We start from the raw sequence: 60,948 nt of genomic DNA, 5'->3' as shown, positions 1-60,948 counted from the left end.
TGTTATTGTACCTACCTATATTTTTTTTATTTATTATTGTCAAGACTATTTCCAGGTTTTTAACTTCAAGTGTACGAAATCCGAAAAACTTGATGTTATACAGGTTTGAGGTAATATACAGTGTTCTAGGAAGAACGGATTTAAATTGTTGTAAGTAAAGAGCGGATTTAATTGATATTACAAATTTTTATTGATGCCCAGTAAATCAAATCTGATCAAATATGTATATTTGATATGTATATTTTTTCAGATTAATTACAGTCTTCCTATTTAATTTAATAATGCAATTTTTTGCAATTTTCAACGATTTTGAAATTTTTTGCAATTATTGCAATTTTTATGTACTTCACGTAACAAAATATACAAATTATTATTTCCAAAGTGATTTTACAAAAAAAATATAACTATGACGTAAATTTTTACATGTAGTTAAATGTGTTTTAGGATTTTTAAAATTATATTTATCTGAGTTATCCATAAAACTCACAAGTTTAGAAGAATCAAATAGTCAATTACTCAATAGTTTAAACATATTTAGTATAAATACTAAATAAATAAATAAATAAATAAATAAATACGAAACAAATACTAACTAAATAAAAATATTTAGCATAAATATTTCTATAAATATTCCCGGTTCCAATGGAAAAATAGTTAAAGATAAATTAAAATATGTCTTAGAAAAAAATGAAGGGTATAAAACTATTAAAACTTACTCTGAGATTATGACAGGAAATCAAAATGTTTATTTAGATATAACTCCCAATTTTTTAAACTATTTTAAATATGCATCGATAACAAGTGTCGACGTTGAACGTACTTTTTCATTATACAAACATATTTTAAGTAACAGACGATACAATTTTCAAGAACTCAATTTAGAGATGTATATAATTAAAAATTTTAATTCAGAAAAATGGTATATTTTATAAATATTATATTAATGTTTATAATATTATTTAAATAAATAATTAATAATTAATAAATTTGATATGATTTAACTATGTAATTTTAATGTATTTCATTGCAATTTTAACATATTTATACTGCAATTTTGATAAATTTGCATTGCAATCTCGGCATCTTTTTAGTGCAATTTTAAGATATTTTTAATACAATTATATCCGGTCTTTAGTTATAAGTTTTCGAATAATATTATAAACGCTTTTTTTAAATTTAAAAACTATGGCTGATTATAATATATTTTAAGATTTTTTAATTCATAACGGCGGTGAATATATACAAAAAAAAAAATTAAAAAAATAAGAATTATAAATATGATTATCCTATTATATAATTAAAAAAAAAAAATTGGCTTTTTTGGCACGATAGCAACAGAAACAATTTCTAAATTAAACAAATCCAAAGAAAATTAAGAAAATTAATTTTTAATTAAATATTGATTGTGATAAAATTACGAAAGATTATAATTGTAAATATAACTTTTTTTCACAGGTATTTTTCAATTTTAATTAATTTATTTATGTTACAAAATATTAAAATATTAGTCTACAATGTTATTACTATAATTTTAAGATTGAATATATTATTCGAACATTTTACGATAATATTTTTTATACGACTTTAAATCTTAAAACGTGTGACTGTTTATAATATTGTTGAAATTATTTATTTAAAAAATTCTAATATTTTTTCTTATAAAATTAATATTATCATATGCATTCGCGTGAATCTTTTTGCCATAATTCAAAGATGCCACTATTTCCTTTAACATTTAAATGTACTTAAAACACTATCAAGATCATTTAAACATATTACAAAGAAATGGAATACTAATAAATATTATTTAATAAGAAAATAGCAAATTCTTTCTACATGATACTAAGTAAAATAGTAGGCATCAAAACTAACATTAAGCATATATATATATATATATACAAGATATCAAGTTGCCTTATAGAAAACTTAATGATTAAAACTTGTTCTCTTTTGTTGATTATTTTATTTTTACATTAAGTCGGAGTACAATATTTTTACCCATAGTAAATCAGTGACTATTTTTTTACTTGAAAAAACCGGTATTTATGGGAATTCAATGATTTAGTAAAAAACGTATTCAGTAGTATGTTACGTATTTTTATTTAAATCTTTATCTTATTGATTTTTTGTATAAAATAATTTTAAATTAATATTAATATATATAAATTTTAATTAATTATCGTATTTTGTTTTTTTATCCAATTATTTATGATTCTAATGTTAAACAAAAGATATTTAATGATATTCTGTTAGTAAAATGTATTAATATTGCGTGTGAAATATTGTTGATTATAGACATTAATTGAAAATATCCAACTTATGGATGACTAAAGTCTCGTTGACCTAAATTTGAATATCATAATTTATCTTACGGTTTGAATCTTAATCTCATCATATTTTGGATAATAGCGATAATAGTTTATTTCGTTAGTAATACGCTCGTGAAATACGTAAAAGATTTTTCTGATCTATTACGACCAATGTATAACTGCTAATTTTAATAGAATAACTATTATTTGACTATATCAAACACTTTTAAGATTATACAATGGGTTTGAAAAAATGATCTCAGTATAATTATACATACTGTAGTATGCCTTGAAGCGTAATGATAAAAGTAATAGTCATTGAAAATAGCACCGTATAAAATCGCTTATCGTTTTTTAGAAGAAAAAATAAATAAAAATAAAAATCAGCAACTGATGCCATGTCCTCAGGTCAAACGCATTAAGAACACATTAAACAAATTAAATTTTGTGTGCAAATCATGTGTTTTCACGATATGTACGGCTGTCAATAGCGGATAAAATAACAAGTAGATTATTATATTATATTATATATGATTATTAATAGTACTTTGGTAGATTATCGTAATCATGTACGCGATCGTTTGATCTTGGCTTCAGAATGCGGTTTCCCCTGGTAAATGATGAATCGTTAAAATATATGATACTACTACTGTAGTATGCATGTATAATATGCACATTTTTATCAAATCGCGAAGGACGTACATTTTGATAAACGTCAAGGATGGCCCGTTTTAATATCTTGATACGTGTATACAATGTAATACTATGTTTTTCATTCGATAATATTTCATCAAGTGTTCGTGCTATCAACAATCTGGTTTTCGATTTAAATTTATGCACATTGTTGTGTTATAAAATGAACCCACTCAACAGTGAAACAATGATATAAAACAATAATTTCTATTTCACTTTTATATTATGTATACACCTTCAATATTTTAATTAGACAGTAATTATATAAAAAATAAAGGTAAAATATACTATTCTCTTTAATTTTGGGATAATACTGCAATGGCTACAGTAAATGTATCATCGGTATCGAATGTATTTGAATACACTTGGATTCCAGTATTTTGATCAATCGAGTAATTAGCAAAATTATAAATAATATTGAATTGAATTTATTTCTATACAGAATTGGAAATAATTATTTGATATTGATACTTGAAATTAAATCGTTGATCATCATTAATAAGTGATGTATTTAAATATCAACAATCGTTTGTATTTTTATGGATTTCAGATGGTTTCTCGAAATTTTGATTAATCTCGTGTAATTTTTGTTAAAATATTAATACTAATACATTTTACTATCGATTTTCAGTAATTTTACTCATAAAAATAAATGTTTTCCTTTTTTATTTCCGTTAGATGAATAATCTTTAACTGTTAAGCTTGGAAATTAAATATTAAAATAATATAAAATTCAAGCTAAAAAGTATATTGAATAAATATATGATTTAAGTTTATTTGAAACGTTTTTTTGCGTAATTTATTGAATAAACTAGCGGAAGAAGAGATTCTAGTGAAACATCAATCATAAACTTTAATATTTATACACGTAATATAATTGGTACATTGGTTTGCATAAATGTTAAACGGTCTTGTCCTTGTCCGTTTTATGAGTTTGCCTTTAAAATAATTTGCGATTTGATCATAATTGATTTTAACGAACGCTCTCGGTATACTGTGTATAGTATAGCAAAAATTGAAGCTGTAGTACAAGGTGACAAGGGCATGCGCGGGATGTATAGCCCAAGGAATCGTATGTTATTTATTCGTCTTCTACTATTACCTATTTCTATGTGATTGAAACATAAGTGCTTAATAATTTGTTTATAGTTAAATATGTATATTATCCTAACACAGATATTATAGTTATTATAAATTTATGATATTTAAGCGATGAATATTTTCGATATTGCAGGTGGTAGCTAATTTTCTATAATGTTCCCGTAATCGGTTGAATTACATAATATTTTATTGAATCAAGTACAGCACGAGTCAGTAATATTTTGGGCAACTTTTTAAAAATAATAATAATAACAATGTGATGCAATAGTTTTTAAAAGTATTCGGCACCATAATTTAAATAATTTATAACACTTAATATAATCATGTGTGATGAATAAAAGCTATCATTAACTTTTTAAATTTTCGACTGCATTTAATGCCACTGTCAAAAATCGTATTTAATTGGCCTAAAAAATGATGAGAGTCGATTATTTTTCGGGCAATTCGTAATTACCTATATAATATTCAACGGCATCAATCATTATGAACGTTAACGGACTATGAATAAATTCCGTATATACATTTATTTTACTAATATGACAATTTTTTTTTATACATTTACTACAGAATTCCTATCTAGAAATGTAATAAGAACTTTTTATCGGCATCAGATTTTAATAATTTCAAGGATAAGTCATACATTTTATAGAAAAATTCAGGTTTACACTTAAAATGTGTTATTACATTAATTAATGGTTAACAATTGCTATTACTTATTTAATTTATGTAAAAAAAAAAAAGTGTTAAATTTATAATCTAAAACTTTGTTAAATAACTGAATTTACTTTTGATATAATTGATATAAATACCATATAACTATAACTACTGCATTATAAATAAATACGAGTATAATATAATTTTCATTAATTAATTATTTTAATTGCTTATAAGAAATGGATATTTTCTATTAAAATACAAACTAAATTATAATGAGCCATTTCCTGTATCATTATAATTTCTTATATTAACATCCAAAAATATTATAGATACAAAAAATACTATTATAGATTTAAAACATAAAACATTTAATATAAAATTAACTAAAAAATTAAAATATATTTAATTTTTACGCTATACTTGATTAAAATAAAAAAGATTGAAATTTATAAGTCGGGTAAGATATGTTAGGTGAATGGTATTGCTACAATGGTCTTTTAAAATTTAAATCAAGGTAATATAAGCATTCAGTGAAAATTTCCTTTATGTATGATTATTATATTTCGAGTTAAAAAGAAAACAAAAATTCAATTTAGTCAAAAACCGGTTACTATATATATTTCAATGATTTTTCGTCAGTTCTTCGAAATTATTAAAAAAAATGTTAAGAAATTTGAAAATCACAATTTTTAAAGTATCAACCAGATAAAATTTTCTATTAAAAATCTCTTAAAATTGCAATAATCAGAGTATAACGATAACGTCTACACAGATTCAAAAAAAAAAAAAAAAAAATGTGTGCCGAAATGATATATGATTATTAGTAGTTAGGGCTCAAATCCCTGTTGAAATTTTAACTTTTTTATAATTTTTTCTCCATTTTGTTAAACTATTTGGAAAATTGTCAAGAAATTATATAAATTATCTCCTTAAAGTACCAGCTAGGTAAATCCACTTCCTAAAAATTAAACTTTTTATTTGTTTACCGGAGTAATCATTCTGGTCGAAATCGTATAAAGTGACTTTAAGAAAAAAAAAAAGACATGTTAAATATAAAGTTAAAAAGTAAATCTTGTAAATCAACATTATTTTGAAATTAGTTTAAATTTACCATTGTTTTTTTATATCCTCAAATAAATTGTAACATTTCGCAATATCAATATATATGCATGTAGTATTAAAGAGTTGTATTATAAAAATCATTCAGAATTTACTCCGAAGTGTTTTAGTTTAAGAACCACTTCCATATAGCTGATAATTATGATACATTTTTTTTTACGGTCATCTTAACCACAAACAAGTTAAATGCTTATATTTAAAATGTAAAAGTATACATGTCACAAATATAGGTTCTTTGAATAACAGGTCAAACTCACTTTGTCTGCATGTCCACTTTTACTTAGCAAACATTCATTCATTTACACAGCTGTTTAATATAAGAATAGGATTTTAAAAGTGAAAAGTGACACCTATGTGTGCATAATAATATATCGTAATTATTATTATTATTATAATGACCTGTTAAATATTTCTTAACTGAACTCAGCTTATCCAAAAGTTATTAAGATTATAATATGTAAATAAAATAAGTATTAGTATACATTTAATAATAATATTTGTACTACTTGTTTGAGAAACGACGCATGTCACGAAATATTAAAAATTGAGATAGTGCGTGAATGTGTTAACTAAGAAGAGACACATCATGTGAGAAAATTTCAAAAAAATGTATTTAGTTTCAAGATTGTAGCATCACTGCAAATAATTAGTAAAGAGATAAATAAGGCAAGTTCTGAACTCAAGCTTTTTCTTGTCTAATTCACGCATTTCTCTTAAAAAATTCTTCTAAGACTGTGATTCCACGTGTTTGATAGATAATCCCATTAATAACGCTTATTTAGCCAAAATCGTAACCATACAGTGATAAGATTTTTCAGTGTTATTGTTGAAAGGTTACTCCGTAATTCATTATTATTTACCAATTCGGAGGCATTCTTTTGTCTCAAGTCACCACAATTTTGTGGTCGTTAAATGTGTAATCGGGTCTATTCTGTCAAAGAGTGCATGTGTTTTATTATTGCGGTGGCAAATAATATATTTTAGGTATATTTAGGAAAACGTCTGATAATTTCGATTTAAAGGGATTGCAGATGGCATACAATAAAAATAATACGTCCACGTTCACATCCACGGGTGAAAATGTTTCGAAAATCAACAAATGAAACTATAAAATTTCAACAAATGGGGAATTTTATTATTCACGGGAACTATCCGGTACCATAATAGCTCGAAACTTTATTGACAGCTTACTTGGGAATACATTGGATCTTTAATGTGAACAGTTAAAAACCTATTCCCGAAAAATGTCACAAGTCCTGATGATGTATCGATTAACAAAAATAAAATTGCACACCTAAAATTGTTTGATGAAGTTCTACCAGAGGGTTCCATGGAATACGATTGATACAATTTAAGATGATTATCAAATTCCCGAAGGTTAAAATCGTATTTTCATAAAATAAGAAATATTGTTTTTTTTTTTTTTGTAGAAACTTAAATTAACACCTTTGATTGAATCATGTGTACCTATTTAATAATATTCTAAAAAATTCAAGTTTGCTATTTTTATTATACTATCTTATAAAATAAATTAAAAATACATTTAACAAAATATTAACAATATTAATAATCAATAAAATTTAGATTATTACAGTAATTTACTATTTATTTTTGTCCTATTATAAATAAAAAATGAAAATAATATATTAATAATAATAATTTATAGGCATAATTGGACTTGATTACGCTTCAGCTGCACATTTAAACCACAAAGAATCGTGTATTATATAAACAACGTCAGTCCAAAAATCCTACAATCAACCCCCTGGGCCAAAATTTATTTTTTTAAATTATGTATCTTACCGAGTTATTTTCGTTAAACCTGTCGATTTATTCACCGAATATTACTGGTAGCGTAAAAGTAGTATTTTATTGTTTTTTTTTCGAATTGCCTTTTATTGACATACACAATAGTTTCTCAAATAAGTGATAATTTATGATAGGTACATGATATGTTTTACCTAATTCATATGATTTAATCAAATATATTATTTATACGTGATAACATTGAGCAGTAATAAACTGAAATAAAAACATTATTATTATGGTGAAAAAACTATAAAAATATATTTATATAAATATATACGTAAATAAAATGTGTTTAATTAAAACATCAATACAAATAATACACGTCAATTCGATTACAATATAAAATCAAGCATTAATATGCACTAAACGAATTTCCATGGCATATTTATGTGTATAGAATAATAGAAGGGAACAATATTATAATATTATAACAAAATAACAAAACACAGTATAAAAAAAAAAAAAGTAAAAACTGTATAAAGAATTAAAGTCAACGTATTGTTGAAAAAATGTTACAAATACAAATATATATATAAATTAAACCTTTGAATGGGTATTGTATATAATATTGATAATAATAATATGATACGTCGAAAGAATATATGTAGTACAAATCGATCGGGTGTGTTGGGATATGTGGACGCAAGAGGATGCGTTTACTTTCTCTTGTTGTAAGCCGGTTCCGGTGTGGAAGGTTGGGTGGCCAAGAACTGGAGGAGCTTGGCGATTGCTGGCGGTAATGGTGGTGGTGTGGGCAGATGGTCACCGACGGGCACGAATCCCTGGGGACCCGCGACGTATTTAACATTGATCGGTGTGCCGTCCGGTGCGGTGTACGAGTATCCGCCCTCCACATTCAGGGCTGATTGGCTGGGATCTTGGGCTGGCTGCACGTAACCGCTCTCCTGGGCTTGGATACCGTTGCCGGTTTCGTATCTGTCGAACAGAGAGGAAGTGTTTACCGTGAATATAGTGTTCGCAAAAGGCAACAAGTAATAGCCAAAGGTTTCTATTATACATTAGTAGTAGTTAAACAAATAATTAATTTCCGCGGGCGCAACTAGGCCTAAAAATTGAAAGAAAATGATTATAAAAGCACGGAAAATATAGCGCTGGATTACTAGATTAGTGGAAACTTGACATCGTACAACTCCCATTATAATAAATACTTCAAACTAAAATAAAATACATGTATAAAAAGTTTAACGTATAGATCAAGATATAAAAAAACAATGTTTGCACGAAAAGTAAGCGTTGAATTCACGGATTAACCATTCTTTTTATTATTACCATTATGATTGAATATTGATATTAATCTATGAATCATATGTATTTGGAATGATTTTGATATAGTAAGTATTATTGCACGTTTAGGATCATCTAATTTATAGTTATGGGCTAAAAAAAATGTTAGAGAGAGGGGGAGAGGCTAAGCGAACATTTCCTTTACTAGCTGCATGAATACTACTCATCCCTAGTTTTGACGAAAACGACCGGCTGGAACCCGATTGAACATGATTCATCTTTTTCGTAACCCGATTGAGCACAGTTACAATCAAACAATAGGAACCAAAAAAAAAAAAAACCAAAAAACCACACAATTGAGCATGAAAATGGGTGCACGTTGCCGCTTTGTATCGTAGAATATTTCAATAACTCACCATTTTGTCTAATCCCAATAAACTTATACCTGAAAGCTCCGACATTAGCTAACTCTTTGCCTTTCTCAGATAAAATAATTTTTTTTTCATTATTTTCCATTTCAATTTGCAAAATACACGTTATTTAGGAATACGTCATGAGCATACGAGACAACAGAATAGAATGGCTACTATTTACAGCGTAGACACATACAATCGTTATAAATAAAATTCTGGTTTCCTATTTATCAGTTATTTTAAACTTCCGTGGTACCTATCAATCAATAGCGAAATTTTTTTCGACTAATAGTTAGATCAGCGTTTCTCAACCAGGGGGTCGAGACCCCCAGAGGGGTCACGAACACCTTGACTTGGGGTCACGTAGATCAAAAATAATAAAACACTGATTTACAAAATGTAAATTCAAATCAAATTTTTACCTAATATAGATGGAGGGGGGTCGCAAAGTGATTGACCATATTTTATACCTATTTTAGGGGTCGCGACACTAAAAAGGTTGAGAAACGATGAGTAAGATAGTTTCCTATTAATTATCAACACATACTAGTAAAAATCTGACAACGTTGTACACAATATTTTCTTTTTACGGTGCTCAATTGGGTCGTCAAAAAGGTCAGCCGATAACGAACTTGTTCAATCGGGTATCACGTAAACGACCGACGAGAACCCATCTCAGGTTTTCTTCCGTGTTATTATCTCGTAAATGTGCGAAGAACATTTGTCCGTATAATGTACAAACGTGCAAATTCAAATTCGTGATAAATATACAAAGATAAATTCAAACGCAGTACACTGGTCTAATTGGATAGAACACGCCATCGCGTACAACGTACACGACGAATCGGCCGTTATTGTTACAGAATACGATAATATTACATATTACGAACAATAGACGAAACGTATACATATATAAACAGTTATTGTGATTATTATTATGATCGCCTTCCGGTCGTTTTCAAATTATTATCGTCAAACGTTTTCCATCATCCTTTGCCGGCCTCGTACGCGTCAACGGAACAACGATATCGCAGTGTCTTGGTACGGAAACAACGGCATTGCGAATAGATGGAATGCACCGTAAGAAGTCGCGATAATGATGGGTTTTGATAATTATAGGAATCATTTTTAAGTTTTTTTACATACAATTTTATACATAAAATAAAAAATTAAAATTTTTTATGTAGACATGTCACATGAAAAATAGGGGGGCTATGTTAAAATAAGAGCTCAATTTTTTTTTTTTAAAGACGGCAAAATTTGATTTTGCTTAGTGCACTATTTTTGCTTGGGCCAGCCTTGGGTACGGGATGCGACAATAATGCGCGGTTGACGAATAACGTATGTGCATACAACGTGCACCGTAACGAGCGCTGTGGTCGCGCGCGAAGACGATCGGCTCAATAAATAACCGACAAATATTCTAATAGTTATCATCGATCAGGTTAGGTTCTGAGTAGGTTAGTTACTACTGGTTAGTTTTAGTATAATCTGTCATTATATTATTATTATAATAATAACAAAAGTACATGTATTCGGATCGGCCATCGTATCGACGCGCGTTCATCGTTGTGTACGTGAGTAAGAATTTTAATACGGTTTTTCAGGATTTTTCGTTCGGAACGAACCGCTCCACTGGTGTCCGTGTAACCTTGACGGACGGACCTGCACGGTTCGGCCCACATCTCGGGTGCAACCGGAATGCTTTTGATTTAAAAAACATGTCATTAGCATAAGCGAGAGGAACGCTACACGCGGTTTCCGGTGGCCAGCCAATAAGACTGTATTACGTATACGCGTACTACATACGTGCCGAGCGTTCAGTACATGTTGTATGGTACATCAATTATTCGTTACCGTTTTACCGTGACGTGTCTCGCGTTACATCATAATATTGCTGTTATTGTTGCATGCGGCAACACAATGGGCCCGATCGAAGTGGGTGGCGGGACACGAACGAACGTATGTATTATGGAACGGGGAGCCACGTTTTTTAAGGAGATCGCATGTGCCGCCGAAAACAGTCGACCGGATTATTTATATATTTTTTTTTTTTTTTGAGGTCGAAGGAATTATTATACCGACCCGATTGTTGCGCATTGTAATGTATAACGCACGAGACGATGATCGGAGCAATCTCCCGTTAGACACACCGCAGAAACACGCCTAGGTTTTCGATCCATAACACTTCCCGCGGTAATCGCACATTGTTCGGCGCACGCGCGTCCATTTAAAGACGGATTACTTTCAATCGTCGAACAATAAAAGTGCAGTACGCGCGCACCCGGCCAGCAATAAAACGAACGATTTTGCGTGTGTCGTCTAGGTATTGTGTTACGCAGTATCGGATTATGGTCATAAATCATCAAGTTCATTTCCATACGATATTCATTTGAAATAAATAATTATGGTGACATATACGAGTTTATGGAAAAAAAAATCAAAAAAATCGAGTAGACTGATACCGCCGATCAATCGGTCGTCGACAATCGATTGCGTGGATAGAATTAGTCACCATCGATGGCACGTATACATTTTACAGTTTGAAACGGATCCGTTAATAGTTGCGTACACAGTGGTCATCGAATGTATTTCGTGTTGCCTCCAGGATCGATCATCCGTTCTGCGTGTCGTTTTCAACGACGACACCGGTTGTAGCGGCGAACAATAGCGGATCTGGAGACTTGCACGTTCCGCGACACGTCCGACCGACGGTTATCGGGTCGTGGCGTCGATTTCACGGTCACCGCGGTCATAGGTCGTGGTCGCCGCGGCCGCGCGGCCCCGTCCGTTTCACGCGCACCGCCACGTATACCGCACGAATGTTCGTGATTGGCCGGCTATCCATCCCGGAGGGGCGTGTCCGACCCGCGGATCGTTGGTAGGTCGAACACCACCGGCCGGCGGTGGTAACCGTCGGCAGGTCATCCGTCCGGTGGATGGTCGCGATCGAGTCAAACGGTTCGGGGTCAAGCCCCGCAGACTTTCTCGTCCTCGCAATAACACTTGTTGCACTCGTGTTGTAAACCGTATATTTTTTTTTTCGTTGTTTTTGTTTTCGTTACTGTTGCGCACGCGCGTACGTGCTTGGCACGCACTTCTTTCGCCTCTCCTCTTGTAATATTGTGCAACGCGCGACAAGAGTTAAGTAAGATTATTATACGCCATGATGGAGCACAAAAATCGAATCGTCGCCGCGTCCCGGCTTATTATTATTATTTTGTTGTTGTTGTTGTTATGTATTGTATGCATTGTCGCGGCGGATCTAAATCGTTATTATTCGAACGAATTTTGGTTCTTGTGGTCAGTGTGACCGTCTTCAGTCGCTGTTTCTTCGGGGTGTTCAATTATCACGTAATAATCCGTCTTCAGCTGTATGTTATCCACGATAGCTCGTTTTAGTGTTTATCATTATCTTTCTCCCTCTAATAGAGCGATCCGTTCGGAGCAATACGACATCCGAGCACACGTGGGTTCGTTGTCGTGAGAGACGGCCAGGTAACGTTTTTATTATTATTTTTTTTTTTTTCGGAGAAAGTATCGGGTTTGCGTATTACGTCATTTAAATATGGTCTAAATACGATTTATTTATCATGGATGCGCTGCGAGTATTTTCGTCGATATATGCACAGTGAAAGTCGGTGAAAAAGCCTTCGGTGCAAACACTGAACAATTTCGATCGACCCAACATGTTACGGTTTATTATTGTACACTAGCACGCATCGATGGTTAAAAATATTGTAATATTATTTCAAATCGAATGTTACCATCAGTACCGATAATGATTTATTATAATAATTTACGAACGATAAATATTTTTTTAATTTTCCATATACCAATCCGTTTTATGAAATAGATACCAATGGACGCGATAAAATACAATTATATTTTATGTATTACGTATTAAAGTCTTAACTTATAACTTTATATTATAGCTTTATGTTATAAATTTAAGCATAAAACTTGAAAGTTATACGACATTTATATTTTGCAGACACTGTAACTTCGACGGCTCAGTTTTATTTATGTTTAATTTAAATTGCAATATTGTAGGATGCAAAAAAAGAAAAAAACTAAAAAATAAGAAAAATAAGAACAGTTTTAAGTGAAAGCTTGGAAAATATATATATTTCTTTACCAATTATAAAATTAAAAACCACTTAAAATAATATAACAAATGTAGATATGTAGAGTTTAGGAAAGATGATGTTTCGTGTTCATCAAAAGTAATGTTAAAAAATAATACACAGAGTAAAAATGTTTATGGAATCAACTCAATTTCATGATGTTTAAAGAAATATATTATAAATATAATATATATATATATATATATATATATAAAACAAATTTAAATAAGAATAAATAAAAGTATTAAGATACACACATCAGCTAGGAAATTTTTAAAATCTGAAAATCGGTGTACAATTATTAATCAATGAAGTTACATTATTTATAATAAGTTATGAAATATAATAGTGAAATATGTCGAAAATAAATGTAAGAGGATAAAACGTTAATCGTGTACACGAGTGGGCTTAAATTGCCTACACAAGACGCCGGCCATCCAAGTTCGCTATACAATAATAAACGTTTATCGCAGACAATTTGAGATATCATAATATTATAATAATTTACATTTTATTTATTAAGTCAAAATTCATACGTGAACATAAGCTTCGATTTACAAGGTACGCACGTTAATATTGTTTTTAGCGATCCAACGTCGAACCGAATAAATGTACGAACATAAGATATTCTCTTAAAACCAACATAATAATTATCCAAAGCCGCCGTAAGTACAACTTTTTATCTTTTCGACTTAAAAACGTTAGCATAACGTTTTCGTAACAGTTATAGACATGTTTTGCCGATTGGTCGAAACGCATAATGCTATCAAGACAAACGAACAACGTGAATATTTTGTATTATTAACCATCATTGTTGTACCTAGTTCCATTCTATCGTTAAATAACATTATTATTTTAATGGTAATCATCGTACTCGTGAACCCCGTTGATCGGATACTGATCGTTTACGAACACCAAACGATCGGTTCTGCGGTTGCGACATAGACGAGTGCGTGTAAATATTCAGGAAGACTTTGACACGAGCATGCCAAGGATCAAGGCTGACGCGTTCAAGGATGTGCTAGGTGCGTGTGACCTAAGGACACGTAACGATAAATCGATTTTATGTAAGCCAATGCTTAAGTTAAGAAACAAACATATACACTTGTACACTGATGCGTGCACATGCAAATACTAGAGCGTTATCTATGGGGGAGGGAGGTAAGAAGGGGGGAACTGCCCTTCAGATATTTTATTGATGAGGTAAAGTTATTATCTAACCCCTCCCCACTTTCGCCACTCACCATTGGTAAGATATTAATTTAAATTATTAACACGAAAAAATAAATATCAAATCTGTGATAATCGAAAATGTTAAATGAGTTGAACTGATGATATATTAATAATAACAATAATAATAATAATAATACTAATATGGTGTGACGCATTTAAAAAAAAAAGGAGCCCAATACTTTGGAATTTGCTGACTTATGTTTCTGAACTTTTTGTTTTAAAAAATGAACTGCCTCTCCCCGGTAAACACCTCCTAGTTACATCATTACATATGCACGTGCTCACACATACACACCCACAAACATCTGCATACACATGCGCATATATGTAGAGAGAAAATTACTAACAAAACGATTGCGTGTAAAAGGATCAGTATCCGACTCGACTACGACGACGATGAGAAACGCGATGACCCAGATAAGAAACGACTGTTGACCATTGACTTCGACGGGGCCGCGCGACGATCGTGTTCAACGTGTATGCCGATTATATCATCGGGTGAACGGGTGTATTTCTTGCGCGATGCTATAGGTTATCGTGTATTATTTTTTCGATTGAAATACGAATAGTAAACAATTTTAATTTTTGAATGAAACATTTTCGAAAATCGTTTCGTCGCACCGCACGAACACATTTTTCGTGTACAAATTTATAACAAATATTGTTACGCTTTACGTTCTACGGAGAATTACGGGATCGTAATGTTGAAGGAGGGGGAGACTAAATAGAATTCTATCAATTTCCTTTGATTGAGTTGAAGTGATAAAAGAACTTATAATAAAAATATAGGGAATAATCGTCTACTCTCCTAGTTTGAACAGTTCGAGAAACTATTAAGCCGGTGGTGTTATGTGATTGCTGTGTTATATCATTTTGGTCTACGAAAACTATTGTTCCGCGCGTGCTGTCAGCCCTCGGGACATTCGTTAAAGACGATGACTTTCATTGTGATATTTGTATTAATATTCTTACTATTATTATTATTATTATTATTATTATTATTATTAATGAATGTCGTCGTGAGCGTATGTAGTCGTGGCCAAGTACTCGTTGTGTCATCGAGTTCGCGAACGCCCGCGCGTTACCGGGAGGCTGGGTCAAAGTGTGACTGCTGCTTTATCGGAGGCTGCGGTCATCCTGCCGTGGATCACGGGGGTCAAGGAGTTGTTTACACGATCAGGTCAAGGAGTTAGTTAACATGTGTACATATGTGTGTTAGGTTTGATTACATACGCCGGCTTTATAGACGTAAAACCAGTTTCGCTAACGTATTTTATAATTTAATTTTTTTTACTATTAAAAACATTACGATGACTATTGTTCGTTAAACACTAAACACATTATAAACGTTGTTGTTGTTTCGTTTGCAAAGATAATATTAGGCATTTGTACAGGACGTGTTTTTGAATGTGCGACGTAGTGACATACATTATACAAATGTCAATAAAAAAGTTTAGGAGCGACGCGGATTTTATGTTTTTGTCGGCGAAGATGATTATGTTATTGTTGCTTTTTTCAATTTCATCACGCATCGTGTAATTTTTGTACAACCCATAATTACGAAAATTAATAAACTTAGAAAATTCAAAATAATCAATGCACGATTATACTATTCTGACACGCGGTGTTGTGTCGATTTACCTATAAAGTATGTCTTCACGATTTTGTTCAATGTGTATTATACTCGCACACATTACTCGTATGTATTTAAGCATTTATTCGACGAAAATTATAAAATTAAAATAGTATTTGATTGAGACCGAGTAACGGAAATAATATTTCGTGCTTATCGAAACGTGAGAGATTTCAAATTTAATGAGCTTATGACAATCACTCATATGATGATAAGAATTTTAAAGCGAATTTTACTTTTGGGTAAAACTGATTAATATTAATATACTGTCAGTGACTGAATAATTAATTTAACTGAATAATGAATTTATTATTGATTTTTATATATACTCCTGCATAATCATAAACTAAAGTATATTTACTATAGATATCTTTAATAAAAATTATTCATACTCTATTGCACACCAACTAAACGAAACACTATCAAAAATCGTCGAATGAAATTTATGTTTTGAAACCCCAAATACTATTACAAAGTCGGCAATCATGGTTCAGTATATTATAATTTTACTTACGCCCATTTGTAAGATCCATCGAAATTGACTCCGTCATTTTCATACCGGACGATTGGGATAGGAGTTGTTGGTTGGTATTGTTGACAGCTAGCCAAGCCAACCAACATGCTGCATACTACTACGATGGTCTGAAAGGATAAATGCAATATATTGTTGTGGTTATAATGTTGCATTAAATGTTATTACATGTTCAGTTCAATCATTCGAAATCGATAACGTAATTTAAAGAGAAATTTGAAATGTTGATGTCTTACTAGATTTATTTTTATTTTTTTTAAAAAATTTAAAAAGAACAAAGACAAAGAGTTTTATAGAGTTTTAAAAATCTGAAAATTGATTTTAAACACATAAATATAATACGATATAATTTAATACTCGTATTTTTAAACTTTAAAGAAACTTTTGAGTAATTAAAAAAAGTAAAAATCATCGACATTATATGTTGTACGGAATACGGGCAAAGTTGCTATACAAAAACTGATTGGATTGTGATTTTATTCGGTAACTATTATGCATCAGCAATATTTCAAACATATTATTACGTTGGGTAATTTTTTGAATTTTAAGAAAATATCCGTTAAAGATTAATGAAAACAATAGTTAGTTGGTGCTCGTGGTCAATTTTCAATCGGTACCGGTATACGACGACAACGCGTTCCGAATTACAATCTTATGCATAAAGCGTTCGAGAAAACAAACAATAACGTTTAACGAAACGTTCTCAACCAACGGTGGCATGGGCAGCGCGGAAACAAGGTGTCCAATCGGTCCGGTCGGTGGAACATGAAAATTAGACATGTTCGATTTTGACGGTGCGCGGCGCATGGCTGTACCGAACCTGGAAACCGGATGACGTTCTTCGGGGGTGTACGGTGAGGGTACGATGAACGCATTGGTAGAACCGACAACCGAGTGGTGGGTAAAATTAATACGAACGCGAGGGATGGGGTAGCCGAGGGATCGTGCGGTTGATGGGTGTGTATGGGCGTTGGGCGCGAACGTTCAGCGGAAAACGTTGCAAAGCGATCGTGTCGCGTTACGGTATTCTTTGTAAGTCCGCATTACTGTAGAAGTACGTACCGATTTCATGATGACTGGTCTTAGGCGATGCGTTTGACGGACGAGAAGATAATGCGTGATGTATTGTTGAAGTGTTGTTGTTATTAGAATATTTTGCACGTTACTTTCGCTGTCTCGCACGGTTCGTCGATTCTCGACTGCAGTGTCCACGATTTTCATCCGTACACCGCCGTTGTATTTATATGCGCGATGCATTCGCGTGAAACCCCCTCCCCGTCTGTGGGTGCCTTGAGGGTTTGCCGTTGTACGAGCTGTGTGTTTAACGGAGTGCTTAAACGTGTATACGGTGTGTGTGTGTGTGTGTGTGTGTGTGTGTGTGTGTGTGTGTGTGTGTGTGTGTGCGCGTGTGTGTGTGTGCGTGTGTGTGTGTGTGTGTGCGTGCGTGTGTATATGTGTGTTACTCGTAATTGACCTTTTTCCCGCCGCTGCGATCTTCGTCTTATCAATCAAACGAAATCGCGGTTATCGTGCAATCGTCCGCGTATCATATATTTTATACCTGTATAATTTATACATAACATCAAGTATCGACAAGCCGTAATGATCTTACACGCAGGTACCTAAAATACGATATCCGCCGTCGACGATGACGGTGCACCGGCGGTGTGTCTGAATTTATTATAAACAATTTTTTTTTTAATTACTCATTTTTTTCATTAAATTTTTTAGTTCCATTCAGGTCTATGCACGACGACCCGTTTTAAAAAGACACACCAATCCATGTCCACCACGTGGTAGATTCTGGGAGTTTGAAACATTTTGTACGCCACTTATGGTTTTAGATCCACGTTGGTATTTTATTGTATACGTCGTGCGCAGTTAATTATGTTTTATTTAAATTTCAAGCCTATTTAGTGCGACGAGAATGTATCACCTAACGTTATTTTTTAAATCGTCTACAAATATCAATGATATATTAACGGATCTTTTAATATTATAATATGCTACGTGGCATGGACCATGCAATAAATAGTTCTTCGTTTATTTACTCAAACGAATTTTTCAACAAGCCTACAATCGTACCGCGCTTTTTATCACTCATAATATTATAAATTTTATAATTTATACAATACCTATATATAATATAAGCCAATAATAATATCCAGAATGCAAAATAAAAACCGTAACGATATTACGATGAAAAATATGATGAAAGTGGTATTTTGTTAAAATATGTTTTTATTATTATACCAATTATACAAATGTATTACTCTTAAATAATATTTACTTTAGTATTGAATGGTGATAGAATAATTTAAGAGTATAAACATTTAAAAATCGTCATATATTTCAATAATTAATGAATTTTAAAATCTGGGCACAAGAAAATGAAGTCCTAATATAAATAGGAAATTAATTACAGATTTAGACTAAATTGTATAATATAATCAAACAACCGAATTTAATAAACTCTAGCGCTAATTTTATTGGTACGTTTTACATTATGTAAAATGTTTTTGTTTTTTAAATTTAGCTTTCAACATTTTATATTAATCTATAAAACTGCATGACTATACAGAGAAGAGAAATGATATGGGATCATTTAATGAAAATTGATTATTTTATAAATTTTACTTCCAAACTATAATTTAATAATTGTTTATAATTGTTGAACAATGTAATACAACTATACCAGGTATACCAAAGCCGCAGTAGGTAAATACAATATGGTCAGTAAATTATCTGGTTCTCGAAAACGACAAATAATGCGAATGTTTATTAAACTAACGTTAACAATATGGCACTGAATATTGATAATGCGGGTTTTTCATTAATATGTTTTAATTTTTTTTTTCGTAAAAAAATAATAATTTCACTACCAATACGATTTGAAATTAACGTTCAAATTTGTGTGTACTCAACGAGAACTTTATTTTAGACACATAATGAACAACTTTTTTATTTTACTACAAACTAATTTTTGTTTAACTGATACGTTTTAGTGTGATGATGATAGTATAATGTATTAGTGACAATAGTATAATCATCGCATAGTTATCGAAAAAATTCACATGTAAAAGATCGATTAAAAAAGTAATATTACCAATGAGCATGAAGATTTAATTCTAAATGTATAAAGTCGACATTAAATTTTATTTCAAATTGACTATTGTGAATAATTACAAGGAAATATAATTTTTTTTGGATATATTTACATTATACTCATAAAGGTAATCATTTAATTGTATATATATAGATGTAGTTAGTTTGTTTTTAACCTTAAAATACTTCCATTATTTGTACGTTCAATTGACAACTATTTCCATTTATCAATAAAAAAAAATATATACGGAGGCGTGTAATACTTTATTACTATATTACTTTGGTTTTTGCTGATTAGCATTATTAAAATTCAATTTATACACATTATGAACGATTTTGATTGCAGCAATGTGTGTACTTATTCATTAAGACGTTTAGGAAATATATGAAAAATAATGTTACATAATTTTATGTGTTAAGTATCAATAATGTTCTTTTTCAAATTTCAACGTTAAGAGGTGGGTATTATGCTACTACTAACGTAATTCAGTTTTTACAAATTACAAATCATTAAATAACATCATCATCGCTGCAATAACATACCATATTATACATAAATATGTCTATCAAACCTAAATACATTATGCACGTGTTGTAAGATGAGTTATTGAGCACATATAGAAGGAGGGTTTTAATTGAATGTGTTTGTGGGATATAAATCATATTTCATATTATTTATGGAAAACAATTATTTATGAATATCGTTGTACTATTATCGGTTTCATACAAAGACTAGGTAATTGAAAAAATAACGGAAAGTATCTGCAGTGCGGTATTGTACAAAACTTGTTCAAATTCGTTTTTCAACTATCATTTAATTACCAAATCTAAAAAAATAAAAAATAAGATAAATTAACTAGCCCAAGGAATATTTGTGTGATGTTTTTCTAAGTTATTTAAAACGTATTTTACTTAATACATATTAACAGTTTTATATAAATTGTAATATTTTTTTTTCTTTGTCGGATAAATTATAAAACGTATCAAAGCAGTTGATATAGTAAGGCATAAAATGAAAATATTAAAAACAAAAAGTCATACATTTTCTGACAAAATAGAAATAACTAAAATACTTGTTGATAGAGTAGGTATGCATTGAAAAATTTAGCCAACTACGTACCTTATATGTTTAAGAAAATAATAATAGATAACTTCAAAAATAGTATTTACTATTCAAGCGAGTAGTCTCGTTATTGTGATAATATACGAGTATTTTGTAAAAATACAATTTTTTACAAATTATAGAATGCTTGTACGGTTCAATCGTTATAAAATTGCTGATATAGCCCCTTTCTTAATTTCATGAAGTTAACATGATTTTGGTACAGTACGTTATGTATATGTGTGTTTATAGTTTGTATATGGATAGAGTTGAACGAGACAACAGTCTAATAATATAATGGACCCATTTGTTAAATGAACAATTATGTTTTGGTTTGAAATGAAAGTAATTTGCAATGACATAATTTCAAATGCTTTTAACATGGATAATATTGCCAGCAGTTTTACTCATATTTTACTCATATTTAACGAGTGTGTAACAAACAAAAAAATAAAAAAATTATACACATTTTACGTCATATAACATATGTACTATATAGGATAAATTTCTCGCGTGACGAATTAATCACGGACATAAGTCCTAAGTGAAGAATTTGCTAAAAGTTAATTGTTTAATAAGATGCACTAATGGCATTTAGGCACGAACTAAATAATATGTCAAAGATCACTTTTGGATAACAAGTATATAAGGTACATTAACCAAGCATGGAGGGTTAAGTTGACTTTCTGTTTGGGGAAAAAAGGTATTGATAATTTTTCTATAGACCTTTATCGTTGTAGGACCTTCAATTATTTTGCTAATATATTATTTGGAATTAACTAAATTTGTATAATTCTTATACTTTTACTACAAATAATTCTCAATTATATATCATTATTTATCATATTAAACCGTATTAAATTTATTATAAGATCATATTATCATTCACTAATGTCATTATTAAAACCTAAAAATGAATTGTTAAAATTATCTTTTTATAATATAAATAAATACATTAATGATAAATCGTAAAATAATAAAAAATTAGATTATAATTAAAAAGTATTAAATAGTTAATACTCGTCAATCAATAATTAAATATTAGTTTATGCAAATTGTATATATTAAATATTAAAATAATGATTATACTAATAATATACTTTAATAATTAATCATACAGAAGAATTGTAATTGATTAACTGCAAAATATATAATCTGACATTTTTAAAGAACAAAAATTACCAATATTAAGCAATGTAGTCATAATAAGTCATTAATTTTGAAAGTTTAAAAAAAAAAATTGAAAAACACTGATCAAGATAATCGAATCGTATATTATTTTCACAATTCAGTGATTATATAAATCTACTGCTGTTTATACTGTTTTTATGCATCAGAAAATTAGAGGGTAACATATATTGTTATAGGTCTATTCAGTGATACCACTGCATTAAACATAAGGCATTTAAATGGCACATGCGTTTTATTAAAGCAAAAATTGAGAGAACATTTATTTTCTTAACCTATTATGTCGCTACCACGACTACCAAATAATTTTCCATGACGTTTTTGAAACTGTACTTTCCCGTACAATCTCAAGTTCTAGTATTCCATTATTCAAAAGGTTTTGAAACAATTAGAATAAAATTTATATTAAAAATATAACTTTTGGTATATATGACCTTGACTGTTGCACTGCGTTAAAAGATGCACGAAATAATATCCTCTACTTATATCAATCCAGTTGCAAAATAAATGTTACAAAAATAATTATAAAGAACAACTTGAGCTATCTATAATTTTTTTTAATGATAATTTAAACAAATTTAAAATACATCCTCATGAAGCAATGCACTAAGTTCGTTAGATGTGTAGAACCATTTACTGTTTAAATATATAGGTATTGTTTTTAAAAACAATATTATTTGTGTTCTTCTGAAAAAAAACGATATTTGTGATATTTGTTTTTATTGTTAGGTTTTATTTAAGATGTTTAGTTTAGATTTAGTTAGAGTAGTTAAACTTATGGATGATTTTCATGGAAGTTCAACTAAAGATGATAAGAAGTCTGAGCTGCTCTCATGCTATGTCTAAGAATCCAAAAAATTATACTCCGACTGTAAAAAGGAAACGTTTAAAAAATAATTTGTATGAATGTATGTACTATAATATATAATTTTGAAAATATAGTACTTTCATACATTAAAGTCAATATATCTTATAAATCATAATAAATAAAAATAAGTGTATAAGAACATAATTCATAGACAATTTTATTTTATTTATAACATATTATATAACTAATTTAGCTTTTCCTATTTGTAAATAAGATCACAAAAAAATGTGAAATATATAATATTAAATTATGAATTAATTAATATTCTCAAAATTCAAAATCAAGTCGGCACGGGCTAACCTTTACAAATCGTCTTAAGATTTTTTATAACTCATTTTTTAACTTTAAGTTTTATTAACAACAATTCTACATTGATACAAAAATAAGTTCTAGATCAGCGTTTCTTAATATGTTGAGGCTCTAAATAGATAGAAAATAAAATCAATCACCCCACTACTCCCCCCATCCTTTTATTAAAATTTAATTTAAGCTTTTATCTATTTTACCAGTTACAAAGTATATTGTATTATATTTCACCATTAACAAAACAAAAACACAACATTTGAATTGTTAAACGAATGAAATTAAGTTAATAGTGTATTTATAATATAAACTAACTTTTTCATTTTTATCATTTTGATTATGTACTAATATTTTATTTTTAATGTAAATAAAAAGTTGTTTTTAGTTATATTTTAGTTGTTCTAGATATTATATGTATTTGAACATTTGAAATATTCAAAAGGTCGATATTAAAACTTATAAAACTATACGATTTTTAACTGTGAATTTTTACAAAAATAATTTAAGTATTTTTTTTTGGATTTTGTTTGTTTAAATTTTAAAGGTTTATCGGGCTAACAATTTTGACTCTTATTTTTACTTTTCTGAACTGCTGCGAGATGTTGCAATTTACGATTACAACATGAATACTAAGCTGTATAAACTTTGTATTCACAATTGTGTTTCGATTTAGCGAATAAAGACATGCGTTGATTTGATCGTCTGCTGTCTACGGTGGTTCGCAAGGTTAGATTAGGTTTTTGCAACTCGTACACCACCACGACGGCGAAATATTATACGGTCGTTCGACCATATTATTATTATAATGCCGTTTTGCGTTTAGCTTCGGGTTCGCGGACGTTTCAATTTTTTATAGTAAAAAACATTTATTTTTTTTATATTTTGACTCGACGGTCACACAAGTGCGGTGTTGGTGGTTGGATGACATGCCGCAGACGGATTTTTTGACTGCGGGTCAAACAGGCACGCTTGACCCCTTCTGACGAATGGACACAAGATTGATGCACATTCGCGATTGTGACAACTATACGCGACTTACCACAGACGGGTTTTCGAAATTCTCTCTATCTCTGTTTATGTCTCTCGCGCTCTTCCCATCGAATTCTCTCTTTTAGCTTGGCGACTTATCCGATCGGCACGTCCGGTCCGTTCTCCGCGTCGATTGAACGTCCTCGCGTACCGGTTGATGACGCAAGTCAAAAGCGCCTAGTCGATTATTGTCCCGCCATAGCCGCCGCCGTTCGCGTGATTTATCATCGCAACGATATATCATGTTCCTCCACATAATAATAAGAAAGCCCTATAGCTCGCGCCGCCATCCGTGTGAACGTTGCAGTAAGTTCTTAAATTATGCCGATCGTGTCGGAATCGCAAAATTTTTCAAATAATATTTCTTGTAAGCAGTAATGCTGTTCAGTCCAGAGGCTTCCAATTTTTTTTAATCGTAAAATATAATGTTTAGTGATTGTTTAAGCCATGACACATTTTGGATAGGCATTATACATCTATTTGCCAATAATAAGTACTTAAGGACTTTTAAAATTAAAGAGCTCTAGTATCCACGGAAAATCTTTCAAAATTTCACAACACACTAGGGGCCGCAGTACATCCCATGGAAAACACTGGTTTATGCACTTCGAACAATATTGTTCGATTTATTCACTAATCAAACTCTTACCGTAAGCACGTAACACATTCGCCCGTTGGATGTCACTACTAATATAAAACTAGAGTTCTTTTCAACTACCGACTAAGTATGACGGGTACAGTAAATACTATATTTTCAAGTATCGTACATTATACTTTCTGTATTAATGTTATAATATTCAATCGATCGATTGAACTACAAATTATTTTTTCTCAGTTAAAAATTTGGATGACTTACCTCTTGTAAGTATACAGCTATGTAGATAATTAATACAACGCAAATGTCGATTATAAAATTACAAAAATATTATTCTGCACAAAATAAATTTTCTAATAAATAAATTAGTAACAATAATTTTAATTAAATTGATTAAACAATTAACCTCAGTTGTCTATTACTTTTATGTTTTTTATCAACTCTTTTTTTCAATATGTTTTTAAAATATCCAGAATATTTTTTTTTTTGAATTCTACTACTATTTCTAATTTATTCGAATACATATAAATATTCTGATTGTTGATTTTCTGGAATTGTTTAAGTAATAATTTTGTTCAAGTGTTTCGCCCAATCGTGTGCATCTACGTGATATATTAGTCACAAAATAAAAGTCATAAAATATACGTCACAAATATAAAATATACGGACGAACATAGAAAATGGTACTCAGAACTGTTGAGGTACGATTTGGATTGAATATAACTACAATGTTCATTTAATCACGATTTATTATATTATATAGGAACACTAATTGTAATGACGTTGACGACGGTCAGGCAAAAGCTGATGTCCCCGTCCGGGCCGACGGCTCACACCGCCGGCGTAGCCCAGACCGGTTCGGCCGCGTCCTCTTTGTGATAACGACCGCGACAACTCATTGTTGTGCGAAATGGTTAATTTTTTTCACCTATCTAAATTGGATACTTACACTCGTAATCTGATGGTAAAGCAACCCGCCATCAGCATTTATATTATAGACAGAAGAAATGAATACGAAAATTCAAATTAATGTGTTTCATCAATATGTTTATTTCATGTAAACATAGTCGGTGAATGTCTTATACAAACAAAAAATATAAATAAATTATACATCACGATTGTATACTACCTGTCTACGAACGTAATAATATTCTAGTGATGTGTTTTTACTGGATTTATATCCAATAAATATAATATAGTGTATGATCATTATATATTATTATACTTATATGGATTCGGTAAAACGCACCGAGCAGGTCTCGTTAATCCGTCGTGAAGACACAATCACTTATGCCCCTAGATATTATATACACATTTTATTTTTTAACGTATAAGTCACGATTTAGAATGTCATTTTATTTGATTTTCATCGATAGTATTAATATTACGAATAGATTTTATACCAAACACAGTATACATATAGGCACGATAGTTGATGTGTCTTCGTGTACGCCTATACTCGTATACTATACGTTACAAAAATCGCTAATCAAAAACCTGTGCATGAAAATTATAGTAATTATTAGATATTAATATTAGAGTTATATTAGATAACAATATCGAAACTCTAATGCATAGAAGGATAATTAATACAGTATCTAATAAATAAAAGACACTGAATATTATATATTGAAGAGGAATTCTCGTTGTCGGGAAAGAGTAATAGACGAGGGGTATAATTTCAAACAACCAATTAACTATACGAATATAAATATTGCAATACAGTTTTGGGTTTCTCAAACACAACTTAGATACATCAATATTCCTGTATAAATTAATACAATAAATTAATTACAATAAACTGTAATCGATCAGCAACGTAACGTATTATTAATTATAATTAAGTTATCCAAAGTAATTTTGTGATAAGTTAAATATTTGAATCGATGTGAGTTGTTGTATAATATTATATAACTAAATACACGATAAACGTTATCGAGTCAATTAAGTTAAAATATTATTATTATAACATAAATATAACCCAACAATAAAAAAAAAAAATTTTTCAACTGATCTTAAATAATGTTTTAATGGTATAGAGTTTATTTAAAATGTACAACTAATCTTTAGATTAATACTTGAATTCCTTTAAAATATATAATGTGGTTAGTAATTATGGATAGGATTTGAATTTTACATGATGAAATTTAAAAAGATATATTAATTATTTTATAAGAAGTAAAATAAAAAATAAATAAACAAATATAATGAATAAATCAAGGTGGACCCTCGACGTGAACCAAGTCCAGCAGGTGCTTGCTAATAACAAGCTGAAGGGAACATTCGGAGATTAAACTAGAAACGTATATGGGCAATGTGACATGCATAGTTTCTGAAGAAAATTACTAAAGAAAAGAAAATTGTCTAGAGATGTTATCCAATTCACTGTTCAAAAAGGGTTAAAAGCTGTCAGCGAAAATGAGTCTATCGAGACGGTGAATACCACCGAGAAATAAAAAAATTATGTGTATCAAAAATTAACAGAAATATGGTATTGGTTTAACCGTCCTAACCATATGGAGTATGAAATTTTAATTTAATTCTAATTTAATCCTGTATGCGTATTATAAGACATTTTTAGGACTTATAAATGGATACTACCAAAGTACGAGATTTTTTTATATATATATATTTAATATCGGCATATTTTCAAGATTTTTCTAGGGGTTTAATAATTCCGATATGATTTAGATACTTAAGGTGGGAAATAGTTACTAATATATTTTAAGAATAGAAAATAATTATTTTAATTATATTTTAATAGATACTCGTATTTTAAATTCCATGGACTTATTTTAACACAAAAGTAGGATCTGCAATTATATTATTATTATTAGTTTTTTTTTTTTTTTAGTTTTGGGATGTCCAGTACATCTGGAAATACCCTTCCTCGTTAATACGCCACTTATAAGCAAGCCGAATATTACGAATATCGTTGACGCACCAGCGCTTACTTTGGACGATGACATAGTCAAAATTATCTCAATGCTCGAAATGGGTCCCGAAGAGATCGTAGACTGATCGTCTGCTCGTGATCACCGAGATCCCCGACCGCAACAAAAACCACAGGTCATTAGTCAACAAATTGGTTATAATTAACAAAGATGAACCACCGTTAATTTCCCTTGCAGAAAACGTCAATCCCGTCATTCGACTTCGACTATCGAAAAGCCGAGCGAACGCGAATTGAAGGTAATCGCAATCGTTCAACCTGACCACAACCGTACATATGTAAAATGTAATGCTTAATCATTTATGTGAATAATTTTTATTTTTTCGCGGAAAACGAAAGCAATAAGCGCATGCCTACGGTTCCTTCCAGTATTATGCTTTTTGAACAAATTTTAGATAAATAAGGGCTAACATTGAAATTTGCAAAACTTGCGCACTAACGATTCAGACGATGCCGTGATTTATTTATTTAAAATATTACCTATATGTTTTCAGAAGAAGATTTTACGACAGGGATGGCCAACCCATGGCCCGTGGGTCACATATGGCCCACCTTGGAATGCTTGCAGTCCGCGAGATTATCAAACATTTATGAAAAAAAAAAATTTTTTCCCAATAAAATATTCTGAGATGTCGGCACAACGCGGAAGCCGTATTATTAACAACATAATCATAACAATCTGATTCATCAACAAAATCTTTGTTTCCAAATATTGTTGATGAACCATGTTATTCTAGTAGTCATAAAAACAGTGAATTACATTCGATCACATCATAGGCAGACATTTGGTTAAATTTTTGGGTGTGCTATAATAATTCAATGCAAAATAACACGCAGGGACTTCGCCCCCATCCCCCCTTCCCATACAAAAGTAAAACTTATTACCATTAAAAATATAGATATATTTAAATTGTATTAAAAAAACACTAAATAACGTATATTTAAAAATAATTAATATTATATTTTAATGAGAAATAACTATTTGTATTAGCAAAGATACTCAAAATATCATCGCTTTTTACATTTTTTCGATAATCTTTTTTAGTATAGTAAAGTATTAATAGTATTGAAAGATTGCTGAATCTATCTTGAACCAACAATGCCCTTAGCCAAGTTTTTATTTTTTTCATTGCACTGAAACTTCTTTCGCAAGTAGCCAAAACTATTTAATTGGTGTTGTTAATGCTACTGTAAATATTTTTTTATTATTTCTTATTTTACGATTTTCAAAAAAACGAACAGATAATTATAAATAAATTATAAAAACAATGAATAGAATTTCTAACAGTTTCGATTTTGGGAGGGGGCTATTAAAATATTTGGGGGTTCTAAGCCCCTCTAAGCTCCCCTTGATATCCGCTTATGGATCACATGCGCTTTTGTATCGACAATTTAAAGAGTTATTGAAAGAATTAGATTCAGAATACGGTTATAAAAACAATAATAATTCATTATATTTATTTCAAATAATTAATACACCAAAACTTATTTTATAATAATAATTAATCCTGTTTAAAATGTTTACTACAAATTTTTTTGTATTGGAGCAAAATACAAATATAATTGTATATGTGGTTCGCGGGTGTTCGTAATGTATTTCCAAAGTGACCCTCAAGATCATTTGGGTTGGCCACCCCTGCTTTACAACTATTCGAATTATAATAAATTCTCATGCATTGAGAGTCGTTGGCTGCGGGGAAACGATATTTGAATATTTTTTATTAAAGTTATTTTTGTATTCATATTGATAATCTGTTATAATATGCTGTAATAAAACGACAGTAACAATATTTACAATTGTATGGTAAATGAATACATACGCAGTATGAGATGCAAACTTAAAAATGTATTAAATAGGAAGTGTTATCGATATAATTATAATTTATAACATTGTCAAAAATATCTGTAGATAAAGTACGAACTAGTTCGGTTGTATGTTTAATTTACAAATTATTATTTAGTTTTTAATTCCATATTTTAAGTTTGAGTGATATTCTAAAATTTAGGTATTCAGATATTTTTCGAACAATCGATAATTGTTATTTCTTAGCAACGAATCGTGAAGACCAACGAACATAAAGTTTATAGAAACCTAATATTACATGCAGTAAACATTGTGTAGTGTAAATTGCTGGTTAACACGAAGGATCGTTTGATGTATAGCCAAAAACCAGTCAATTTTCACTTTTCGGTGTGAAAAAATCTTTTAATTCAACAATAATACAATATTATTAGTTTATGTGATTCGAGAATAGTTGCTGGCGGGTACGTTATCAACTGGTTTTATACAGCACTGAAGACGCATATTATTTTATTATTTAATGCATAATATACATAGAGAGTATGTAATATATTACAATAAATACTCATAAAATATTACTTCATGTGTCAGTACAGCAAAATATATAAATTTTAAGTACACGAGTATTAAATATTAATTTTAAATATTATTTGAAAAATGTTTAGATCGGTTTTATAACGTTTATAGGATACCGGATGATAATTAAAATACAAATATTTTACGGAAGTTCAATTTTAATGGTAGTGTTTCAAGAAAATTGACACGCCACACCAAATCTAAACCGTTATATTCAAATAATTGTTTTATTTAATTTTTTTATTGATTATCAAATCTAGAAAAAAATGGCTTTCTCTACTTGTATTTGACAGTAAGATAAATGATATATTTTTCGAAAATGTACGTGTTTAAAAATGACTTAAAGTTTTTTTTAATAGACCATAAGTGGATTTGGTCTTATATTGTACTTAATCTAAAATATTGAACTACGACATAAATAATAAAATTAATACTTTAATACATAAAATAATATAATAATAATAATAATAATAATACATTAATACTAGTTTAAATAAATAGGTACTTTATATTTTATTCATTTTTATTGTTTTATTATAACATGTTTGCAATCATATAAAATATAATAGCCATTACCGCACAATCTTCCATATCAATATTCTTTCAACGCCGTATTTTAACATTTTAAACAGTATCCATTTTAAAAGTGCAAACCTAATAACAGCAATAAACTGTTATTTATAGTCTTATATACCATTACACGGGCCCTATATAATACCCGAACCTATGGCATTAAAAATTTGGATTTTTATTGCCATTACTTAACACCATGAAAACAACGATTCAACAATGTACATATTGTTAATGACATGCATTATTGGGACTAGGTCGTGCGAATATAATATACCATCAGAAATTAAAAACATTTCTCTCTCCGTGCTTACGGCCATTATTCGCCATTCGATCGTCTTTCGTATAGGCCTGTAGGGTACTATAGAGTATGAAATATTATGCTATAACCCATCGTGAATTCGAACTAGATAGTATCAAAAATTATAAACGACTTTCACTCTAAACATTTTTAATTGTTGACCTTTCTGTGATTCGTTGATTATATTCAATGACAATATTACGTGAGTAGTACGTAGTGCGTTGGGCGCGGACAAGCGTTTGTGGGCACTGTATTATGACGTTTGAAAGTACATTTTGTAAGAAATCATTTGAGGGTGAATGATAATAGTTGTTTTTTTCTTCATTTATTTGCGTTACATAAAACTGCAATGGTCCAAAAACAATAAGTTTATCGTCAACGCGGATAATGCGGCTGCTACTCGAAAATCAATTACCGAACATTGTATTTTAATGCGCGGGCAAATCGCGTATTGCCATTTACGAAACTTCCTAGTGCCGTATGAAACTATAAGTACACACATTGAAATGAGAAACGCGGTATAAGTTACATAATAAATGTTATATGCGATTTTAACGGATAATGGAAACGATACCGTGTAGATCATGTCCATCTGTGGTTGATAATATCAATTCATATGATCCGTATGTGGCGTCGATATTAATTTCTGTGTGATATTTTTGACACAAATCGGGTACGTTATTTGTGTAAGAAACCACAGCATGTTGTTATACTTTTATAGTCATAACAAGGCGTGTACGGTGGTCGTAGTACTCGGTGTAGTGTATGTTGGGGCAATATAGGTCGGATGAATTTTTGTTTAAAAAATGGACATTTTAATCATACGTAATGTTAAAAATGAAAGTTCTTAAAAAAATACAGGTATACATACGTATTCTACATTATTTTCTAATTGTATACATTAGAATATAGAAATAGGCAACCGTGTAGAAGTTAGTAAGTAAAAGAAATTAATAATAATTCATTAATAAATTGAAAATCTTCACACTGAACATTCTTTATTCTGTATATTATATTTGGTTTTTATGCACTAAGAGGACTGCGATTTGATTTTAATTAATAATAATAATTTATAAGAAAAAGTAAAAACTATAGGATTCTGATTGTTTTGATTGTATATAATGACGAGCAAACCAAGACCAAGACTAATACTATGTTACTATTATATGCTAAACAGACTCTTCCTGATTTCGTAATTGTTAACCGATCATTTTTATTTGAATAGTAGTGTGATGCATTTCTTTTGTTTTCTTGTAGTTTAAATGTTATATTACTCTAGTTCCTAATCTACTATGTTTGTTTTATGTGGTTTAACTACAGAGTTATTTTTATCGGGTTTTGAATCGAAGGCGCTATGGGTAGACTTGCGTATTACTTCCAAGCGCAATTACAGAGTCAGTCTTCGATAATCATCGATTATTTCTAAAATAATGCTGTCTTAAGTATATTTTTTTAACGACATAACTATAAGACACGTTTTTCAAAATTCCTTTTTTTACGTACACATGTGTGTTATTTTAAGAATATTTTGGACATCCTAAGAAACGATGTAGCTAGAAGGGGGGGATAACGTGTTATAACTCTCCCAAAATATCTCTTTTATTTTAACAATCGTTTTAAGACTTATTATATCACATCGTTAAATAATTTTCACAGTTTTAACAAAAAGATAACAAATTTTATATTTCAACCTATCTCTGACGGAATCTTTAATTGAGAGAGAAAGTTTAAAATTTGAAACGCCCTTCCTAAATATTTTTCTGGCTAAGCCATTGATCGTAAGTGAATGTATACAAAATCAAAAACAAAGCCTTTACGTGTTACGTTGCGTAACGAAATAGTATCAATTTTTTTTCATCGCTCGACATTCCCGACAATCGGAATTTTATGTTTCTCTCGAACCCGACCGAATCGAGGACGCGTAATTGCGCGAGTACAATGCATTTTTACTATCGATTCGACAGCGGCGGCGGCGGCCGTCCCACAAGATTACCACGACGGTCCGCTGGGCCCCTGGTCGGCGACGGGCTTATTATGTGGAAATTTCCACGTCTCGGGCGCACCAGTGTGCCGCGGCCGCTCGGCGATCGCGGCCCGCGCATGCGACCCCGTTCGGCAATCGTCGAGTATCGCATGAAATTGTCTGATGTGACATTTTTTTTCCCGACTCCGCTCTCGATCGCCACTCCGATCACCGCACCGATTCCACGCACAGCGCCCGATCGGCATGCGTCCCTGGTACTTCAACGTCTACTTCGGTCTCCAATACGGGCACCAAAAACCACGTTGTGTCACGTACTCGCTTTCATTTCCCGACGAGAGTCCGCGCGAGAGCGCCACCGCCGTTCCTCCACCTGTTACACTCGCTTCCCGATCGGTTCCTCTGTCGGTTTTTTATTCGGTAGCCAACTCATAACTGCGTTTAGCGTTTTACAAATGTAAAATTACATATGCATGTAATATGCACAGAAACAGGCAGATACATGGTGAAACCGCGGTACCTCCCAAGGGAGGGAAAAAAAGATCGAAAAAAAATTCGACACATCGAATCTTCAAGTTACTGAAGGAAATTATAAATGTTAAATAATGGGGAATAATGTGTATTTATTATGTGTACATATTATTAGTGTAGGTAATTTGGGTAAGTAGTATTTGATACTATAAATTTAGTTCTAAAACTCATTTAAGCGTTGACACTTTTCGTTACAAGATCGATCATGATGAAATATACTAAACGGCTAATAGGAGTGGATAGGTGACAGATTTTACCCGCTTGAACGATTAGCGCGGCACAATATTTTACAGTTTTTTAATACAAGTTCTGCATGGATCAAAGGATTTATTTCAAGAAAATTTTAATGGTCTTTATCAACAAATAGTAGATGACAAGCTATATTTAGTTAATACTCAATAGAGTACAAATGTTTATCAAAATTAAGGAATACGTTTGAGTACATGTTCAATCATATTCATTTTAATACACATTTTCATTATTGATATGTGACACAATGATAATGTCACAACTACTCGGTGATGTGTGAAATTAATGACCAATTTATTTATTAAGTACCGAAACCGGCGTGAAGGTACTTGCTTTGATCGGACTTATAAACATCGGAAAAAGGGTCTGTTCGGGACTCTCTTAAATACCCCGATCTCTTGTGAACTCATTATCGATCCTTTTTTCATAACTACTAACACATTACAGGTATGTGGTTGGTAATATTTAATTTCTAAATATGGAGTTATTTTCCTGTCAATCCAGGATGAGGCTTATATCTAATTGTTATTGTGCACCCAACCTTGGATTGTTTGTCACATATATATATTTTAATATATTAATATGTACGATATTTTTTTTGTACGTGGTTTGCACCTACTCATTGTAATACGTCCCTTCACTGGTATTCACTTAATATTTCCTACGTGTGTTTTTACCCTTATTTTTGTTTATGGTTTTATGGATTCTTAGCCTGTTCGTGTGCGTCCATTCGTTATATATAAATGCATTGACTATGACACCCCTTTATATATGTATTGTGATTAGGATTACATGCTGACTATAATATTTTTATGTATATATGCCTGTAACAGAATAATATTTTAAACATTGAAAATTGTAATGAACAAAATTTATATATTATATATATGTATAATTTTATTCGCTTTTACTAATGTATTTCGTATTTAACATTTACGTTGTAAGATATGTAAATTTAATATACACGTGCATGATTGGTGTGAATATACTCATTACTCATCCGTTTTCATTGATAGTAATTTGCACTTAGATACAGGGCCGTGTTAAAGGTTGGGGGGTCAAAGGGGGCAATTTCCCCCGGGCGCCGTAGTTTTTTAAAAGTAAGGAGGCGCCCTTATTTGCACTTAATATGCTACCTGTGCCCAATGGCCCCATAGAAAAAATTTTGCCCCGGGGTGCTAAAATATTTGACACGGCTTTGCTTAGATACGATAGGTACACATAATACACCGATTATATATTATATCAGGAAGTAATAATAGTAATACCGATAAATGGTTGATACAAAATATTATGTTGAATATAATAAAGTGTGTTCAGACTTAGGATATCGGTGTACGGGTCTGGGTATCCTTGCACTATAATTCATGCAATCATTTCCCTACATAGTCTTTAATCTATTTGGTCATCGTTTTTTAATTTTTTTTTTTTTTTTTTTAATGCGGAATTCTATTACTTCTATAAATAATCTGTTAAAATTACACAAAAATATTTTCACTCAAACGAATGAAACGAAAATTATTTATTATAGTTTCTCGTTTATTTAATAACATATAATAATTAATAATATATTTAAAAATTAATCAAGGTTTATTAAATACCTGCAAGCATTTCTATACAATAATAAATTATATTGTCAAATATTTTTGTTATTAATTACAGTCCATTTTCAATATTAGTACTTTGACTATTCATTAAATAAATAATGTTTATTCATTATTTTAAGTAAACCAATCGATGATAACTTTACTTAGATTTTATTGGCTACATTACTAATCATAACATGAAGTTCTTCTTCGATAAATTACATTTTAAAAATGGCAATGATTTTCGCGCGTTCTGTATTTAAATTAAATTTCGAAGTAGACCTAAGGTGGTAATTATTAAATTGTAAGTAGTGAAATATAATTAGACACAAATATACCAACAGATCTGATAGCTTGTCCACTATGCTTACAGATGGACGTAGAATATCAAACAGGATTCCCATTGGTTAATAATAGATCTTTCAATATAGAAATTCTTCTCTTTTAGTAAAATATTTCGTCAATTATATTGACGGTGATAATTTAATTAGCATATTATTAGAATTACATTAATAATATTCAAGGTCGAATATACATAACCTACCTATTTTATTGCCATATTATACCTAGTGGTTTGGCATATGGAAGTAAGCGTGGGTTTTTTCTTCAAAACTCATTTTAAATTTATGCCTGTCATTTGAGTTCATATAACTATTAGGTTTTTATACCAAATATCACTATGCATATATTATAGTTATGCGTAAATAATTGAAAAGTAAAAAGATAGATTACTACAAATTTGAATTTCATTTAAATAACAATAATAATAAATTGTTTATATTCTTTTACGCGAATTAAAATATTATAATGCATATATTAATAAATTATTTAGTAAAAATATAGTTTAGAAATGTTGTTATGATATCATCGTATGGTTAAAATATGTACATTTTTATGACAATTTTTTTATTGAATTTAAATGTTGTATCCGAATTTCGTTAACAGATTCCTTTATACGTCTATGGGAGATGTTTGTATGCTATTATATATTTTTTTCCCACAAGAGGTCAATGTGAACATCCTTTGTAGAAAGTAAGAGTTAGTTAACATATTATGTTATGCAGATATTTTATTTCTAGCTCAGCATCAATGTAAAACTATTATAATACATTCCATATAGCAGATTTAAGCTTAAACGGTTATTTATCATTATTTAAATAGAATGAATCCAACCTAGACCTATTTCTGGATATTTTTGTAATATATTTCAATTAAATTAATCATGTACTTCTTTAATGTATGTTAAATATTACAAATAATAGACAATTATCAACACTAGTTACTGGTAAATAAGATGTCGGGTTATGTGTTCGAAGTTATTAGTGTTAACACTAGGTACTGTATACTTATTTACTAAGGTATTTTGTATTGTAAGACGTCAGCTATAACATATCAATAAAGAAAATTAACTAAAGGATGTCATAATTTTTTGGAAATTTTATTAGAAATATACATCAAAATATTACATAATGGTTTATTATTCTTAACCATTATAACCATTACATTAATAAACAAAATATATAGGTATATTTTATTTTATTACTACTGTATTTACTTTAATTATAACATTTTAATTTGCTTATAAAACTTTATAAAAGTATACTTATAAATTATACTAGAAGTAAAATTGTATAATTTAAATAAATGTGAACTGGACAAGCATAACTTTGAAAAAGTTTAAATATTACATAATTGAATTCTCTATTATTTTATAATATTAATTTACAATATTATATTATTATAAGTTAAGAGCTATAATTGTGCAGTATAAGCATTCAAAACTTTTGAGTAAAAAAGTAAAAGTATAATATTACTTTTTTTTATAATGATTTAAACTAACGGAACATATTATGGATTTAATAACCAATAGGTAACATATGTTAAAAATATTTTGTGTTTCATGTTTCGAATAGAAAGTAAATTGTTAACAAATGTATCCTCTAGGCTCAAAGGTTTGCACTGTCACCAACTCTGATCGAAGTATTGCTAAAATAATTTCATTCTGAAAGCATTTTAAACGACGCACGTAGAATAATTACATCATTATCATAAGATCTACATCTAATACATTAAACGATAGAATAATAATTAGAAGATGGCTTAACATATAATTAAGAAATATAATAATACTTTAAGCAATAAAGTAATAATAAATTAACGATTACGTGTAAAAAAAAAAACAAGCAATTTCGACTTTGTCCGGGTAAAGAATGTGATAGATACGCTACAGACGTTAAAACAAACACCGCGGATCGTAAAACCTGTGATGTGCGCAGAGGTTTTTGGGATGTTTCAAACACGATTTTGAAATCACGTTATTAGCGCATATAACATCTCCCGATTTGGACACGAGCGATTGCACGAATACGTTATAAGCGATGTACAATTATTCAAATACATATTAAACAACTGCAAACGATATTATGACCAGTCACTATAATAAGCGCCCGTTTCGACGTGTAGGGTTAATTTTAGTAATTTTGTAAGATCACTTTGGTGTACTCGATTCGCCGTGCAGTATGTTTGAAAACAAAAACATAACCTAACATATACTACAATGTTTCCTCTTGTTTGTCGAGAACTGTATTTATTATTATTTTAAGTACCGAGTCCAATCAATGCTTGATTGATCGATACAATAGAGTTACACATAGTTTTATTTTCGATTTCTAGTGTACGCTGTATAATGTTATTAATCATAGATCCAGTAACTATTGATGGTTTAACCAGGAGCCCCAATAGTTGAAAATACATATTATTTTTTGGTTGAAAATAACGGATTCACACATTTTTACAAAAAACGATTGGCATAAAAATATTCATATAAGGCCGTTGGCGAAATGTGGTCACAAAACACGATATAATCATCAAAACGGATTTAACCATATACGTGAGGATTGGACTAAACCAAGTTAAAAAAAAATGAGGATTTATTACTTTTCGTTTATCAGATATCGCAATATTTTCTCGATTACGGGCAACAACGTATAAAATAGACTATTTGTCATACGTCTACGGGCATTCGGTACATCCATTCGAGTTTTAACGATGAATTTAATTTTTTACCATCCTCCGTTCAAATCGTATTCAATAAATCTCGTAAGCCAAACCCTATGGTTTTCCCTCTCGTTGAAAAAAATCACACGGAAAAACATTAGACAGTGCGGATGAATGATGTACCGATGAAAAATATTGATGGTTTTCTCGGTCACGTACGAGATCCGTTACGTGATTTTATGAAAATTCGCCGTCCCAGGGACGCGTTGGGGCACTAAATTATGCCACTACTGAGGCACGATCGTGTTGCGCTGCCATCGCGGCGAGGCAGCACGTAGGAAGCCGAACGACCGCGGCGATGATGACGAACCGGACGCTGTTGGCCGCTGCGATCCTGTTATCGAATTGGTTCAGAATCGTCGCTAGACCGTCGTTTTTTCGCGGTGCTCTCGTCTCGACAATCGACGGGTAACATCAACGTTCAAAGAATTCGTGACATCAAACAATAGTTATTTTTTTTTTTCTGTTCTCTGTTATTGTTGTCGCCGATCGTCGAAGCCTCGAGACGAGCCGTGAACGGGCAAAAAGGTACGCGCCGACCGCATGGGACCCCGGTACTCATTCGACGCATTGCGGCCTCGGCGCCGATCGAACGAGATCGCAAGCGACGGGACCACGCACGCGTACACGGGACTCGAACGCTGCCGGTGTGCACTCGCTCCGTACGGTCGTCTATTGACCACCAGGGCAACATAGGACCACCGGCGCGCGGCCGTGTCCACCGGTCGCGGTCGTCGCGTGGCACGTACCAACGGTATCCGCGGCGTTCGCTACCAGGAGATCATAGCCGTACGTCCAACGTTGGACCGTTACATTTTATCTCTCGATTTCTCCGACGAGTGTCGCGCGAAGCGAATTCACAATTTCCGACAAAACGTTTTCCGTAAACGAACACGTCGAAACACACAATTTCCTGGCGGAAAATTTTGCCTGTGAACCGGCCAACAGTAATCGCCAACCGTTAGGCCCAGAATAAACAGGTGGCAACCCATAACCCAGGGACGGGTTTATGGAAGGGGCTACGTGGTGATCGCCCCTCCCCTCTTGGGTTTCTTTTTTTTATCACAGATTTATTTAATATTTTTAATCATGGGCGCCGAATCTTCTAATTTTCATGGGGTGCCCAAAATCCTATATTATTTAACTTGTACCTAAATAAAAATCCCAATTATACAATAAAAACAAATAAATAAATCAACATTACTCGTTTATTGACATCATTTTTGTTCATTTGTTGACCGAACGCAGACTAATTACTACCAAGTGCAGACTACTACACACACTATACGTTATTATTGATTATTATTAATTATTGTATTATTACGTAGGTAGTACTTATAATATCGTCATCGTCGCAGTCATCGACGGACGGCGACAGCACGACCAAAATATCAAGAAAACCAAAAACATATATTAATTAAAAATGATTATTTCTACATGACGTATAATATAAATATTTAATACGTTAGTATTGAATATTTATATGTTTTATTTATCTCATAGTATTGGCCGTTTTTGAGAAGCCACAAGGGGGGGGGCAGCGAAAATATATTGCATATACTTATACTTTGCATACATATCCTATTTATTTTTTCCTGTTTCTTGATATACGAGAAGTAATTTTAAGTTCTATAAACTTAATACCACAATGGCATAACATAAAAATGAAGGTATCAAAAAAAAAAAAAAAAAAAAAAAATGAAAACAAAAATTATTTTTTATTCAAACTTATAGCAGCAAACATTTTTGTAAACAGTAAACAGTTTGGACATAAAATTATCGTCAAAACTAGTAGTAAACTGTTTGATCGTTCGTATTTTTAGTTTTTATGCGGCTCAAAGCGAGGGTAGTTTTAATTATAATATAATTAATTTTTAAATGGCAACAGTGTATATTATATCGTAGGAGTACCGTAATATAATGTTCTTATTATCTAGTAAATATTTATTACTTTATCAAAGGATTTTTTTTTTTTTTATTAGAATCGCTGTATACATGCGAGTTTATAATACATAGGATTTTTAATAAACCAATAACTAAATACTTTATAAAATATACTCTTTTACTAGTGCTAGATTAAACATTCGTGGGCTCCTAGGCAATTAAAATGTTGGAGTCTACAAAATTATTTTTTGCATACATCTTTAACATTACTATCCAATAATTAAAATAAATAGCTTTAATAATAACCAACTATTATTAATAAATAAAACCATACTTATTAAATTTTTTTATTTGCAAGAAAAATTAATTAATTATTATATTATTTCTATTTTTTTCATAATAATTTTATTATTATTACTGCACATAACACCTACAATTTAATATATATTATATTTCATAATGACTTTTGTTCCGTAAATTCTTAAATAAAATACAGGTATTATTAAATGAAAAGAAAATCTAGTTTATCGTTTTCACAGGGCCCCTTAAATGTGTGAGGCCATAAAGCGAGCGCCTAATCCGTCTAATGGGTAATCCGGCACTGTCTCTTACGATATACATATATTTGAATAATAAACTAGATATTAATGGTTAAAAACCCAAAAGTAACTCATTTTATAAATTTACGAGTACATTCTGGTATAATATTATTGCGATTTTACGATATGATTAGTCCTCATGTTTTACAATTTAAACTTAAATTTGCACATCTTATAATTTATCTATGCCAACTGTGTTATCTCTTTTGAGATCTACTACATTCATAGATATACATACATATTATAAATGCAAAAAGATCTGTAATTAGATTTGTGTGCAAAAGTTTATATTTTATATATTTTTCCCTCATTGAAATGTAAAAACTTAAAATTATTATATCTAATGTACAAGTCTCTGTAATAATACCTTATAAATACTTTTGATAATTTATTCCACTTTTCGTGTTTTCGATTTCAACTACATATTTTCAATAGTCTTGAATTTAATAAATACATTAAAAAAAATAAGATAACACCACCAACGTATATATGTTGTACAGTGGATGCAGCGATAAACAATGAGAATATTATACATGCATATAGATTTATCTGATTTGATCATCGAACGTGTACATTGGGGTTTAAAGGTTCTTTGGGATCGCACATGCATCGCAAACCTTTCACCAACTGTCTACAAAGGAATTCACACGATTTACTGGAACTGTACGTCCTCCATTCTCATTATAAAATCAATAATATATTCGTGTAATATCCTATATCGTTCGTGCACGCAGCGTTTCGCTCATACATAGTCAACTTGGAAAAAATATAAGAAAAAAATGAAAATGGAAGGAAAATAAATAACGAAATAACACATTATAGTAGGATGAAGGAAAATTAATAGTTAAAAATGATATCATTCCAAGTTAAGCAATGAGACCATGACTTTTAATCCGAATCCACATTGGAAATGTGGTTTTAACACCTGTATACATTCGTGCAAGGATTTGACGGCGCTCGTGCGAAGAAAATATCTTTGAACACACAGGTATTATACACGCTATATTATGAACAGATTTTTTTCACGTCCGATCTTCTCTTATGATAAACCATCGATTATGTATACCAAATGCCATCCCGAATTGCATATCCGTAACCTTGTAATGGTTAGCGCCGGTACCAATATTATAATGATGGGGCGTCCGAACATCGCATATCATCCATCTCGTTCATGATAATAACAATGCGGATCAATAGAGTTTTTCACGACCGACCGTAAACCTCGCATGATTATCCGAAAAACATCATTCAAATCGGCCAAGGACAATCGCTGCACTTCTACGGCGGCGAACTTATGGCAGTAAATGCGTTTGTAGCGTATGTAAAACATTGAACTATCAAGTATACGTTTTGAGTTGACAACAGCGAACGTATAATCAGGGCCAGCGAAAGCTATGTGCGACCTGGGCGATTGCCCAGAGCGCCAGCGAGAAAGGGGCGTCAAACTGACATTTTATTTTTCTAATTTATCTTTTAATACGTATTAACAACCTATAGAAAGTAAGAAAACAACAGCTGTGCCTTCTACTTCAATACTGCATCGATACCGCTGGTTTTGATGTAAAAATAATGTATGCAACAATACTGCATATCACCGAATTTGTGTGTGTAAATAAAATATATATTTAGTTCGTAAAATTATTTTCATAAAATATTTTCCCATTTATAAATAGATTCATATAACTAGACGATTACGTAAAAATCGTTCGGACCTTATGGCGAAAATACCGCAGTGTGGCGTAAATCAAAAAGACACATTTGCCTGAAACGAACCCATAATTTATTGTTTTCGACGAGCTCTCGCTACGTACGATCTGCTGTTTAATATGAAATGTGTATACTAACAAGTTACAGTCAACAGGTAATAAATATTCATATTTTTCGTTTACTTAATTTGTACATAATATTTTGGTTTCTCATTAATCATTTAAAATGAATTCCGTTCTCTGGTTGTCTTAATAAATAAGTAATTAGTGAAACACAGTATTCCTATATTATAGGCGGTGGCGGTATGATGTAATATATTCTCCGAAAAAACTTTCAAAAATTAAAAAAAAATCTTAAGCCCAAAATTAGTACTATTATATTCTTGCAACGAAAAAAAAACCTGTCCAAAAATGCACTGATATAATACTAATTTATAGTACTAAATACATACTAGTTTTATTTAAATTCACTAAAAAACTTAATTTTACTACTACTCAAAATAAGTGGGTTGGAGAGGGGAGGTTTAAGGGCACCAAAACATGGTTTTGCCCAGGGCGCCAATACTTCTAGCGCCGACCCTGCGTATAATCTATGTATTATATACAATTATAATGCCATTCGCGTGTGTGGCGTTTTAATAAATAATAATTGTCTTGGATTTGATTTGAACGAAATCACTTGTATGAAATATGCAGTGGATGTAGAGCTTTCATTTTCGATGTATAAAAATATATTATTTAACAAAAGAGTCAGTTTCTGAAAACAGTTTCTTTTAACTGAAAATCTAGCAATATAAATGGTAGTTAATTTTTTTTTTCTAGCTTTTTTTAGTTTTTTTTTTTTCATATAAATATACTTTTTTAATTAATTGTGTTTTAAAATCTTAGCCAGTAATATATATATATATATATAGTATTTAAAAAAAAATACCAAGAATACACTTGCCTTAAAAATAAATTATATTATGTTCATAACTTATAGTAACTATGAACTCCAATCGAGTTTATCAACGTTTACACTTGTGTATTATATATTATACGTTTAATATAATATTATCTTCTCCGCAGCTATTCATAATATGAAGAGTGGCGGAGAAGAGACCTTCTTCATAAATCATATCGTTATAACTTTACAGCCTCTAACTTGTCTAGATGTACATACCTATTTTTATCGGCACATCTAAATATCAAGGACAATATTCTAATATTATTATTTAGTATCGGATTTATAATAAGGACAACAACAACCTGCTGGATTCCAATAATATATCTAAATATACCACATAATAAAATATTTTACTACAACACACTAGTTTCCGAGTCCAATTACTAACATTATGAACTATTTTATAAATTTTATTAATGTATTTGTTTTTTTAACGATATAGTTTACTATATTTTAAGACAGTAGACACCAAATTGTTTTTTATTTGATAATGTGCATAATTTACATTTTCAACTGTAATTAATATTATGTAATAACGATCGCTTGCCGTTTACATGATCAATTAAAATCTATACAGTATGAATTGGTAGATGATACACGTGTTTATTTTTATTGCTGATGTGTTTTAAACGTGAAAATATCACATGTAATCTATGCATCTAAATAAATTTAATTCCATTACGTAATAAATGCATTGCATAATGCATTTTAATTGCCTATTGGAAGTATACACTATTTTCATCATTCGAATCAAAATACTTATAAAAAAATAAAATGTTTACAACAAAATATTTTGAACAAGATAATAGCATTATAATATTTGTATATCAGTTTATACAATTTATCGTATAATATGGTGTTTAGTCGATTTGTAAAAAATATAATGTCGCAGACGTATTAATTTTGTTCATTTAAAACCATGTATACAACCAGTTCAAGTACCAGTTTCCGAATATGTATTGCATTTTTATACTTTAAAGATGGACTTATTTTTTCTAGTTAAGAATTTTATGTTTTGACATTGATGTTTCAATATGTGTACGCAATACGATTAATATAAATCTAAAAAGTAGACCATCTGGTAAATTTTTATGGTTTTGATAAAAAATGCAACAATTAGCTATACTATAGTTGCTATTATACAGCATAAGCAAATAAATTTAGAACAAATAATAATCGGATATTATTGATAATCCTAAAAATACCTGACGACTCATGAGTTAATTAATATAATTATAATTATATTAATTAATAATTATATTATTTTATTCAAAATATTCCACATTTTTCGTGTTTACAAAGGTATTTAATATTATTATCGTGTTTATGGGTGCATTTTAATTTGAATTATTCATAACTATACATTATTAATAATCATTAATATTGTCATCTACTAAAAAGCTGATTATTTTTAAAGAAATATCAGAGTATAATTTATTGGTAAAAACGATAGTTAAGTAATCTTCGAATTTTAAAGTAAAGCTGTACATACACATGCAAATATATTTATTCTTATATAGTGTCCTCATCAATCAGACAAGAATAAACCACGAACTTGAAAAAGCATGATTTATGTATAAATTTATACGTGTCAAGAATATCTTCTATAAACAAAAAATAAAAATAAAATAAATATGTTTCTGACAATTAATAATTGGTTTAAAAAAAAAAGTACAATTAAAGTAAAGCCCATTTGAATTTATCTTATTAAATTTAATCAATTGATATGAACCGTCCCTAGAAAAACATTTATGATTATGGTATGTGTTTCTGTATTATGTGTAAACATTCAAGACTTATTATGAAAACATTATAAAATATCTACACTGTTGATTATATTTTGATGTTTATAAATGTTTCTTTTAATGAATCCTTGTTTTCCACGTTATTGTAATCTATATGGATATAAAAATATTATCAGTATCTAATGACTATATTATTTGTACGATTTGCATAATGAAAGAATGATTACGAAAAATACAAAACTAATTAAAATATATAAAACACGATATTAATTTAAATCTTATAATATCTAATTCATAGTTAAAAACGTTTGTATTTTATTAATTCAAAAACAATTAATTCGCATAGCTGCTGTTCATTTCACTACTAATCATCGTAATTAATAAGAAACAAGTAATATAATACGCAATATTTGTATGGAAATATTATACATAATTAATAACTGTCATAATTTTATAATCATTATACCTACATTATGTTTGCGGTTTTTTCCCGTAAAGTTCATATCGTGTTTTTTTTTTTTTTTTTTAGTTATTCAAATCTATAATTTATGAAGTGTGTAATATTCTACATCAATAATAAAAATAATGATGATCAATAACACGGGGAATCGCATTTTTTTTTTTTTTAGATTTCGACTTAACGCAATCGATTGCGTATACACAAATATTTTATGAGTAGCCTGGTACAGGTTTGTCGGTGCCCACGAAACATTGTGCACACCAGGAGCTATTTCGAATAAAATATTGCGCAGAGGAGAAAATCGCATAAAAAAAAAACATAGGTAGAGTGTAGGCTTCGCTTTCGGATTCGCGAGCGAATTGCAATCTTTGTAAAGCGAACCGACCGCAAAAGCACATCATTCCGACGGCGATTACGTAACGCAGCGATAGTGCGACCAGAGCTGTGCATCGCATTTGACGTGACGCATTGTTCCGCAAATGCTAGTCCAGTAGGTATGCAAATCGCTTGCGGTTTTTCCATAACGCCCCCGGAGTCGGCGGCGTCGCGAAAAACGCGAATTCCGACGTCGCGCACGATCCCGTTTCCGCTCGACGCAACGCGTCCCGCGCCCGACCGTCGTCGCGGCGCCACGTGTGCAGGCCGCGTACAATCTACTAAGGGGGACGGGGACTACTGATCGCGGGCATCCAGGTCCGCGGCGTCCGTAGACGTCTGCGTCGGACAACGTCGGTGATCGTCACACGATTACGCATCGAAAGGTTATCTTACTTGCACTGGGCGGAGCGGTTCTCCCAGCCTTGACCTCTCGGTTATTACCGCCGGTACAACACGCCCGCGGCGTCGGAATACACGCGTGTATATATTTAAGTGCATTTTTTCATTTCGTACACTTATACGATCGTGTACGTACACGTACAAGTATAGGTGCACGTACGATTACACTTTCACCCGCGCTTGACTGACGCGCGCGCGTCTTCGGCCGAACGCGTGGAAGGAGAAGGAGACGAAGGAGACGAAACAATAATAATAATAATAAAACAACATCTATAAACGTCTTCGATGTTGCTTCATATATTCCGTATTGAATTCCTCGCGCGTTTACACGCGATCGCGGCCGATTGAAACTCGGATTCGGTCTTCTGACGCAGTCGCGCGCGCGCACTCGTGTATGCATGCACGCGCTAAACCGTACATACTATTATTATTATTATTATTATTATTATTATTTTTAGATTATTTTAATAACAAACGATTAGGGAGCGGAATCGTGTCTCGGCTGTCGGGGTCTTTACGGGTTATTTAACATTCGCCGAGTCGTTTCCGAAACCGCTGTAGTGCGCAGTCGTGAACACGGACGATTGAATGCACACGAAACATCATTGAGCAGTAGGCGGCCGCAATGGGCATACGTATAAATATAAATAGGATTCGGGAAAACGCCGAACGTTCGAAGACAAAAATCATATGATCGTGCAACTGCACGTGAAAACGTACGAAAACGAAGAATATTACTTAAACCGAATATTTTGCATTACGTTTCGTACGATTTGGACTGCAGTGGATTTCGATTAAATCTATTACGACGGCTAATTTTCAATCGCGAATATACCTACCCTATTATTTCGTACTTAATGCGTTTTCGCTCTACGCACAATGACGATGAAACAATTGTCTCACCTCCCACCGGTTTCGCAACACCGAGACGAATCTAAACAACAATAGGACATCATAATAATAATAGTCACCTATAATATTATTTATATTAGAAACGATTATGCTTTGTACATCAAACTGCGTTTTACTTTAGTTTTATCGTTCGCCGCTAGACGTTTTTGGTAATGTAAAAAGTAATTCTTGACTTATATATGTCGTCTTAATAATATTATTGACCGTCATATGGTGTTGGTACCGATATCGAATAAAAACATCATACCGATGCATCGTATCGAAAACTTTCAAGATTGTTTACCGAATACGGAATGTGTTTTATAGTCCACATTATTGCATTTAAACGACTATAAACAAACCTATACGCGCTTATATCGCAGCGTTTCGCGTACGTACAGCTATATTTGATGATGTTTTAACTTTCCAATATTTTTCCACTCTAAAGACGGTTGCTCAACGTAACACTGACGCGTACCGATAACGATATGCGATTTTACCTCGTCGTGCGAATATTATACGTTACAACGGTACAACGAATAATACGAGGCGTGTCTAAAATTTAAGTGTACTTCATTTTTGTAGGCTTCAAAAAAATGTATTAAAAAAAACAAAATTTCTTGATTACATTAATATATTTGTGTGCTATTTTTCTATATAGTCATCATTTCTTTCAATTCATGTTGTGAGACGACAAATTAATTGTTTGATGCCTGCCTGCCTAACCTGCCTCGTAGAACTTTGCCACCACCTCCTTTGTCCACTTGTTGATCCCCCTTCACCTCCTTATCAGTTAAAAATTGTTTTCCACCCGTGTGCTTCTTCAGGGAAGTGAACAAATGGTAATCTAAAAGCACCAGGTCGGTGGATACGGGGGTGTGGTTCAAAACATCCCATCCAAATGAATGCAATAATTGCTTCGCGATATTGGTTGTGTGTGGTCTGGCGACCGACTAACCGGTCTAACCGAAAACGATCATTAAACGCAACTCGCGGTGTACATGTTGATATTATTGATATAAAAATAATACTAACAATAATAGTCGTGATCGAGAAACGACGACACAAACAATTTTTTCGTTCCGTACCATCGCGTAGGCCGTGTCGAGCAGTTCCGCCACGACGGTTGCCGTTCGCATTCGTGCTGATCCATCTCGAACACGGTCAGCGCGACGATGCGAAGGAATCGGAGCATATTTTAATATACAAAGTACGTGGTACCAATGCCCCCAAGTGATAATTGAATGTTACCCAGTGGTTAATGCCATTAACCAACACATTCTCATAACGACCACTACGGCAGGATTTGATTTTCCCTGTACGTTCCTCTGCAGAAGAACACCACGTCTACGAACTACGATGGTGGACAATTTTGTTAAAGCGCCACCCAGTGAAAATTACTCAATATATTTTCAGATCGGGGTGCATATCGATCGCTCTCGTGTCCGGAACTGCACGCAAATGCGCCGGACGGTTTGCGCACAGCGTTCGACAGCGGTTCCCGAAGACACGGCCCGAACGTTGCGGAAAACAAGTGGGTATGTCACATGGGCACGTTCAAGTTCGCGGGGCGCGCAGTAGGCTGACGCGGATATAAAGGGGTGGAGGGACGCACTTCCACCATCAAGCTTTTGATATAGGTTTGTATTATGAATAATGTAACGTAATGGGTTTTCGATTGTTTTCGGAAGTTCGTATTACATATGCTAACAGAAGGTATTATGAAATTACCAGAAATAAAATAATATTATATTTATTGCGTAGGGACTAGCGAATTACTGCGGCCCCTCCGTAAAATATTTCTGGATCCGCTCCTGGCAGTAGGCGCCGATTGCAGACGCGACGCGCCATCGTGGCCGTTTCAAATGCGAATCCACGTAATCGCGGTAGTCTTATTCTAGAGCTTACCGACGACCTGGCCAAAGCGAACGTTACCGTCCCGATAGGTTTGAAATTCATCGGCACAGGAAAACGTCTCGCAACCACAAAACGTCGTCATCTATCACGCGTGCGTGTACTGAACATTAATCAAACATTAATTGTTAATATGATTTGTTGTTTTTTATTATTTTTTCATTTGTTGTAAATATTATAATGAGTTTTTTGTTTCAGTTAAAATTTATCATTTTGCATGAATCCTTTTTACGAAACGTATTGAAAAACTCGATTTTATGGTTTTTTTTTCTTTTATTTATCGTATAAACGATAATATAAAACAAGATTTATGTGAAAAGTTGTAAATCTTGTAATAATAGCTGGTACGTCTTATCGCCTTGAGCGCATATTCCTCGAAAATATCGTTTTACGATAAATACATATTCCTGTAATCATATTCCACTAAAAGTTGTACTTTTTTTTTTTTGAAAATCATAAATTTATATCTTAAAAAATCATAATTATTCAAAACAATTATTTAAACACTTTTTTAAATTAAAACAATAAGCCATAATTTGTTGACTTATTATTTACGTTTCAAATGTTTAGATTTGTTAAAATATTACATGTTGTTTTAGTCATATTTTTATTTATGATTGAGTTTTTATAATTAGATACATCATACAAAATGCTATAAAATTATATTTCATTGAATTAGAATACATCAAAGTGATGTGCACGATTTTAATGCTTTGTTATAATCAAGGGGATTTATTATTGGATTATATAACAACTGTGTCAGGGCTGTTGTATAGTGGAGCCTAGAGCAACTTAAAGCATGAGGCCTACACTGTAGCAAACCAGTGGTGGTTATGGGGTTTTAACCCCTCTCCAATAAACGAACATTTTACTGGCTTAAAATAAAATATTAGAAATTCACACATATTATTTAAACTGCGCATTTAGAATACACATATCAAAATTCAGAGATTCAATGTAATTTGTTAAAAAAAACGCATGGCTTCAATTATAAATGAATAATTTAATACCGTTTTTCTCATTGTATAAACTTTTATTTCTTAAGTTTTTTAAATAGGTACAACCACAGAATGTACAACTGTACAAGTACTTTTGGTAGGAACAGTGTTCACTTCAATCGCGTCACTTTTATGGTATCATAACGTTTTTTTCGGTCGTTAATCGGTTCACGGTTAAAAATATTAATTATTTGATTTTGACTAGAACTGTTTCGCCGTCAATCTATTTTCTAACATAAGAAAGTTATAAAAAAACATTTGAATAATACTATTCATGGTATTTTCAAAATAAATCACCATCAATGTTATAAGTGACATGATAATGCATGTTAACTTCATATTGTTTAGACACGTAGTTTCTCCGGAGAAATATTATGTCACATACGTATTTGTTAAGACAAAATCGATAAATCTTGTTACTAATCACGGTGTAAATCGGTACACGAAGCGGTACGTTTATTTAATGTTGAAACATATTTATTATTGTTCTAAGAACAACAACTGATATATTATTATATCAATATATCATTTATTATTATATATTTTTAATCGGAATTTCGGATTTAATAGTTCTATTTTGTATTTAAAATAACACATCGTATTTTCACTAACCATCATAACAAATTATATTGTTATATGATTTACAGTATGATTACCTTCCAAGTGCAGGAAAATATATAAATATTAACCGTCACGACGTGTATACGCAAGTTCTCTAAATCCGTGATCGTATGGATTTAAACGTTTTTCAACTGCTGTTTACCAAATCTAAACAATAATATGTTTCACAGCGTTTAGCGAATTTCGAACTCAAGGACAATGCTATAGATGCCATACACGCTACAATAACCGATCGTGTATAGGAATATACATGCTAAAAAAAATATACAAGACGTGGATAATTGTGTTCTAGTATAATGTAATGGGTTCAAGCCGGTCTAGGACATTCCGGATACGATCGAGAGACCAATAGTTTAAGGTCGATCACACATTTTAATAGGTTCTTTGTAAAAGCAATCACGATGTACATTGGTTTCCTGTAATTAGTCAGGTTTCTACATAGGATACAGGACTTCTTCGCTGTTACAGTTCCATTATCCGAACGAATGTATCTGCCGACATTCATATAATGGTTCACATTATTGAGTATGAAAATAAGTGCGTACACGAAAAAAATTCAACATTTTCATGTACTCGTTGGTCAATGGTTATCTCTCTTCAAAGTCGCAAATATTAGTCCCATCAAATTTTAAAGTTTTCCATTTTAATATTAACAGATTCGCAAAACGATTGTTTAATTTTTTTATTTTTTTTTAAAATATTAAAGTCATAGGACATATCAATTTATCAAGTATATTTCAATACTTTGACAAGAAATAAAAAATTATTTTCAATTTGTACGATAATTATTAAATATTTTTTTCATATTTATAAAAACTAATATTTTAAACTACATTAATGAAAAAAATTAAATATATAAATCATCTTAAATTGTAAAGGTTATTATTAAAATTGTTTAATGGTGTCGTAGTAAGGGTATGACAAACTGAACCTACGCAAGGGGCGTGAAATGCAAAAGAGCAAACAATTGTGCAACAATTTTATTTTTATTCTTTTGCCTAATTGTACACATTACGTGTGAATTTAATGATGAAATTATGAAATAGCACAAGTAAATTTATAAGTAGGAAATTTCATATGAATAATTATCAACAAATACGCCAGTCTTAAAACAAGAAAAGCAAATTTTTAAAGTTTAAAATTTATACTGTAACAATAACTAATAAATATAAAATGTGTTAATAAAAAAATTAGTAAAATTAAAAATTAAAGAAAAAAAAAGTCACATCAAATATTTAAATGGTAATAATGCGTATTTTTCTAAGTTTGTCAGAGGCACTAACAAATGTTCCTACGCCATTAGTACTTGAATATAGCTACCTACGTATTGTTTATATTTATATTTGATATAAGTAACTTAATTTGATGTAGTTTATTTTTTATTCTCCATATTACATTTTGGATTAAAAAAATATAAATATTTGTTGATAGTTTAAATACATTTAACGGCCACCCTAATAATAAAATCAATTGTTTTTATATGAGAAACACTTTTTTTAAGCAACAGAGTTTGATTTAACTTAAATTCTAAACATTACTGTCGAAAATTCAATATCCCCGTATTAATATGAATGTACTCCACCCAACATACATCTCGGTTACATTATTTTTGGATAACTATTTTCATAAAACAGCTGTATTCTTTTAATTTACCCAATTAGCGCACGTTTAATGAAAAAAAAGGAGTAATAGTAGTGAGTGTTCTTTGAATTTTGCATTTTTCATATAAATTAAACACTCAAATATACGCTTTTAAGAAGTGGGTGGGGGTAAAACGATTTAATTTGGGGGCCATTTTCTTTAAAAAGATTATTGTTCAATGAATTCAACTTATCCGGTCTACAGTTTAGGAGGTTACAACTAGTTTGGCACTTTGTAAAATTTTTCAGTTAAAACCTAGAACTCGTTTGCGCACAAATGATTGTAGAAGTCACCACTCATTTGCACACGTTATACAGTGATCGCCGTTTATAGTGATCACATTCGTTCGAGAGAACTGTGATCATTATAACCGGAAATCACTATAAGCGTTGATTCGAAAATATAATTTTTTTCACTAATTGAAAGCATGCTTCTACTAGCCATAATACAGTATACAACTACATACTATACAAACAGTACACTGAACGACGGACGAAAACAAACTGGATATAAAGTGTAAAAATATCGGTGCTCGTGAGAACAAAAACAGTTTCAAACACGTACGAATGTACGATATGAAGTGTCGCTTATTACATGGGTTACATTAGATAAGATTAGCTCGATTAAAGTTCACAATTAAGATAATTGTCATTCGTAATCGTTTACCCTATACACAAAAAGAGGTGATATTATTGTAAATTATACTTATATTTTATATTTCTGATGATTATTTCTGATCACAATAACCGAAAACCTGAACACTGTAAGCGACGAAAAATGCACTTATAACGGCTATTTGTTCCGTTCCTGGCATTTTTGATCAATATAAGCGGCGACCACTGTATTATAGAAGGAACCACTTGATTGCGCACAACATATTATAGACATTTATAGATAACCAATAACCACATAAAATAAAAATACAATGGTTTTGCCAATAATAACGGATTTATATATAATGTTGACAGCTCCGTTAAACTTCGATAAACTTTATCAATATTTATTACCCTTGAACTAGCTAGTGTGTACTGTATTGAAATCGCAACGTTATTTTTTAACTTTAGTTTCGGAAATTCGTACAACGAACACAGAAATATGGATTACGAAACATCGAATATGTATTATCTATACGCGTCGTGGTAAAATGTGTGTTTCTATTAACAATTTTAAATTTTCAAAGTACTAAGAATTAAAATGTGATAATTTTTTATTCCGGTATACCAATAAAAAAATGTAAGTCGATGGTTACGTTTAATACTCGGTATACAATTATTCTTAATTATAAAAAACTAACATGATCACAGTGAATATTCTCAGAACGAAGTACATAAATATATAATCCGAAATTCTGTTAAGAGAAAGACCATTGAAGATATTCATATACTACTAAGTACAATTATTAGACGATAATTATTATTAAGATCCGATTATAATTTAAATCATGTTGATATTCATTTGTTACGAAATGCAATGCATATAATATGAAAAAAACATTTGCTAAAATATTTTTTTGGTTTGCCGTATTTAACACCTAAAGAAATAGAAATAGCATTTTCAAATTTTCTAGCTATTGCTCCACCTGATGGATTATAATTTTCAGATTATGTTTTCGCATCATATATAATGCCTGATGCAAACTTCAATTCATCCTTGTGGGCTGGAAAACCAGGTGATCAACCAAGAACAACTAATGGAGTTGAAGCTTTCCATAAGCATTGTAATAACCAATTCTACAGCTTTCATCCACATATGTATCAAGTTATTGATGTTATTTTAAACATTCAATCAGAAACTGAACTTAAACTAAATGCAATTAAAATGAATATTAATAACTATTGCTGGAAAAAAATTGTTACAAACAATCGAGTACATGAAAAATGTATGGACAAAGTATTCGAATAAGGTTAGCTAAAAAAGTAATGGAAAACAAGGTAAGCCATTGAAGTAAAGAATTTAAAAATATATAAACAAACTACATAATCGAAAATAATCGAATTATATTACATAATACACAAAAAACATATTTTTAACAACGCTAGTAAAAATATTAAAATATTCTCTGACAGTCCTAAATCTGTATAAGTGGGAAGGAAAATATGCGCGCGAACGAGTGATTTCACTAGAAATAATCTGTGCGCAAACGAGTGGTTGTACTAGAAATATTCTGTGCGTTAACGAGTTGTAAAAATGAGCACAAACTAGGTGCACCCGTTTAGGAGACGTTTCAAAATCCCACTGTAATATACAATCTATTTGATTTTCTTCCCGATGTCTTTGAAATCAATAGGTTTACGCGTGATAAATCTTTCAGCCGCTTAACATTCATTGCCAATAATCTATGATGTACGTAGCATGGCATATTTATAGGACTAGTTGTATGAGATTATATCGGACAAGTATCTTCTACTTGGTTTCAAGGTTTCCGTCGGTTAGCAGGACAAGTGTTTTCATGGTTTTTTCTACCAGATTGAGTATTCGTAAATCTGAATAATTTAATATTATATAAAAATATTATATTATTATTATTTTCACACACCTGCGTCTTCCTATGTATTTCATTTTATGCAATTCGTGATCTATTTTCCTCGTTGCTTCTTTTTTTTTTTTTTTTATCATTTTTACTTTTTAATTTTTTGTCTGCTGGCGTCTTTGAAATACTTCGAATCGATTTTCGACCGCTAGTTCGGGAAACATTTCGGCAGAAAAAATTGTACGTGGAAATACGAAAAATATTATAACTCGTTTCGATAAGTGAAAAATACAAAACGACTAAGGGCGATCGCATAATAAAAGAGCAGAGCTGTGTTAGACTGCTTCAATCTGTCTCACGGTTTTAATATAAATCGGACACGAGAAATTACATTATACTCGCACATGGTTAACAAAAAATTTTTGCTCTAAACACAAATCATCATCAGTGCAGACTGATACCACCTAAAATATCCACAATTTTTATAAGTCATAACTAGTCAACAAATTAAACTATTGTGTATAATCAGGGATAATCAGGTACCTTAGATTCTTGTATCTAAGATATGAATGTTAGATACATTTATATCTTGCATCTTGTATTTTTAATATTTGTGAAATGTATCTTGTATCCAGATACTTTTTGTGGCTGTATATCTTGTATATATTCGTTTTGTTTTCGTAAAGATACAAGATACAAATGAAAATACATTTTTTTCTAAAAAAAATTAAAGTAAATTTTAAATTCGCATTAAGTAATTTACATAGTTGACTGATATAAGTACTAAATTAATTTAAATCATGTTTTGTGAAACAAGTTTTAAAGAATTGTAGATAACCATTTTATGGTCATTTAGGCTAAATTATCGGTTTGCTACATCACAAGTTTGTGTTCTTCAACGCTAGTTGAAAGAATGTTTTCATCGGTTGGCTTCATATACGAGTATTCGTCAACACATTCTAAGTTATGTAATAAAACGTTCGAAAATGTGATATTTCTAAAAAGTAATTCGTTATTTTTTAAAAAAAAAAAATTAAAGTTTAGTAAATAATAGTGTACTTTAAATTGATTATATTTATATTTTATTTTTTTTACTTAATCCTAAAAAAGATAATGGGCTAGGACTATTATTATACCCCATAACAAATGTTCGTATGTTTTAATTTTAATTGAAAATACACAATATTGTAATAAATGTATTTTAATGTTTTCACATACTTTAATAAAAATTTAAAAAAAAAAAAAACTAATAGTATATTGTACTCGTATTTTGTGTTTCGTATCTAAATCGGTAACAAAATATACTTAGTATCTTATATCTTCGGGTGAAAATTGATGTATCTGGTATCTAAATTTTTTACAAGTTTCTTGCCCATCCATGTAAATAATATTTTTTGTATATTTAATGAGATTATTATTATTATTATTATTATTATTATTATAACTTTTAATTATGTTATTAATTCATATTTTTTACGCAAAAATATTGGTTAGTTTAATGGAAAAAATACGTTTATGGTTTTAATGTCAAATAGCAATAGCAACAATATTATTCAAGTTAAGGTACAGGAAGAAATGAGCTCGAAAACTAATACGGGTATGAATTATAGTTTAATTTAATGATATTGAATTTTAACAATAATAACTGTAGATCATTAGGTATTGTCGGATGAGATATTTTTGATAAATGACTTTGTTTACGTCATATGTACACTTTTTCAAAAACTAATAGTGTTTTAGACACAAAATTACAAACCACGACTAACACGGTTCTACTATTATTGTGTACACTCGGCAATCCGATTTTAATTCATACACGCGTATTTTTATACACATCCACGGGTCACAGTATAACAATTGCCAGGTGCCAGGTGTACTAGGGCTCCATCCGAGCGCTTCTCCAGTTTCGCGGCGCGTGCAAGATACATACGCGTGTATGTCGAGCACTCATGTGTTTTGTAAGTTTTCACACACGTATTCTACACACGGTTATACTTACAGTCCGCTTTACCCATCACCAGGGTACCATCAGGATCGGCCCTGGTCGAATCGACGTGTGAGCGTTTAATAAACAAGTACGACCAAACTGTATACAATAACTATGTGTTTGTAATATAAAGATTATAATACTGAGAAGATAAGATGTTTAAAGGATGTAAAATAACCAAATATTATGATGAGAAAATATGGCCGTAGCTATTTTCGTTGAAAAACGAGATACCGTTTTCCTTCACTGTCCATTTTCCTCAAAAAAAAAAAAAAAAAGGTTGGTTCCATTTTCCTCCACATTATTTTTAACTAAAATTATGTCTATTATGATCCAATATTTTAGCCAGTGTTATAGGATCACATTTGTGCATATCTGTTGATTAAATTCTGATCGCGTTTTTATCGACTAGGGAAAAACGCTGGTTTAAGTGTTCGACAGCACTCGCAGCTTATAACAGTCGATAACTTAATACTGTAACTTTGGTTACGATTAATAAAGATACTACGTACCTACATATAACATACGGGCATATAGGTATATACTTATATTGTTATATTGTGTATCATAATTCATCACTAATTATTATGATTACACACATTGAGTGAGACAGACATACAAATATACGATATATTCGTATCAATAAGACTACATTTTTAGAAGTTTACTGTACGTCGAGTAGTGCCTATAATGTGTGTTTTTGTAAATCTATCAAATATTAATTTTTAACATGTCTCAAAAAGCGATGTTTATTGACAGTTCTAGAGGAAAACGTTTAATATATATAAAATTATAAACTGAAGTGATTTTATTATATTTTATATTTTATATCTTATATATTACATATTGTCTGGTTGCGTTAACCTTATAAAGGGTTAATCCACCAACCACTTATTATTATTTTATTTATTGATTGATTTATTTTTATAGATGTGCGTACTTGTTTATTATATTTATTCACTTTTTAGCCACCCGCCAAGTTCGGCACATACATTTTGTTATTTTATTATAATTATACTTAAAATAATTAATTTGTTCTTTTATTTCTAATTTATCATTCGACAACGAATGACGATTTTATTATTTTATTTTTTGGAGGAAAATGGTCAAGAATTATTATTTTTTTGGAGGAGGAAAATGACTATGGAGGAAAACGGTATCTTGTTTTTGGAGGAAAATGGACCCACCCAAAAATATATATTGAAAATACCCATTGAATTTTTTTATATATGTACGGAAAATCTATATAAAAATAATTTAAAAAATAAATAATATTAATGACAAAAATGTAAAAAATATTAATTAATTTAATATAAATAGATATAAATATTAAGGTATAATGCGGAAATATTTTGTTATTTATGTAAAATCAATCTCCGGTGTGAATATTAAAAAATGATTAATATTTGTTGGTTCAAACGTATTTTTGTTAATTTTATAATATTTTCTTTTATCTCAGAGAAATGGCAAAGCCGGAATAACATTTCGATTTACAGTATCAAATGATTTCTATGACATTCATTTATAGCTTTGACGACTCTCGGCCGATTTCCAGTACGTACACTTTGTAGACTAATAATAGGTAATCACCACGGGCCCTTGTATTTTTTTTACCGTCGAGAAAGGTACACCTTATCAACCCAATAGGGCTATTTGGGGTGCTTTGAATTATACGTATTTTTAAGTGTTTTCTTATAATGATTGGGATGACAAAGAGTAACAGAAGATCATTGTATATTTGTAATATTTTTATATATTTTCAGTGTATTATGATCTTACTTCTGATTTTGAATGCATTACAATATTACTAATGAACAGCCGAATCAATATTAACATCGATACTCCTTATTATTATTAATTTGCGTAGTTAAATTTTTTACTTAATTAAATTATAAAATTGAATAATGTCATTTTTCTGGTAGTATTTTTCTGACTGGACGATATTAATTATAATCATTATACAAAATATGATAATTTGAGTTATCTCGGAAAAATATTTTATTATTTACCGGTAATTCTGTTTCAAGTACAGAATTTTAAAGTCTTAGCATTGATTACCAAAAGTCTACTGTGTTAATTATACAAAAGCATTATTTAAATAATTGTTGTATATAAATAAAGCAAATGTTACTATAATATATTATAGCGACTATTTTTTAAGAACTCCGACAAAAAGTGTTTAGTCCGAAACTGGAATTATGTACGACGGATTCGAAAAGTGTGTACTTACTAAATACCAAAAAATAAAACTACTATGAAGGTATTTTTCAGGAAGCCAGTTTAAGCAAGACAGCTGATAAGGACTTAAATATATCTATTACATTTTAAGTTATATATTCCACATTAAAATAAAATATTTGTAAATAGTTTTCAGATTTATATCAGACAAAAGTATATATTTAGTTTAAAAAAATATTAACAGATTGGCAGTTACCCATAATACACATTATAATGTGCAATTTTATTAATAAAAATGAACTATTACTAAAAATTATTATAGTAGATTGTACTAAAAATTTTAATCATATGGAACGTGGTAGAAGGGGGCTCTGTATCATATCATTTGAAATGTGTAAAAAATGTTTAGTATGAATTTTTACGAAATATATATATATATATATATATTATTACATGAAAATTACAAGAAAAATATACACTAACAAAATCTGCTCATAATAATATACAATAAGTATTATGGTGAATATATAAATAAAAATTCATTGATACAAAAATATTTATCGCGGTTCATTCATAACTATTTAAATGTTGTTATCCAATTTATTTCATAATGCCTAAACGTTGGAGAACATAAAAAGTGAACAAAAATAGCTATGTTTCCGCAATTGTATTTAGAATCTTTATGTTGTATACATTTAAACGATCCGCTCTAGTACCGTGTGGTCTAAACGGATTATATAATCTAACCTCAGTCAACAAGAGGTTTCAACAAGACATTATGAATAACGATAATGCATAATATTGATGTTGGTCCGCCGCCCCTGGTAAATAGGATCTGTGCCGCGGGACCGTGTGAACATCGATTAAGAACGTTATTGTGGTACTGGTGCAATGACTAATCAATTCACTTCGTAATATCATTATTATTATGCCAATATTGACAAAATATCATATAATTTATAAACTTATTGTAGGACGCACGAGATCTGTTAGGTTGCAAAATATATTACGAGGTTTATGCATTATTATATAAAAACAGTTGTAGATTTAGAGGTTTAAAAAAAATCAAATATAAAACCTTAAGAAATAAATAAATAATAGGCACTTATAAAATTAAATTTATCTTCATCTTATATGCAATCAAATAAATTATTAAAATCATATTATTTATTAACGTAATATTACCCAAAATCTTTAATTTGATAAAAATTAATTATAAACTTCTCGATTATCTTTAATAGTATAAACATCTTATGGTTTGTTACTATATAACTTAAATAATATGCTGGCCAATAATTTCAGTAATTGAAACCGGAAAACTTTAATATAAAATAAAAGCATAACGGTATTTACAGTATTTATATAGGAACTGTGACAAGTGAGATGTTTTAAATTAAAAAAATATACATATAGATAAAAAATTAAATAAAAAACAAATATAATATTATTTAATTAAAATTAAAAA

At 30.6% G+C, this 60,948-nt stretch overlaps 1 protein-coding gene and 1 long non-coding RNA gene across 3 annotated transcripts; one reads left to right on the top strand and one right to left on the bottom strand.

Annotated features, from left to right (window-relative positions):
• Positions 1–8,140: 8,140 nt before the first annotated feature.
• Positions 8,141–18,096, bottom strand: LOC112689816 (endocuticle structural glycoprotein SgAbd-8-like). Its single transcript, XM_025563678.1, has 3 exons — positions 17,934–18,096; positions 16,854–16,981; positions 8,141–8,624 (listed from the first exon to the last, which is right to left on the bottom strand). Exons 1-3 carry the CDS (start codon positions 18,090–18,092, stop codon positions 8,345–8,347), a joined length of 567 nt encoding a protein of 188 aa, XP_025419463.1. The 5' UTR covers positions 18,093–18,096; the 3' UTR covers positions 8,141–8,344.
• LOC112689817 lies at positions 8,631–28,865 on the top strand. 2 transcript variants are annotated; one of them, XR_003149149.1, is made up of 4 exons: positions 8,631–12,844; positions 27,916–28,130; positions 28,193–28,253; positions 28,509–28,865. It is a non-coding gene; the product is annotated as an uncharacterized LOC112689817 (long non-coding RNA). The 2 variants fall into 2 exon arrangements; XR_003149148.1 differs by lacking the exon at positions 28,509–28,865 and having other exon boundaries at positions 28,193–28,441.
• Positions 28,866–60,948: the final 32,083 nt, after the last annotated feature.

This window comes from Sipha flava, unplaced genomic scaffold (genome assembly GCF_003268045.1).
Source record: "Sipha flava isolate LNK unplaced genomic scaffold, YSA_version1 472_pilon_pilon, whole genome shotgun sequence".
NCBI lineage: Eukaryota > Metazoa > Arthropoda > Insecta > Hemiptera > Aphididae > Sipha > Sipha flava.
Note: the sequence above shows the minus strand (reverse complement) of the source record. Positions and strands in the feature narration are given on the sequence as shown.

Excerpts from the sequence above, each read along its gene's own strand:
- LOC112689816 (XM_025563678.1), bottom strand. The coding sequence starts at position 18,092 with ATGAAAATCGTGGACACTGCAGTCGAGAATCGACGAACCGTGCGAGAC. Across the intron at positions 16,982-17,933 it reads GACCAGTCATCATGAAATCG|ACCATCGTAGTAGTATGCAG; the intron begins GTACGTACTTCT and ends TTATCCTTTCAG. Across the intron at positions 8,625-16,853 it reads GATGGATCTTACAAATGGGC|ATACGAAACCGGCAACGGTA; the intron begins GTAAGTAAAATT and ends TCTGTTCGACAG.